Source organism: Chrysochloris asiatica, unplaced genomic scaffold (assembly GCF_000296735.1).
Source record: "Chrysochloris asiatica unplaced genomic scaffold, ChrAsi1.0 scaffold00268, whole genome shotgun sequence".
Lineage (NCBI taxonomy): Eukaryota > Metazoa > Chordata > Mammalia > Afrosoricida > Chrysochloridae > Chrysochloris > Chrysochloris asiatica.
Genome location: NW_006408786.1, coordinates 1,809,709 through 1,864,031, shown reverse-complemented (window position 1 = coordinate 1,864,031; position 54,323 = coordinate 1,809,709). Strand labels below are relative to the sequence as shown.

The 54,323-nt window shown below is 51.3% G+C and overlaps 2 protein-coding genes across 2 annotated transcripts; one reads left to right on the top strand and one right to left on the bottom strand.

The window, feature by feature from the left end:
* The first annotated feature begins 6,892 nt into the window (after positions 1-6,892).
* On the top strand, positions 6,893-35,008 carry RFX1 (regulatory factor X, 1 (influences HLA class II expression)). The gene is made up of 21 exons (XM_006874280.1): positions 6,893-6,926; positions 15,917-16,284; positions 20,723-20,832; positions 21,036-21,119; positions 21,815-21,913; positions 22,831-22,947; positions 23,727-23,822; positions 25,238-25,332; positions 26,877-27,252; positions 28,819-29,000; positions 29,779-29,898; positions 29,985-30,100; positions 31,343-31,461; positions 31,537-31,646; positions 31,983-32,134; positions 32,211-32,308; positions 33,744-33,893; positions 33,981-34,189; positions 34,381-34,534; positions 34,617-34,662; positions 34,769-35,008. The coding sequence occupies exons 2-21, from the start codon at positions 15,963-15,965 to the stop codon at positions 34,936-34,938; spliced, it is 2,925 nt and encodes a 974-aa protein (XP_006874342.1). The 5' UTR covers positions 6,893-6,926; positions 15,917-15,962; the 3' UTR covers positions 34,939-35,008.
* A 1,505-nt stretch (positions 35,009-36,513) lies between these two features.
* DCAF15 (DDB1 and CUL4 associated factor 15) lies at positions 36,514-43,552 on the bottom strand. Its single transcript, XM_006874279.1, has 13 exons — positions 43,406-43,552; positions 41,728-41,825; positions 41,507-41,642; positions 40,708-40,814; positions 40,487-40,626; positions 40,228-40,398; positions 38,022-38,456; positions 37,839-37,930; positions 37,626-37,754; positions 37,449-37,534; positions 37,161-37,265; positions 36,968-37,083; positions 36,514-36,703 (listed from the first exon to the last, which is right to left on the bottom strand). The coding sequence occupies exons 1-13, from the start codon at positions 43,535-43,537 to the stop codon at positions 36,648-36,650; spliced, it is 1,803 nt and encodes a 600-aa protein (XP_006874341.1). The 5' UTR covers positions 43,538-43,552; the 3' UTR covers positions 36,514-36,647.
* Between the last annotated feature and the right edge of the window lie 10,771 nt (positions 43,553-54,323).

Here is a 54,323-nt window from a genome sequence, read left to right as displayed (position 1 = left end):
TGCTGTGTTTCCCTCACTTCTCCTTATCAATGACAAACGCGGTCATCAGAGCATGTATTCCCATTGAGTCTTAGTCTTGGAAGGGGTTTGCTCTGAGGGGACCCGACCACTTGCCTTGATGTCTCCTGGACGAGCAACTTGTTTGTTCTTGTAGTCATCAGTCGGTCTGCCTCTATTGTTTTGTGTTTTTCCTGTCAGTCTTTCTTTCAAGAAGTAGCTTCTGTTCTTCTAGCCGCTCCTGGCCAGTCTGCCCATCCTTTCAAGTGGGAATTTCCCACCTCTGAAGATTCTGGATGTGGTTCAGGATTCCACCTATGATCTTATGTAATACAGAGGCTCCGGAAGCCTCCTTCACCGGGCACATTGTAGCCCCATTTTAGGTATTCCAGTCAGTTATAGGCAGAAAACGGACTTACAAGTTTTCTATGGTGATATTTCTGGCTATTCCTTTCTCTCTCCCTCCAGTGTCTATTTTATAATGGTATGCAAGGGAAACCAAGATTCAAAAGACAGCCAAGCATCTTAACATTATTTCCCCCCTTTTCTCCATTCCAACCATGTCTCAATCCCTGTATCCCAGAGCCCTGTTGTTCCAAGGTTGTGCATACATCATTATTTACCTCTGTCCCACTTAGCCCATGGAAACCTGCCTAATTGTTCTCCCATTTGCTTTGTTCTTCCAGTCCCCTCCTCCTTCTTGTGTATTGCCTGCCTCCCCAGCACCCAAACTATCCTGTGTCTATTCCCTGCCCTGTGCTCCACCTTCCCCCACATCCTAGCAACCAGCAAAGAAACCTCACCCCCCTTTAGTATGGGTTCTTTTCCTTAGTCTTTTATAATAGTGGTCCTATGCAGTATTTCTCCTTTTGTGACTAATTTCACTCAACATAATGCCCTCAAGGTTAATCCTTGTTATGCAGTGGCTTGCAGCTTCCTTGTTATTCTTCAAGGTAGCATAATATTCCATTGTATGTGCCACAGTTTGTTTATCCATTCTTCAGTTGATGGGCACTTAGGCTGTCTCCATCTTTTTGCTATTGTAAATAGTGCTGCTATGTACATTGATGTGCATATATCTATTCGTGTAATGGCTTGATTTCTTGTGGGTAAATACCAATTAGAGGAATTGCTGGATCAAAAATATTTCTATTTCCAACCTTCTGAGGAAGCGCCCTTTTGCTTTCCAGAGATGTTGGACCATTTTACAGTACCACCAGCAATGCAGGAGTGTCCCAGTCTCTCCACATCCCCACCAGCATTTATTACCCTCTACATTTTTCATCTTTGCTGTTATTGCTGGTGTGAGATGATATCTCATTGTTGTTTTGATCTGCATCTCTCTAATGGCTAGTGATCGTGAACATTTCTTCATATGTTTGTTGGCTGCCTGGATCTCCTTCTTGGTGAAGTGTCTGTTCATGTCCTGTGCCCATTTTTTAATTGGGCTCTATGGGTTTTGATCATGGATCCAAGGAAAATGAAATTCTTGACAATTTTAGTAAGTTTTCTCCATTTATCATAATGTTGCTTATTGGTCCAGTTGTGAGGATGTTTGTTTTCCTTACACTGAAGTATAATCCATGAGGAAAGCTTTAATTGTCATCACTAAGGGCTTCACTTTCAGCAAGTTAAGATTGCATCATATACATATTGTGGGTTATTAATGAGTCTTCCTCTAACTCACATGCTGCATTCTTCAAACAAACAAACAAAAAACACAAAAACAGTTGATTCTGACTCAGAGCAACCCCATAGCTTTCAAAGCTGCAAATCTTTACAGAAGCAAGCAGATTGCCACATCTTTCTACCCCCCGCATGCTTCTTAGGGTATGTTAAACCACTTTGTTTCACAGGAACCAAATAAAGTGGCTTAAACAAGATGGAGTGTGGATTTCTTTCTGCTGGCAGATAGTTCAGAGCCAAGGGTTCCTTCTGTTACTACTGACTTCAGCTTTTTCTAAGGCAGAGACTGTGTCCAGGGGATTTTCCCTTCCCCCTGGAGACACTGGCCCATATCTGGAGACAGTTTTGGCTGTCACACTTAGGGAAAGGGTTGCTATTTGCATCTAATGGATAGAGGTCAGACATGAAACTCAATAGCCTACAATGCTCAGACAACAACCCCCCACCCCCACCCCCACAACAAGGAATGACCCAACCTCAAATGCCAATGGTACTGGGGTTGAGGAAATCCTGTCCTAGAATAGCCCCATCCCATTTTTTTCTTTTGTGATTAATTTGTTGAAGAAAGGAGCCCTAGTGGTGTCAATGATTCAGCACTTAGCTATTAACTGAAAGGTCAGTGGTTCAAACCCATGCCACAGTTCTGTGGGAGAAAAGACCAGGCAATCTGCTTTCATATATATAATATATATATGTTGTTCTTGTTGTTGTGATGTGCTGTGGAGTCAGTCCCGACTCATAGCAACCCTGTACAGGGTTTCCGAAGCTGTAAATCTTTAGGGAGCAGAACATCTCATCTTTCTCCCGCGGAACAGCTGCTAGTTTCAAACTGCTCACCTTTACTTTTTTTTTTTTTTAAAGAAGCCATTCATTTCCACTGAGTCAATTTCAACTCATAGCAACCCTCTAGGACAGGGTAGAACTGCCACATGGGGTTTCCAAGGCTGTAATCGTTCTGGAAGCTAACTGCCACATCTTTCTCACTCTAGGAAACCCTATGGCCAGTTCTTCTGTGTCACATGGAACTATGGGTTTGAATCAACTCAGCACCTAATAACAACTTCTTGAAGAGAATGAGACAGTTGTCCTGTCTCACCTTCTGGCTTTGTCTATTGCTTCTGGGTTCTGTCATTTTAACTTGTTCTTTCACGCCTTTCATTTCCTGTATACAGGATACTAGTTCTAGACACTTGGTAAGAGTCAGGTTTAGCATTTGGGGAAGACTGGATCCTAGGGGAAGCTGTGAATTTCCTTTTACATTATATGGGAGGCCCCCCGACACACACACACTTATTCCTCTTCCATGATGCTGAGCTGTATCCCTTAAATGCCTCCATGATGAAGTTACCTACCTAAACCTGGTGAGCCCTCTGGGAGGTCATATTCTGGGTTCCTAACCATCTTCTCCCCTAATGGCTTTATGCACCCATTGACGATCATTGCCAAAACCAATTATTTCGTTGGAGTTGGCAAAACAGTGGTTTTCTAACTCTCATTCCTTCCATGTTTATTAGCTGACATTCTTCTTAAACTAAAGGGGTGATGGTGAAAGACAAGATTCTGCTGGGAAGGCAAGATGATTCCTTATGTTTAATGATTAACAGAGAAAGATGAGGCTTTCTGCTCCCATAAAGATTTACAGCCTTGGAAACCCTGTACAGGGTTGCTACGAATCAGAACTGACTCCACGGTACATAACAACAACAATACTGAGGAAGGAGTTGGTGGCAAGCCATTTCTAACAGCATACGTGTTGTAACTTTTAAATTGAGGCGTCACATATGCAATATGCATAGAGCTTGAGTGAACAGTTCAGTGAATTTGTACCTCCATAGATTCATAAACCACCACCCTTATTAATATGGAAAACAGTCCTCGCCTTCTTCAGCCACTAAGGTTTATAATGAACAGGTATGATTGAAGATATGATCTCCAGGTATTGCTGTGTCCATCTCAGGGTTCAGGGACTTCTGGGAGGTGGGGAAATTGTTGAGGTAGAAATAGGGCTTGTAGGTTTTGTCCCTGACAATGAAAACCCCATTACTAGCACTAGAAGCCCACCTGTCTCACAGATGAGCCGGGACTGATTTGTGGGAGCTGCCTGCCTTGGAGGTTTCTGAGGGGCCGTTTTCATGGGTTGGGGTTCAGCTGGCATTTCCAGGCAGGATGGGGCTGCTGCTGCTTGCTTCCTTTCTCACAGCCAGAGTCATGCCCAGAGGCAGCCAAACACACGGGGAAAGTCCCGGGAAGGGACAAGTTGCCTGCTCTGGTAAGCAGCTATTCCCCAGCTCTGGGCCTCTGTTTGCTCACCTCTCAAATGGGGGGACTGGCCCTCCTTGCTGGGTTGTGGTGAGGACTTTAGTGAAATTATCTGGCTTCCTCTGCCTCTGCCTTCAACATCTGAGGAGCTTCTTGTGGCTCCTTCTGTCCCAGGCCTTTTGTATCTCTTCTCTTTGCAGTCCCCTCTACTTGGGCCTTGAGTGGCCTGTTCATCCCTTGGTCTCAGTTCCTTTAACTCCTCGGATAACAAGTTCTAAAGGATCTCTTTTAATTCTCTCCACACCCTGCTATATTTCCCGTATAGCCCTTATGAAACTTTTATTTATTAACTGCCCAATTTATCGTCTCCCTTTGTAATTAAGGGCCGTGGAGTTGGTTCTGACTCACAGTGACTCTGTATAGGGTTTTCTAGGAGAGGCTAGTGGGTTTGAACCTCCAACTTTGTCATTAGCAGTCCAGTGTTTATCCTACAGCACCACATCAAGACTCCTTGTCTCCCTTTGTTGTTGTTGTTAAATACTGTTGAGTCGGTTCTGACTCATAGCGACCCTGTTTCCGAGGCTGCAAATATTTGTGGTGTGTAGTCCAGTGCTTATCCTACAGTGCCTGACTAGAATGCAAAGTCAAACGACTAGTCTGCTTTCTTTGTGTTTATAGCCATGAGGGCTTGCATGGAGAAAATGCTGTAGGTAAAATTGGGGCACAGGGGCTCTGACAGGTGGCGAGGCTTTCTCAATATTCCAAAGAAAAGTGGGATTAGAGCCTGAGACTCTGGGCAATTCCCTCTACCCAACAAACAGCCATGTAGGATCAGCACTGGACTACTAACCTCAAGGTTGGCAGTTCAAATCCACCAACCACTCCTCGGAAACCCAACACAGGGCCGCTATGAGTCGGAACTGACTCAACGGCACCTAACAACAACAACAAAGAGCTAACAGCAAACAAGTCTGTGCGTTCTTTATCCTCTCTCGTCCATGCTGGTTGGGACGAGGGTTCAAAATGTTGTCCTTAGGTGCCACTGAGTCGGCACCAACTCATAGCAACCCTATGCACAACAGAACGAAACACTGCCTTCTTGCCTGATCCTGGGCCAACCTCACAATTGTTGCCACACTTTGAGCCCACTAATGCTGCCACTTTGCCAATCCATTTCTCTGGGGTCTTCCTCTTCTTCTCTGACCCTCCACCTTACCAAACATGATATCCTTCTCCAGCGACTGGTCCCTCCTGACAATATGTCCAAAGTATGAGAGACGAAGTTTGGTCATCCTGGCCTCCAAGGAGCACTCTGGCTGCACTTCTTCCAACACAGATCTGTTGGTTCTACCGGTAGCCCGTGGCATTTTTAATATTCTCCTACAACACCATAACTCAAAAGCATCAATTCTTTTACGGTCTTCCTTATTCACTGTCCAGCTTTCGCATGGTTCAAAATGTAAGGGACACTAAAAACTGAGCCATCAAAATATCTCACGCAATACTTTTTAAGAAAGCAAAATTAATACAAACAAAAAACCCTCATGATGAACAAAATACCAAACCAATTTAAAAGACAGGATGCTACTCTGTACCTCTGACACTCGCCTCACTCATCTGACCCTAACCTCAGTCCTGGTTAGGATCAGAAAACACCACATTTAATTCAAAATATGACATTTTGTTCATCAGAGGTTTCTTTTAACTTTACAAACTATTACGTATATTGAGGACTGAGTTTTTGCACCCGAAGCTCACCTGAGTCCCGGCCTTGCTTTTGTCTGTTCTCTGGTCCAGCAGTTGCCCGGGGGAAATTGAGGGCAGAGGAGAGGTGAGCGGGTAGCGGAGGCCCAAACCCCTCCGGAGGGGCCCGGCGCTGACCTTTGCTTATCGCTCGCCGTCGCCGCGACTAATTAAATCCCCCGCCCACCTGAGACCTTTCCTAGGCAGCCTGGGCCGCCTGCGGAGCCGAGATAGCCACAGCCACCAGGGCAGCGGTGACCTTTCCTGGTTGGGTGAGGGCGGGTGAGAGACCGCAAGGTGACAGTGCTTTTAGTCCGGGAGTAGGTCAGTTTCCCTGGCTGGGACCTGGGATCGAACCCACGTGAGGTGCCCACATTAGCCAGCAGCCCTCGTGGGGGGGGGGGGGGGGGGGAGAGACACGCACAGATGACGTCATCAAACGAGAACGTCAGTCTCCATCACTGAGGTCATAAAGGAGCCACGCTGCGTCACTACATTCTTCCCGTGACGTGAACTTGAGAGACCAGGCATTGGCCCACGGGGGGAAGGAGACGTCTGAAGGAAGAGACTTCCTTCCTCGAGCTCTCTCTTTATTTTTGGTAAGGGGGTTTAAAGTACGTAAGAACGAACTACAACTCCCAGATGGCCTTGCGTGCTACGCACGCGCACGGACTCTAGCCAGAGCGCGGCAAATCTTTGGGGTAGATTGACGTTCTTTAGTTCAACCAGAAGGTGTTTAATCGCCAGAAACCAATCCCGACCTTTCAGATCCCACCCCTTTATTCTTAGCCTGCTGCTTCCTTGCTGGAGTGACGGGCTTCACTGCCTTTGAGGGTTCAGTTTCCTTTGATAGACATCCATAGTGATGAATCAGAGCGCCGGGAATTCGAGAGGGTGTTGAAAAGCGTGCCTTTGAGCCAATAACTTCGTGGCAGGGCTCGACACTGTCCAATCAACTCTCACAACACTGCCAATCACTTGGGGCCCCTCCCCAATGCGTGACGTAAGTAGGGTGGGTAGCAACAGTTGCCCCGGTGAGGGAAACGGAGGCGCCATAGCCACGGTAGTCGTGGCGACCAAGCAACCCGGCAACGCGAGTCAACAACAACAACCGCCTGGCCGACCCCCACCCCACCCCCCCTGCCAGGTCCGGGGACCCCGGCACGTTCCGTCCCCTTCTCAACATCGCCTCCAACACCTCCGGAAAGCCCTTCTGCGGACAGAAGTGGGGAGAAGCTGAGGTAACCGGGCAGCCCCGGGGTGGCGGGTCGGACTGGGCCATGGAGCCCGGGAGGTGGGTGTTGTTGTAATCACAGCCCAGGGGAAAGGGGCGGGCGGTCAAGATGGCGGCGGCGACTGTCGGGGCCGTGGGGGAGGGGGCCAGGGCCCAGTTGGGACGACACACCCGCCCCCGGACGTTGCGGCCCAGCCCCCGCGAGGGGCGGGTGTTCGCAGGCCCGCCGCAAGTGGAGGTAGTGCGGCTGGGGCTGGGGGCTTTTATGTTACGGGAGGCGCCAAGGGGCGGGTCTGGGAGGCTGGGCCAATGGAAGCGAGGGAGGGGTGAGGCGGGACCAAGGTGGATGGGCGGGGTCAGACTGGAAGGTGTGGGCGGGGTCATTCGGATCCTTGGGGAGTAGGGTGAGGCAGTGCTAGGGAGTCCGCACTTGCGATACCATTAGGATCCTCTAGTTGTCCTCAGGGGAGTCCTAGTTGGCGCTGTAGGAAAAAAGCACTGGACTACTAACCTCAAGGTCGACTGTTCATACCCACCAACCGCTCCTTGGAAACCCTAAATAGGGTCGCTATGAGTCGGAACCGACTCAGTGGCACTTAAGAACAACGAATCGTCCCCAGGACTGGAGCTTAGACAGGTGCCTGCCACATCTGAGGCCTTGGTTTTCCAAACTCGAAAATGTGGCAAATGATTGCCATTCTTTCCACTTTCTGCATTTCAGGCACGCCCAGTCCTCCCAGGACTTAATCTAGAGACCATCTTTTGAAACTTAACCCCATCAATTGTTTCTGGATGTGGTTTGATCGATGGATCTGTTAACTAGTGTTGATTTTGTGTCCTGTCTACTCCCAAATCTTCTCCATTTCTCTGAAGGATCCACGGTTTCTTGGAGAAGCTGTGGACCTGGGACTCAGGTTCTACTTTAGCTTGCAGAGTTTGTTTTGCAGAAGGTGAAGTAGGGAGGGGTGAGTGTGAATGACAGAGTGAGAGGAAAAGAAACTATTTGCTTCTCTGTGGGCAGCTCTCTCAGACCTGCTGTCTTAGGGAGAGGCTTGTTTGAGGAGATTGCTAGCAGTTTTGCCCATCAAGGTCTCCCTTCTGGGGATAGGGGAACAAAAGTGGTCTGAGGACATTTCTTAGATTCCTCAAGCTGCTTCTCTTGGCCAGAGACAATGTTTTCGTGTCAGCCAAGGCAGCGTCATCTACTGGGTCACATGTCACTGAGGAGGTACTAGCTTTCAGGGCCATGTGGGCAGAAGAGGACACCTAGGTCAGGAGGAAGGGGAAATGCTCCACATTGGAATGAGGAGAATCTGATCCACGATTGTGCAGTGTGACAGGATCCGCCAGCTCGGGGAAGATTTTATTTTTAAGTTGCCAGATGGGCCAAGATTCTTTGGCTTTTTCTCTGTCTTGCTTAGGAGCTTAGCAGACTGTCCAAATTACAGCCTTTTTCTTCTAAACTGATCGGAAAACTCCCAACAATGAGGATTCTTCCAGGTTTCTCCAAGGCTCACCCCCAAGAGCTTGAGATTTTCCTTCTACAAGGGGCTCTTCCTAGGCCTTTCTGAGAGGAGAGACGGTCCCTTGATAATTAGGAAAGTGGAAATTTGTTTTCAATACACATCTAGAAATGCCATTGTTGCCAGAAAAGTCACTTGTACCTGTTAGAAAGGCTCACATGTTAATGACACGAACTGCTTTTGATGACTGCCCTCCTCCCAGCTATAGCATTCACGGGTGAAGGGCCTGAGCCCAAAGTGGTCACTTGACCTGAGTAGGGAGCACTGGCGTAGTTGAGGTGTACCTGAAACAATCAGCTGTTTTCTAGCTGTGTGCTCTTGGGCGTGTTTCTTAATGTCTCTGGGCCTCCATTTCCTCCTTCCAGAACTATGGGCAGTAATCACTAACAATCATTGTCATGTTATATTTCTGTTCTGTGGATTACCTCCAATAACACGTGTTGAGCATCAGATACATGTGCTCAGTGAGCCGCTGCTATTATGTGATGGCTGGTCCGTCCTGCTCAGCCCTGGGGATGACACTGTCTGCCCTTGCTTTTATCATGTTGAATCTTGTGACAGCCATTAGCTTTAAAGGTTGACACTTGATGGCGATGTGGACCAATGCCAGGAATCCCAGGAAGCTGGATAAAAATGAGTCTGTTTTTGAATGGGAACTATCACTTTCCTTGCTCCCATGTAGGATTTCTCCAGCTTTAGGAGAGTTGTTGTTGTTAAGTACCGTGGAGTCGATTCCGACTCATAGGAACCCTGCACAGGGTTTCCGAGGCTGTAAATCTTTACAGGAGCAGAATGTCTCATCTTTCTCCAGCGGAGCGGCTGGTAGTTTCGAACTGCTGACCTTAAGGTTCACAGCCCATTTGTAACCACTACGCTACCAGAGCTCCTTTTAGGAGAGTAGGCAGAAAGAAAAATTCTCCCTGAGCCCAGGTCCAGACTCAGCCCCAAGTCTTTCAGGAGACAGCTGGGTGAGCCAGGGGTTATGGGCATCATGGGAAAGGTGAGGACCTGGGAAAAGTGTCTCAGGAGCTGAGGTCCTCATCCTCCCCTCTTGCTACATGCCTGAGCACCTCGTGTCGAGGAGGCATGACCAGGCCGACCCTCCCAGCAAGGACTTTACCTTCCTGGTCGCAGATAAGGGGCTTTTCCACTGTAGGCTCCTGCCTCACCATCTGCCCCTGCAGCTGAAGCCTGCTAGGTCTTCACAAGGCCTCACCAACGGCAGATTCAGCCTGGCTTTTGACAACGCACTGAGCGTCCAGCACTCCCATACCCATTTGGCAACAATAGCTGTGCCTGCCCACTTCCCTGGGTTCTAAGAGCTGGACGTGAAGTGATGGGTCTTGGGGAACTTACTTCTTTACCAGTGGATGGGAGAGTTGCTGTGAGCAGATCGGTACATTCACAGGAAATAGCATGCCAGGTAGTAGAGGAGGCCTGCTGGGAGGAGGAGGAGCAGCCAGGGAAGGTGGGAGAAGAACCTAGTCAAGCAGGAGGCCATAGGACAGACAGAAGCATTCTAGGAATGAGAACCAATGTCACTAGAACATCCCTCTCAGAAAGGGAAGGGCCAGGAGGGGCCAGATCCCTCAAAACCCTGTAGGTCCTGGGGAAGCCTCTGGTGGTTGGTGGTTATGTGCCATGGAGTCAGTTCCGACTCATAGTGACCCTGTATAGGGTTTCCAAGGCTGTAAATCTTTACGGGAGCAGAAAGCCTCATCGTTCTCCCACAGAGCCACTGGTAGTATCGAACTGATGACCTTGAGGTTAGTAGCCCGACTCACAACCATTATGCTAGGAGAGCTCCTGGGGGAAGTCTCTGGTTTTTGATTATTCTCTGTGATGGGCATCCCTGGAGGCTTCTGGCCAGTGGAGCAACAAGATAGAACGGTTGTTTTCAATGGACCCTGAAGACTCTAGGTGCAGGAGCGAAGCCAAGAGCTAGACAGGAGGCGGAGTCCAAGAGAGATGATGGTGGTGGTGAGTAGAATGGCAGCTCTGAGGAGAGAGTGACAGGTCTAATGAAGTATAGTTATTTTTGTTTTTGTTGTTAAGGGCCACTGAGTCAGTTCCGACTCATAGCAGCCATGTATAGGATTTCCAAGGAGTGGCCAGTGAGTTTGAACCGTTGACCTTGCACCAGAACTCTATACTTCACATTCTCTGTGAACTATAGAAAGTGAGGGAAACCCACATCATTTCCTTCCCATTGCCCTGCAAGTTTTTATATAAATGAGGAAAACCATTTTACGGATAAAGGAAGTAAATTTTCTTTTTGTTTTCTTGGGAGGCTCTTGTCGTAGATGTAAACCATTTAGCTATAGAATTAGGCAACCAAACCAAATCTGGCTCACTGGTCTATATTTTTGTATGACCTGTGAACTAAGAATGGTTTCCATATTCTTCTAATGGTTGAAAAAACAAAATCTGAAGAATAGTAATCTGTGGCACAAATAATATTTCATTTGTTATTGTTGTTAAGTGTGATTCCGACCCATAGCCACCCTGTATAGCCTTTCCAAGGAGCAGCTGGTGAGCTTAAAGCTTGCAGTTCAAACAACTTTGCAGTCTGACACATTAGCCCACACCGCCACACCATTAGTTAGATAGGTCTATTTGGGGAACATTAACACTAGGGAGGTATGCATTCCTTAGAATAATTAACCATTTGAGATCAAAAGGGCAACATTTACCTGAGAACAAAGTTCAGAAGGCAAGAAGAGATAGAAGACAGAAATACAAAACACGGGGAGGATGTGGGATGAGGATGTTACATTGTGGGGATTGCAATTAATGACATGAACCAAAATGTGTCTGAATTGTTGAATGCAAAAGTGACTTGCTTTGCAAATCTCCACCTAATTCACAATAAAAAGTTGAAAGAAAAAAAAAAAAAAAAGCCAGAAAGAAAGGAAAAGAAAAGAAAATAATCAGATGTATTAGAGTCTGGGTAAGAAAAAAGAATAACCCATGAAAATTTTATGAAATTAGAATTTCAGTGTCTAAACATAAAGTTTTATTGAAAAACAGCCATACTTATTTGTTTGTATATTGTCTATGGCTGCTCTTTTCTTTTTTTAAATAATGTTTTATTGCATTTTTGGTGAAAACTTACACAGCAGGTTAGTTTCTCATTCAACAGTTTGACCTTAGGTAGTTCAGTGACATTGATTCCATTCTTCACAATGCGTGAACATTCTCATTATTTCTCTTTTGGTTGTTCCATCTCTAATAATCTAGTTGCCCTGCCACCTTACCTTTTCATCTTTGCTTTTAAAGCAGTTATTGTTTGTTTCATGTTGATGATTTTTTTAAGGGAGTGTAGTATTTGGGGGTATTATTCTTTATTTTGTGTGTCAGTCTGTTCTTTACCTAAAAGGTGATCCCAGGGGCTAATATCAGCTCAAGGTTTGAGGAGTATTTCAGGGCAGTAGTTTCAGGGATTTCTCCATTCTCAACCTTCCAGTGAATCTGTTTTTGTTTTTTAAGAATTTAAATTTGGGTTCCTCAGGATTCTCCCATTCTATCAGGATCCATCTATTATGACTCCAGTCGGAATGGTAGTGGTGGTTCTGGTCTCAGGGTTGATGAGGCCATGCTTTGTGTGAACTACTTTCTTCTTGGAGTCTTTGTGTTTTTTTTCTCTTTTGCTCTAGAGGAATAGAAACCAATAGTTGTATCTTAGGTGGCTGCTCATAGACATTACTCACCAAATTAGAATGTAGAACATAAGCTTTATGAACTCTTTATGAACAAGTTGGCCAAGTTGTCCCATAAAACTATGGTCCTAAGCCTTCAAACCCAGAAACCCAATCCCGCAAGGTATTTGGTTATGTCTGAGGGCTCAAGCGTGGCGACAATTGTGAGGTTGGTGCAGGATTGGGCAGTGTTTCATTCTGTTGTGCATAGGGTCACTATGAGTCAGTACCGACTCGATGGCACCTAACAACAACAACAAGGAGTCCTTGTGTAGCACTAGACTACAAAGTCAGTTTGAACCACAAGATTGGTGGTTCAAACTCACCAGCTGCTCCTTGGAAACCCTATACAGAGTGCTATGGGTTGGAACTGACTCAACGGCACTTAACAACAAGAATTGTCTGTAACTATGACCCTGAAGTGCTTTAGTATATATTTTGTCCATGGCTGCTTTTGCACAATAATGATAGAGCTGAGTACTTGCAACAGAGACTGGCTAGGCCACAAAGCCAGAAATATTTACTATCTGATCCTAATTTACAGAAGAAATTTACTGACACCTGATCTAAAGGAATTGACTCAGACATACTCTTATAAAAAAGCTCTCGGCTTTAAAGGTAGGCACAATCACTAGTGCTTTTTGTGACGGGCTGATTGCTAAGAAGAGCAATGAATTCCATGTTTCATGTGCCAGACTCCATAAAGAAAAGGGTCTCATGCACAAATAATACGGGCCACTCTTCATGCTGTGTTGGTAGATGTGATTTATTCCCCTCTAGGGAGCATACCTGCATAGCTTTGCTTAACCCAGTATTCCACAACTGGAAAAAGGGTTCCTTGGGCAAATGATTGTGGGAACTAGGCATTCTGGAGCCACTTTCCTGGAGGGTGACAATGACAGTGCTGAGGAGCCTCTAATAGAGAAGTTGGTTTGGCAGGTTCTCTAACTCCCACTTCCCTTTCTGAGCTCAGCCTTTCTGCCCTCATCACCACTTCCTCCCCACCTTGTGCCCCAGTGAAAAGGATGAAACCTGTAGACTTGTACCACTTGTTTCAACTTATTTCAACTTGTACCACTTGTTGGAGGAGAAATTACCAACTAGTGTGGAGCTTTTTTTTTTTTTTTTAAGTGTGGAGCTTTTAAAGCCCCTTCCTTGGTCCAACAGTTGAAAGCACCAGGGTTCCCTTTAGGTGAGTCTGTCCCCAGACAGATAAACAATGGCAGACTACAGTAATGGGACTCCTAAGCCCCTGGCAGGGCCAGCTCTCCTAGGCTGACAAAGCCTAGGCCAAGATTTCTCAAGTCTCCCAGGGCTATCAGGGCTATCTACCTTTGAATTATCTGAGTTGGTAGCTATGAAAGCAAATTCTGGGAAGATGTGGCAGTGGCACAGAAATCAACATTTTAACTAGCTCCCCAAGTGATGCTAATGAATGCAAAAGTTTGCAGTTGATTCCCTGTGAGTGCCTCCTCCGGAGTCTGAGGAGCATGCCTGGTCCTTTCCCCTCTATCCTCACCTGGTCTCCGTATTGGTGGACTAGATCATGGTAACAGCAGCTTCCACTGTCTGCATTTAGTGGGTGGTGAGTCAGTGGTGATCTCATTGGATCTCCACATCAGCTCTGTGATCCAGGTAGCTCATCATTCCCCAGATGGGGAAACTGAGCCCCCAAGGAAAGGGTAGTCATATCCCAGGTTTGGGTACCAAAAGATGGCACCAGGATTACCTTTGGATAGGTCTGGTCCCAGGCAGATGGGTGCTGAAGGCTCCAGTGATGTGATGCCCAAGCCCTGTAGTAGGGAGGCACTGAGACCAGCTGCCCTTCCACCCTGCTGGGCAGGAAAGCCTGGGCCATGACCCAGCCAGCCTCCTACCTTTGCCTCTCATGCCAACATGGTGATTTCGGCCTGGCCTGTGAGGTGGCCCCAGGGCTCTGCCAGCTCTGCCTGCACCAACCAGTGGAGTCCCTGACTGCCCCAAGCACAGCTGAGCACACTCAAGTGACAGAAAGAGCCTGCTTCCATTTGTTCTCAGCCACTTGGGACTCTGGGCGCCTGGCAGAGAGGCAGGACCAGGTGGCCCAGAGCACTGAGGGGACCCAGAGCCAAAGTCCTGGTGTGGTGCCATGGATAAGCACTGGAATGCAAGTTCATTGGAACTGCAAGGTTGGCAGTTCAAACTCACCAGCTGCTCCTCAGAAACCCTATACAGGGTCTCTATGAGTGCCGATTTGACAGCACCATGCTAGGTGCCCAGGCAGGCACTACCCACACAAGCAGACTGCATTCCTCCTTAAGCCTCACAGCCTGCTGGTCCCCATCTTACAGACAGAGCAGAGGCAGTCCTCATCCACACCCCTGTCCAGGCCTCGTTTCTCTGCTGGCTTGCCCGCTCCCTGACTGGAAGACCTTTTCATTTGGTGTCAAAAGAGCAAAACTAGGGACCCTGGAGAGGCCTGAAGAATGCAGTAGCCACTGCCCCTGCTGGGCCTTCCTCTGGCCAGCTCTTCCCCTCCTCATTTGTCAGATGGGGAGACCTGAGCCTCACCCAGACAGTTACACTACCTGTCATGAGAAAGAAATGAACCAAGATCATGTCTTTTGTATCTGGGAGGCCAGGGGCCTGGTTCAAATGCCACCCTCACCATGTTCTACTATATAAGGGGACAAATGTTGGTGGTCCTGGCAGAAGAGCCCTTAGGCTCAGCTCCCAGTTGGGCCCTGAACACTGATGAAGTTATGCCCAGCTGCAGGCAGGGCTTTCAAACTCAGACCTCTCCAGGGCTCATGAAGGTGCCGGCGCTGGTGCTTCTCCCTACCCACTCCTCCATTTGTTCCATCGTTCCTTACACATGCAGGGGCCCCTACAGACCCCGTCCCCACCCCCCAGGAGACCAGGGCTCAGCAGAAGCAAGGCCAGGCCAGCCTAATGCCCGGCAGAAGGAGGGACCCAGCTCCACTAACAGCCTCAGCTGCTAGCCTGGCTGGCCCCATCGTGAATCAGCAGAGATGGTGACCTGGACTCAGAGGGCCCTCTCCCTTGTGAGCTTTCACCTGGTGTCATGATCCATATACAGCAGCTCAGAGGATCTTTTGGACTCAAATACCTCTTGGGTCAGACTGGGAATGGCCTAGTCCCTCCTAGTCCAAGTGGCATGTGTGTAGGGAGCAGACCTGGGTGTGCAGGATGATCACTTTCCTGTAGTTTGGCCTTCTGGCAGGTACCCAGGGCTCACATCTGGCCTGCTGAGTCTGGCCATGTAGCCGGGGCCAAGCTCCATACCCTCTGTAAATCTCTGTTCCTCACCAGGTAGACCCAGCCCAAACAAGGGTGGGTGTGAGGTTTAAGATCAGAACAAGCGTGTAATGCACTCCGCTTAGTGCCCAGCCAGTAGGAGCTGGCAGGAAACACCAGCTCACTCTCCAGAGAAGTCCTGGACTCAGGGAAGATGGGGAGGGGCAACCCCAAACCGTTTGTCCCCTGGCAGCCCAGGCTCCCTCAGCCCAGCCCAGGGCAGCTTGACCAGAGGCAGAGGTGGATGTCCCTGGGTTCAGAGGAAGTGCAGTGTGGGGGTGCAGCCTCCCTCACAGCCCTTCCCTGCAGCGATGAGCTGTATTCAGCCACCAGCCTTGGATTTAATTAAGTTAGTGATGGACCTAAACCTGTCTCCAGGGAGCTGGGCACCGTCTCTGCTCTCCTCTGCCTGTGGATTAATTCTTGTTTTTCCTTTTTTTTTTTTTTTTTGCTTTTTTCTCTCCCCCCTTCTTCCCAAGGAAGGGAAAAAAAAACCTTATTTATAATCATTTCCCCACTGTTGGCATGGCAACACAGGCATACGTTACTGAGCTACAGGCAGCCCCGCAACCATCCCAGCCATCACAGGCCCCAACACAGGCTCAGCCCCAGCCACCACCACCGCCACCACCATCAGCGCCCCAGCCACCCCAGCCGCCCTCCGCTGCTGCCACCCCTCAGCCCCAATATGTCACTGAGCTCCAGAGCCCCCAGCCCCAGGCGCAGCCACCAGGAAGCCAGAAGCAGTATGTGACGGAGCTCCCAGCCGCCCCAACACCCTCGCAGCCATCTGGGGCACCCACCCCGGCCCCAGCGTCCCAGCAGTACATCGTGGTCACCGTCTCTGGTAAGTAAACCTGTGTTTGGAGTCCAAGGGCTCTTGGAACAACCCTTGTCACTAATATGGCAGCTCTCAAACTTGCCAGTTTCCCCAATGCCTCTACCCCCAAGTAAGATGTAACCTGAAGGGAAGATAGGATAGTGCAAGTGTGCAGAAGTCCATCGGACTAGGAGAGAACAGTGTGAGCACAGCTGCCTCAGTTTCCCCCTCTTGCTGTCAGCCAGACCCAGCCCAGAGTAGGCATTCCAGAAAGATCACTTTGCCTGGAGGAGCTCCCTGTTGTTTCTGGGATTCCAGGGTCTGATCAGGGCTGCCTTCTTGTGAGCCATGCCTGAGGCTCCCTTTTACCTGAAAGCTTGGACCAACGTACCCAGGACTTTGTCTCCTTGTCCTGAAGCATCTTCTTCAGGCCTGGTTCTTTCCAGGGTTGAAACACGCTGAGTGCTGGGGAGCAGGGTTGTGAGGTACTCAGGACCTGGACTACCCATCTTTAGCGTTTATATGCTGGGTGTAAGAGGGGAGCCCCCCCCCTTCCATTGTGGAAAGGGGGCGTGGTGGAAGAGGGTTGTTCAAGATTGGGCGGGGGCACTGGTAGCCAAAAGACTGAGGCAACTGAGGCCCCTGGGAGTGCCCGTATGGAAGCTTGGGGTTTTCAGGAAGGCCCATGATTGAGGGTATAGGACAGTGCCTCTTGACCGACCAGTGTGAGAGCCACACCCAGTGTGCCACCCTATGCATTCAAGGCCCTGCCCCGGATGAGGTCAGGTGGGGACATGATCACAGTCACCAGGGCAGAAACAGCAGTCCACTCCCACATACTCCTAAGTTAGAACCCCTTCCCTCTCGCCCTTGAGAACTCTGTACTCCAGGCCCTGCGCTGGTGAGTTCCGATTGCCCACTTGGACTTCGCAGCAGCCCAGTGTGTTTAAAGTGGAAAGATGTGGTTAAAGAGAAGGTTGTGACAGTCTGCTTCCAGAAGGCACACCAGCCTCGGAAACCTTTGGGGACAATTCTGCTCTGCTCTACAGGGTGGTTGCATATCAACAGTGGATTTGCTCTGGGGTTGTTTTTTTTTATCCCCACCCATCCTTTAGCTCCATCCTCTAACTCCTCCAGGATATTCACCCCCTCACCCACCTTCATGCCCCTGACCCAGCTCTTGCTTACCCCTCAGCCGCCACCCCACCCCCAGCAGTGGGAGAGAGCCTGTTCAAACTAGTAAACTAGTTCAGTCACATCCTAGCTCCACCCACTTTGCCTGCCCCACCCGTCCCTCATTCTGGCCCCCAGGCTGCTCCTGTCCCAAACTTCCTGGTGCCTCCTCCCTTGTGTCCTCAGGTCCTTGAACCCCCACCCCTACGCGCTCATTCTTGGTCTCCTTCTTTGGCTGACCAGCTGAGGGGACGGTGATAAGGACCATGGTTGAGGGTGCCTCACCAGTGGGTACCCCGTACCCGAAGTGATCTATCTGCCCATGAGACTGGCTGAGCATCTCTTCCTGTCCACCTCTGCTCCTCGTGAGAGTGGGATTTCCTGACTTGATCTAAAGTGGGGGATGGCTGTAAGCCCCTGAGAGCCTGAGTCTACCCTCTTCTTCTCCTTGGCTTCCCCAGCCCCTCCTCTCCCACCCCCTGCCCACAGGGAGGTTGTCCTCTAAGGCCACTCAAAGTCTTTGGGTCCCATGGACCCGGCTTGGAAGCCTGCCTCCCCACCTCTGTCTCCTCCTTGGCCAAGTAGAGGGAAGAACCCCCTTAGCAGTAACTGGGGATTCATAGTGAGGAAGCTTAGTAAGTAAGCTTTCAAAGTGATCCTGGGCCACACTTGCTGTCCCAGAGACCCCTCCTCCTCTTCAGCAGGGATTGCTGAGTTTAAGGGTTGCCTGAGGCCATGTGAGCTAGCTTGGGAGCTGGGGGTGGTAACCCACACCAGAGACGGCTTTGCCTGGGGCTTCTTCGGGTCCAGAAGGGAGAGGAGGGAAAGGTGGAGACCGGGCCTGGAGCTGCAGGGCAGGCAGGGCAGGGGAGGCAGGCGGAAGTGTGCCTAGAGCGGCCCCAGAAGGCAGCTCTTCCAGGCCTGGCAGCCACCCTCTTCCCAAAGGTGACTTTGGCGGTGATGTGAAGGAAGCTCAAATTACCCATCAGGAGGAAGACTAGATTTATAAGCCCTGTCCTTAGAGGCTGCCAGGCTGTGGTGTGGGGCCCAGGCAGGCAGCCCACAGGAGGATGAAGCCCCCACAAGGGACTTGGAGTGGCCCCTTCTCTGCTTCCTGTTCACTTGGGGTTCTTGAGAATCCTGTGTCTAGGAGAGGGAGACAAGGGTGTTTAGTCAGCATACCCAAGGACATATGTGGGGACCAGCTGGGGCAGAGAAGGCCAGAGACCCCTTTGAGAGCCCATGCTCCCTGGGAGCAAAGGCACAGGAGAGGGGTACGGTCACCCTGCCTCTCTGCCTGCTGAGCCTTCTCCCCTCCCTCTGAGCAGCCCAAGGCATTTAGGATATGAGTGGATGGGCGGGGGGAGAGGCAGGGTGGAAGGGGCAGCCCCCTCCATTGTCAGATCAGATTCAGGGACAGGAAACCAGCTGCCTCTTCCTGACTCGAGACTTAAGACAGTGGGGCCCTCCCTTGCCTCGTGCAGGCCCGAGTGCAGATCCTCAGACTGATAGCCACAGCAGTCCGCAGACTCCAACACCCCAGCCCACATGCAGCCGTACACGCGCAGGAAATGCCGCGTGCAGAGGGTGGGCCAAGTCTAACCAGCTCCCTGTCCTCGTGCTAGCCCTCCTGGCCTTCCCCACGGCCTCCAGTGTCTCAGGCAGACACTTGATGGCAGCAGGTTCCTGGGCCTCCCTCCACCTGCTGAGGGTCCCACTCTAGGACCAGCCTCAACCTTTTCAGCAGAGCCCCCTCAGCCCAAGAGTTGGCAGGATCTAGCCACCTTGTTGCCCTCCCAGAACCATGCGAAACCCTTTCCAGGGCCTCTACTTGAGCACCACCCTCTGGGTTGGGTCTGGCTCCCTGTGCCCAACGGATACCCAGGGGAATGGCCCCTCACGTGACACAAGCTTTCTTGGGTTTATCCTGGAGAGACAATCTCCCTCATGGCCCAGGGAAGCCTAAAGGGGATTTGAGGGAAGATTCCAGCAAGGTAGAAGCTGCTCAAATGACGGTCACATCTGTTCCTCTGCCCCCACCACTGCCACCATGTGCTCTGCCCTGGGCTTGGCCCTTGGGGTTCTTACAGCCTTTAGGCATGTCCCCTGCTTTCACGGAGTCTCACTTCCCCCAGACAATGCCTTGGATCTGACAATGCGTCCACAGCGCCACCCCCCCCACTCACTGTTCTTCTTGTACACCTGCATCTACACATTCATACTATTGCCCTTGGGGACCTCAGCTCAGATGTGACCAGTGACTCTAAGTGCCACCTGGGCCTATCATCATCCAGCTGGGTGACCATGGGCCAGTCACTTCCTGTCCCCGGGATCCCATATTTGAAATCAGGGAATGAAAGTTCTCACCCAGAAAGGCCCCAGTGCAGTGCCTGATGTGATGCAAACAGTGTAGGGACAGCTCCGGTGACTCCAGGACTCTAGCTATCCACTCTGGCCTGTGATGTTGCCGGGGAGCAGAGCAAGCCACATGGGGTGGGAAGCTGGGTGGTGTCCCAGCTGCCTCTTGGGGACACCCGCCCCGCCCCCAGTAATCACTCAGAGCGATATGCATGAAACTTGACCTGTACCCGTCGATAGCATCGGGGACCCAGGCTCGCACTGCAGAGTTAAGCCCGTGAAGACTCTGCTTGGCTGTGCCGCCAGGAGTCAGGGGGGAGCTCTGGAGCTACTGGGGGATTAGCAACCCAAGGTTGTGGGTATAAAGCCACCCACGCATCCTGCTGTTCCTTCAGTGGTGGGCAGGGAGTGCTGGGCTGGCTCCCCTGGGCAGGCTGGCGGACAGACGGACAGGCAGACAGGGACAGGCGGGTGGGCACCATGTTCTATGACTGCCTCTTCTCGGCAGCCTGTCAGCGTGAGTACCCATCTCCCCAGTGATAAGCCCCATGAGGACAGAGAGCCTGACTGAGAACTGGGTGATGGCAGGACACTAAGTGGGGGATGTGAGGTCATCTGTGAGACTCCTCCTCTAACCAGGGGTCCTCCCAGGGAAGGTGGCCACAGGCCTTGGTCCTCTGCACTGCCTGGACCCTGGGTTGGTGTGGGGAGGTCAGATCCCTGCCTGTACCTCAGTCCTATCTTGGTAAAAAGGGTTCACCCCTGGGGCCTCCCCTACATCTGGCTCCCACCCACCCTGCCATGTGACACCTAATGGGCTGGCCAAGAGGCAGGGGGAGCTCTTGGGGAGTCCCCTTCACATGAGCTCAGGTTGGATGGAGGTTGGGCAAGTTGGGGCAGCGTGCCCAGCATGAGGATCAACCCCTCCCTACAGAAGGCGCCATGCGGGCCAGTGAAAGTGTGTCCGAGGCCAGCCCAGGCTCCACGGCCAGCCAGACCGGAGTCCCAACGCAGGTGGTTCAGCAGGTGCAGGGCACCCAGCAGGTAGGCCATGCTCTGTCCCCTAGAGTGGGTGGGTGGGAAGGCATGTGAGGAGGGGCTAGGGTGAGGGTGCCCCCTCCCCTCCTCCTTCCTGCCAGAGCCATCTGCTCACCTGTTCTTATCAAGATGGTTGGTGCAGCTGCCCTCCCACTGGCAGGGCTGGGCCTGACGCCACCTGGCCTGCTCCTTATGCCTTGTCCCTGCAGCGACTGCTAGTCCAGACAAGTGTGCAGGCCAAGCCGGGCCACGTGTCACCCCTCCAGCTCACCAACATCCAGGTACCCCAGCAGGTAAGGCCACCTCACTTGCCCCTACCATCACATCCTCCCAGGTCTGTCCTCTCTAACCTCAAGGACTCAGGACCCATTCTGAGGCCATCTCCCCAGTGTAGGTGGCCACCTCTCCAGTGAAAGTCAGGGCCAGTAGGGAGAAGAGGAACCACATGAGTTATTTCAACAGAAAGAATGGCGGCACTAGACTGCTAACTTTAAGGTTAGCAGTTGAAACCCACCAGCTTTCTGCTCTCGTAAAGACTGACAGCTGTGGGAATCATACACTAAGTCTCTATGAGGTCAAATCAACTTGATAGCACTGGGTGGGTTTTACGAACTGGTAGTAAGGAAGGTGGTTTGCTTGCACTTCTCTCCCAGCTCTTCAAAGCAGAGAGTTGAAGGAGGATTTGGAGCCCAGAACCCCTAGCTAGCTTGGGGGCCTGCAGGGGACAGGGGCCTGTCCTCCAGAGCACGAAGGCCGGGTGCCAAGGTCATGCCTGCATCCCAAACTGTGAGCACAGAACTGACCTCAGTTCTGTTGGGTGTGAAGGCTGAGAACACATTCTGGTGACCTCGGAGCCCAGTTCCCTGGATGCAGGCCCAGTTTAGTCACATACCTGCACCAGGACCCCTCCCCGCACCGCGGGGTCACCTCTGTCGTATGTAGCCACTATCGGTGTCCATCAGCGAACTGTCCATTTCCTTGGATCCAGGCCCTCCCCACACAACGTCTGGTAGTCCAGAGCCCAGCCCAGGGCAGCAAGGGCGGCCAGGTGTCCCTGACAGTTCAGCAGGTGAACTCACCCCCTGAGGTAAGTCGAAGTCCCAGGGCCACCTCCTCCCTCCCCTCTCCCTAGTTGGCCATGTGTGCCCATAGTGTCGTTGGGGATCCCTGCCCCCGAGCCCAGTAGCTCTACAGAGTCCTCCTGCTCCCCAAACCTGGCACTCCCGACAGCCATTTTCATTTCTCCCAGGCCAGGTGCCCACCCTGATTCAGAGTCAAACAGCCCCCACCACTGGGTGCAGGTGGGCCTTGTAGCTCCAGTGGCTTCATTGGGAGCAAAATGGGAGAGGGGGGAGCCAGAGCTCAAGGTTGGATCCCTGCTCATCTGGTTCCCCCTGTGGAACTCAGGCAGGTCCTGTGACCCTTCTGAGCCCAGAGTTTGCTATCAGATGCTGGTACCACCCTGCCAGGGCACTATGGGATTACAGACTGGGCACTGCAGCACCCAGTCGCCCTGCTGCACTCTTCCCCCTGCACCTCACTCCTCATCTGGGAAGGGGGCTGTTATGAGAGTCCTCAGAACAGCCCTGGTAGGAACCAGCACCCTGCCACATCTGATGCTACTCTGGTTAGTGCTGCAGCCTTGGGAGGGCCTCTGAGGGGCTGGGTCTGTACCTCCTACCATTCAGAATTGCCCTCAGGGCCACCCGGGCTTCCCTGTCTTGCTCACTTTCTCGGCCTCATCTCAGGACAGCAGGCCCTTGGCCTTGAGCACCAGCTCCTGAGACCATGGAGGTAGCAGGTGGCCCCTGAGCTGAGGCTGACTAGAGTGACCAGGATTGAGGCAGGCAATGCATATGGGTGCATGCCCATTCCCAGCCCTAGGGCTGGAACATGCTCCTCCCACTGGCTGCTGGCCTCCCCAAATAGCTCTTGGAGACCGGATCGGGTGCCCTGAGTGGTCCTGAGCCGGCCCAGACCAAGCTGTGTCTCCTTCTCTTCCAGCGATCGCCAGGGCAGGCCAACAGTTCCTCCAGCAAGACAGCCGGTGCCCCTGCGGGCACAGTGCCACAGCAGCTGCAGGTCCACAGTGTCCAGCCGAGTGTCCCCACCACCCAAGAGGTACCAGGCCAAGCAGATAGGGATGGGGCAAGGGGTCCCCCTGGGTCATAAGAGCTGAGACCTGGGGCCCAGTTACCCCAGCCTTTACTAGCACCTCCCCATCTCCAGCCTGCTGGGGCCACATGAGGATGAAATACAGTTCTTGTACTGGGCACTGGGAGCAGCTGCTGGAAACCACCCAGGCCTCTTTGAGCCCTCATTCGCCTCCAAGTCAAGCCCTGGCTCACCCCTAAGGTGCTCAGAGCAGGACTCCGTCCTCCAATTTCACCCCAGCCCACACAGAGCAACCTCTGAAGAACCCCTGCTCTGAGAGTAAAAGGCCAGTAAAACTGCCACCTGGCTGATCTTTCTTGCTCAAGGTTTAGGGTTCTCAAGCCCCTAAAAAAAAGTAAGGTTGTAGGCCCCATTCTCGAGAGGAAAGCAGAAACGCCCCCCACCCTAGAAGGACTCACAGGTTAGGCAGTCTCCTGCCCTGCCACAAAGCCCCTCCATTGAGTTCCTGCCACCACACCACTAGGTGTTCTTCCCCTCCTCCTCCAGTCTCTGCCCCTCACTGTGAGGACAGATGACACCCTGTAGGTGGGCAGGTGTAAGCCGGGCTTGTACCCTAGCGCTGCTATTTTCAGTCACCCTCTCGTTTCCAAACCCCTCCCTGCATCGAAGGCTGGGTGTCCAAGGGTGCCGCTGGGCTGAGCCTACAGCGCTGCTGTCAGGGTGGTGGAAGCTGAGTATGCAGGGGGCACTGCCATATCCTTAGTGGGCCTTGCCTCCCTTCCCAGAGGTCCGTGGTCCAGGCTACGCCACAAACACCCAAAGCAGGGCCCGTACAGCAGCTGACAGTGCAGGGCCTTCAACCCGTCCACGTGACTCAAGAGGTGGGTGTCTTCCTGTCTACCAAGAGGGCAAACTGGGGCTGGGGAAGAGTGCAGTTCTGAGGGGGCCACAGGGAGGGGATGGAGCCCACCTTGGCTGGTCCCTTCCCCAGCCCTGACCCCTGCAGTTCGGGGCAGGGTTTTGCTCTTAGACCTGGATTCTAGCCCCACCTCTTTCTTGCGCGGCCAGCCTGGGACAGTTTCTTCCAGTCTCTGAAGCCGGGTGGGAATCTTCGTCGGGCAGCAGCCTGGTGGGCGGCGAGGCCTGGGCCCCGCCCGCCGCATCCCGGTGACCCCCGAGTGTCTCTGTTTGTCCTCCAGAGCTCAGGCAGTCAGTTTCCCGCTAGGAAGGCAGAGCAGCAGGAGGCCCGGCCCACGCCGCCGCCGGAGCCGCCGCCGCTTCTGCTCGAGGGCAGCGGCGAGGTCCCGCAGCTAGGCAGCCCCGAGCCGCCGCGGCTCCATTACCTGCCGGCAGCTGCGGCGCCCGCTGCCGAGCCCGGCGCGGAGCAGTGGGTGGAGCTGGTACGCGTGCTGCCCCCGCACCTGCTCCTGCCGCAGCAGAAAGTGGTCATCGAGCCACTGCCCGGGCTCCCGACCCGAGCCAGCCCCGACCAGAGGGTCAGGATCCAGAGAGTCCCCCAAGTGCTAGTGTTCAGCACGGCCGCCACGGCCCTCAAAGTAGGTGGGGACAGACGGGCGGGCGGGGGCGGGATCTGCGGCTCCGGCCCGCGCCCGGCCCGGGCTGCCCCCCAGGCCTCCTCCCCCCATCCGTAGGGTACACCCTACCATCATCTAGCCTGTCTCTTAACCACAAAGCCCAGCCCAGGGTCCAGGCTCAGCCCCTACAGCCTGGGTGGGGGGTGGGGTGGGGTACTCAGGCCCCGCCCCTAAAACCCAGTCAGTAGTTCAGTTCTGCCCCACAAATTGGGGCCCCAGGTCTGGTCTCAGGTTCGTACCCTAGTATGTATAATGTCCTTGGTCTCCGGCCCAGACCCTAAAGAAGACCTCCTGGATAAAGGATAGTCCACTTCCAGCCCCACCCTCAGGCTCTGTCCATGGTCCCAGAGTTCTGCTTTAGCAATGGGCCTGGGCTCAGGGCTTGGCACTGCCCCTGGGTCCAGCCTTCATGCCACATAGGCTGCTGCCTGGCCCCTCTGGCTGCCTCATCTCAGCCCTGTGTGGTTCCTGCCCTCAGCCTGAGCAGGAGAATCCAATCCTCTCTCCTAACATGACTCCTCGCTCTCAGCCTTCTTTGGGCTGAGTCCCCATCCTAGCCAAGGCCTCAGGCCTGGACCTCTAACCCTGATCTTGTCCAGGGTGTCTCCCTGTCTAGGGTGTGTCGAGAAAGCTGAAGTGTGCCCTTCTAGTTGGGGTGTGCATGTCCACCCCTGAGCCTCTGCGCCCTTCCTCCCGGCTAGGTGCAACAGCTGCAGCAGGTGCCTGTCCCACACGTGTACTCCAGCCAGGTGCAGTATGTGGAGGGTGGTGACGCCAGCTACACAGCCAGTGCCATGTGAGTGTTGTTGCCCAGGATCAGCAGGGTGGGTGCTCTCCCTAGGAGGCCAATGGGCCCTGGTGGTCAGCCTGACTATTACCTAAAATCTGCATTTATTTGTTGTAAATATTGGCAAAGTGGACTATTTCCAAGCGATAGGGAATTTTAGGATCTTCTTCACTCTGGACTCCACCTCCTCTCAAGGTGATACTGTGCCCAGTTTCTCTGTGTTCCCCCCCCCCCAACCCCTCCAACCCCCAGGGATAGCCACAGGATAGAAAAGCATTCCTTTCTTATGCTAAAGTAGAAACAGGCTGTGTCCCACTTCTTCCCCAGATGTGCACACACCTGGCAGCTATCTCCCTTATCCACGTGGATAGGGTTGTCCTTTAGACCCACTGCGTGATAGTCACACCCCCACACATACACCCCAGTTCAGATGTTTAGGGAGCCAACTGGCCAGTCCCTGTTGTGATCACTGTCGGCGGCATGATGTGGGATTTGACATGGTCTCAAGTCCATGCACTGCACGAGGACAGACAGTGGGATTCCTAAGGCCTCCTCCCCTCGTCACCTGCGAAGCAATAACTGTAGGACTGTAGTGATTGCTGCTGTCATTTGAGCTTCTAGAAGTTTAATTTGACTTCCTTTGCACTTGTCTGCCTACCCTAGGATGGCACTGGGAGTTAGCTTACAGTCACAGCTCCTTGGGCATGAAGCTCTGGCTAGACCCGAGGGTGACCAATGCTTCACAGTTCTGTTGTGGGTTCTGGTGTTAGCACCCTCATGCCAGAGAAGTGGCAGAACAGCACAGTCCCTAACACGCGCGAGCTGCAAGGGCTGTAGGGCCATTCCAGACATCCAGTAAAACCCTGAGGGTGCTGTCTCTGCGTGTCCCCACTCCAGGGTGCCCTCCACCCACAGAGGACAGACTCCAGCCGCTGTTCCCTCCCCCGACTCACCATCCAGTCCATCCTCTACCCTTCTTTTCTTTTCATGTAACAGCGTGTTCTGGAGTAGGACAGGGCAGCCTTCCTCAATTTCTGTGCAGGCTCTACCATCTTATCTAGAGAGGAGCAGGGAGGGTGTAGGGTCAGCCCCCAGGGACAGGATAGGAGCCTGTCCCAAGGAACTGACATCTGCACACTTACAGTTAGCAAATGGCCCCTCAGCGTGACTGTTGTGTTTAAAGTCAATCCCCCTTCTTCTCGGTCCGCCTTTCCTGCCTCCTTTGCGTCTTCAGCACACAACCCCTTCTGTTACCCTGACGATTCCTGTGTTCCTTGGTGTCTGCTCTTTTGTCCGTGGTTGTCTGCAGTATCTAGAACAGGGCCCGACACGCAGAAAATGCTCCATAACCGGTATTGGGACAGAGCTTCCCGCTGTACTCAGCTTTCTTGTGTCTGTATGAGCAGAGTGACACGGTTGGTGCCTGATCCACTGCGGGGAATTGTTGGCTCTCTCATTTGGAGCCTGCTGCTGTCCTGAACCTGTGGCTGGGTAGAAGCCTCTCCCCCTCCAGGAGCCAGGCCCCCTGACTTGCTCCCTCTGCTTTCCCCCAGCCGCTCCAGCACCTACCCCTACCCAGAGACGCCACTATACACCCAGACGGCTGGCACCAGCTACTACGAGGCCACAGGCACGGCTGCCCAGGTCAGCACTCCTGCCGCTTCCCAGGCAGTGCCCAGCAGTGGTTCCGTGCCCATGTATGTGTCCGGCAGCCAGGTTGTGGCCAGCTCTACCAGCAGCGGCGGCAGCAGCAGCAACAGCAGTGGCACAGGCGCAGGTGGCGCGGGAGGTGGTGGTGGCGGCGGCGGCGGCGGTGGCAGTGGTGGCGGCAACAGCAGCGGAGCAGGCACCTATGTGATCCAAGGCGGGTACATGCTGGGCAGTGCCAGCCAGTCCTACTCTCACACCACCCGTGCCTCGCCAGCCACTGTAAGTATGCAGCCTGGGCCCCAGATAACGTGGGATAGGGGGAACCAACCCTGGGTGATAGAGGTGGGCTGCAGGCACAAGAGTCTGTGGTCACCGGCACCAGCAGCCCGAGGCTTGTCACAGGTGCTGATGGTCTGAGGTCAGATCCACACTGTGTGACCTGGGACAAGTTACTCAGCCTCCCTGGACCTGAAGCTCTTAGAGGAGTGCCACAGAAGTGGATTCTAACTAATGATGAAGGCTACATAGTGAGGGGAGGGCAAAGCAGACAGAACAGCCCTGAGGGAGACTCTGTGTCTATCTGTATGGCGGGTTCCACAGCCTCCCTCTCTCAGAGGTGGTTACCCCCAACAAGCGGGAGCAGTGGATTCCCACGTTTGTAACTCTTGTATCTCAACCCAAGCGCACCCACTGTGGAGTGTGTGAGGTTAACTGAGTTCAGAAGACAGGACCTCCCTTACACTCAACATCCTGCCTTCTTCTATTGTGTTCTCTTATCTTTGCCTGCTGGTCCATGAGCCACCAAAGTGAGCTCCTGAGCTTCTGGTCAAGCTGCACCTGCTGCCCACTGTGGTAGCCACTGGCCACATGTGGTTGTTGGATGCTGGAAATGTGGCTAGTGCGACTGAGCAACTCAGTTTATTTTCAACTATTTATTTTGAAATAAGTATACCATGCGAAAGCCATTGCCATTGGGCCAATGCCTACTTGTAGAGTCACGGGAAGCTGCACTGATAAGACAGAGAAGGCCCAGTGTACTCTTCACCCGGCTTCCCCTAGTGGTTACATCCTACATGGAAATCAGAAGACTCCCATTAGTATAATGTGTGTGTGGTTCCTGGTCATTTTAGTATCTGTGTGGAGTTTGGAAACCACCATCACCACCAACAGGAGACAGAACATTCCTTTACCCCAAAAATCTGCATCTATGTCTTTTTTAGTTATGATTTTGGGGAAAGTCTATTTACCAAACTGGTTGTCCAATCAACAGTTGACATACATTTTGATTCATGATGTAGATTTGGGCCTCACCACGTAACTGCCCTCCTCCCACTTCTTCCCTGTGTTTCTTGTTTCTATCCTTCCGTTCCTATCCTTTCATCCTGAGCATTATCCCAGGGTAAATGCTCCAGTGGTTCGTAGACATGTACACCTCCAGGGGCTCTTGTTCACCTTATAGGCTCGTTGGGCTGAAAGTTGAGCCGTGGCATGCGTCTCTGCTACTCGCTCATGGTTCTGCCCACCTGCCTCCCTCTTGGCATCCTGACCCCTGGTATCTACTGCTCTGTTTTCTATCTCTCTGATGTTGCCTTTTCAAGAATGCCATGTCCATGGAATCATATGTACAGCATGTGGCCTTTGGAGAGTGGCTTTCTTTATTAAGTAGAAATGAAATGGACGTCTCAGTAGCTGCATGTGGCTAGTGGTGACTGTATCAGATAGTGCGGTTCTAGAGAGTTCCTTGAGATTCGGGTGCTAGGGCTGATGAGGCGGTGATGTGCCTTGTCAGGATGTGAGGGTCACAGCTGGGCACTCAGTGCTGTCCTGGTCCCACTCCCACCCCAGGTCCAGTGGCTTTTGGACAACTATGAGACGGCGGAGGGCGTCAGCCTACCCCGGAGTACCCTCTACTGCCACTACCTGCTGCACTGCCAGGAACAGAAGTTGGAGCCTGTCAACGCTGCATCGTTCGGCAAGCTCATCCGCTCTGTCTTCATGGGCCTGCGCACCCGCCGCCTCGGCACCAGGTGGGCCCGCAAGACCACCCCACCACATGCCAGTGGCCCCTCGTGGGCCCTCCTCAGGGCCTTTGCACAGCTGCCTTTTGCCTGGTCCCCGATCCCTCTCCTTCCCTGATGCTCTGTCCTTGCTTTTGCTCTCTCCTTAGCACCATCCAGCACCTTGTTTCTTCTCCTGACTGCCTTTGGTTATGGTCTGTCTTCCTACATGGAAGTGAACCCTCGAAGGGGTGGGGTAGGGAAGGCTGCACACATTTGGTGCTTAAGCAGGACCTTTGAGTCACTGAGTTCACGTAGGAAACAATGAGGCACCACTGGAAACCTGGCTTCTTTGTCTATCCCACCAATCCCTGTTGACCTCTCAACTCCAGGTCCTAGTTTCAGAGCAAGCTCATCTGTGCCTTCATTCGCTGACTCTGAGCCACAGTTTCCTCATGTGTCATCAGGGATGAGGCTCAAGTGGGTCATAGAGGCAGGCGGGTTAGCAGCACTGGCATTGCTTAGCCTGTATAAGAAGGCCCAGTTAGTAATATGACTAGCTATCGTGAAGTCTTTGCTGAGTGCCTGCCCTGTGCTGCATCAGGGTTGAGGTGTGAGCAGAGTCATTGCAGGGGCAGGAGGGACCACCAACCTCCTCCTCAGTTCCCACCACCACCACCATTTGAGCAGCTCTGGCTTCCCCAGGGTAGGGCCCAAGGCCACCACCCAGCTCCTAAGCAGAGGGGAGGCAGAGGTGGAGTGGGGCTCCTACCCCAGCCCCACCTAGCCCTTACCCTGTACCTCCCAGAGGCAACTCCAAGTACCATTACTACGGCCTGCGCATCAAGGCCAACTCGCCCCTGCTGCGCCTGATGGAGGATCAGCAGCACATGGCCATGCGAGGCCAACCCTTCTCGCAGAAGCAGAGGTAGGAGGGGGCCTAGGCACCCAGGATGGGTGGGAAAGGGTGACCACCAGCCGTCACCCACCCAGCCACCCACCCTTCTCCCCCAGGCTCAAGCCCATCCAGAAGATGGAGGGCATGACCAACGGTGTGGCCGTGGGGCAGCAGCAGGCCGCTGGGCTGTCGGACATCAGTGCCCAGGTTCAGCAGTACCAGCAGTTCCTGGGTGAGGGGCTCCCTGGTCAGGGCGGGCCCAGTGAGGGGTCTCACCTGGGAGAGGCAGATGTCCAGCAATCGCCTCACACATCTTCCTAAAACATAACCGGGGTCAGTCCCTCGGGTGGGTGGGGACTGGGCTGGAGCTAAAGGAAGGACCCACGCCAGTCTGACCTGACCGTCATCTCCACCTGTTAACATGACTCCATCCCCAAACCTCTTTTCAAGGTGAATTCTCACTAGTTCCAATGGGGATCATTTGTCTGTTACTAAGCCCCCGCGGAGCTCTGATGGTATAGTGATTAAAGCACTTGGCTGTGAATTAAAAGGTCAGCAGTTCAAATCTACCATCTGCTCTGCTTCCATAAAGCTTTCTATCCCAGGAGACGACGCTATGGGGCAGTTCTACTCTGTCCTGTGGTTGGAACCACTGTGAGTTGGAATGGACTCGACGGCAGTGGCTTTGGTTTTGACCTGAGCCCCCAATCAGCTTCCCTCATGCTAAAACACTCTAAATCCCATATAAACGGACACATTCGCTGGGCTGCTCATGAGGGCAACTCCCCTTCTTTCCCTCATGATGCTCATTCCCTCACCAACCAGGCCCCTGGCAGCAGAGACCACCCTAGGTCTGACACTGCTCACAACAGTGTGCTGCACGTGAGAGCTGGCAGTTCTTAAGAAAGACAAAGCAAAATGCAGTCGTGAAGCGAGCAGATCCCAAGAATCCAGCATATGCCCATGGCATGGCTGCGATGTCAGAGGTTCATCATGAACCTGGGTGTGTGTGAGACCACACTCCTTGACAAGTTGAGTGGTGTCTCAGGGGTGACTGTCCTTGGTTATTCCCCACCTTGGGCCCTCAGGCGTTAGAGCAGCTTCCTGGTGCTCCTGATTGGAGCCTGGGTTTGCTTTCTGGCAGCTGGGATGGAGTCCCAGGTCCTAGGTGCTGATGCATTGCTGCCTGCCACTTAGCAGCCAAGCTGTGCTTGGAATGAGCCACTCATAGTCTCTGGGTGGGAAGCACACAGGGTCTGGAATCTTCCCCATTTTGGACCCCCTACTTGGAGTTTTCTGGGGGGAACTCTGGATCAGGTGCATGCCCTCACTGAGCCTCTGTGTCCTCCATTGCACGTGGGGACCACCTATGAGGTAGGAGAGTGGTGACAATGTAATAGGGTCTTGGGGAAACTTGAGGGGGCAACAGGCAAGGGCTGAGGGTCTCATGGTGTCCGGCTCTCCCCACCCCCAGATGCCTCCCGGAGCCTCCCTGAATTCACAGAGCTGGATCTCCAGGGCAAAGTGTTACCGGAGGGCGTCGGGCCTGGGGACATCAAGGCTTTCCAGCTCCTATACCGGGAACACTGTGAGGTAGGGCTGCAGCCACAGGCTGGGAGGACCACGCTGCTCCCCAGGCCCCTCTCAGTAGTCCTGTCTCCCCAATAGGCCATCGTCGACGTCATGGTGAACCTACAGTTCACCCTGGTGGAGACTCTCTGGAAAACGTTTTGGAGGTACAATCTCAGCCAGTCCAGCGAGGCGCCAACACTAGCCGTGTAAGTCCCATGCAAGCAGACAAGCCGGGGGGGTGGGGGTGGGGGTGGGTGTCGGCGCTTGTCTAACCCTGCAATATGTGGGTTACATGTATACATATGAACCCCCAAGTGCACGTGTGTCCATCCGACACTCAGTGCGTGAGTGACCAGACCTGGGGGAGGGGCACACCTGGTCTTTGGAGTGGAGGGACGTCCGTGTGCAGAGTGTAAGATCCTCATCTGACCCTTGGGACATTGGGCATGTTCCATTCAGACCTGGGGAGGGATAAAGTGCCCACCTGACCCCAGGTGGGGGCACCCATGCCTGCCTGACCCCAGGGTGGGTGGTGCCCACAGGCACGATGAGGCCGAGAAGCGGCTGCCCAAGGCCAGCTTGGTACTCCTCTCCAAGTTCGAGCCTGTGCTGCAGTGGACCAAGCACTGTGACAACTTGCTGTACCAGGGCCTGGTGGAGATTCTCATCCCTGACGTGCTGCGGCCCATCCCCAGTGAGTATGCACCTCCGGCCCTCCCATGTGCCACCCCTCAATCCCTAGCCTGACCAGCCCCCACTACCCCCCACAGGTGCCTTGACCCAAGCGATCCGGAACTTTGCCAAGAGCCTGGAGAGCTGGCTCACCCATGCCATGGTGAACATCCCTGAGGAGATGTTGCGGGTGAAGGTGAGGGGGTGCCTGAGGAGTCGGCTGGTGGCTTCAGGGCATGGGACCCCAGGCCTCAGTCTTCTCTGCCTACTCCATTTAGACCTGTGCCAAGAGTGCGTTCCAGGTGTGTGCGCCTCAGTACAACAACCAGAGCAGCTCGGGGCATGGTCTTTATAAACCCACTTCTTCAGATGCCTGTTCTAACCCATTTGTAGCTCTGTGCTTCACACAGCATTTTTGAAAAAGACAAAAACCAAGTGCAAATTGAGAAATAGTTCTCTTGAGGCCCCTTCATGGAAAGTGCTTTTGGGATTCAGAAATACATAATTTTTTTTTTTTTTTTTTAAAGACATCTGTAAGGAAACGGAACAGCCCAGTGCCACACAACAATAGGATTCCTGGTGTAGCAATGTAGGATAAGCACTGCACTGCTAACCCCAAAATCAATGGTTTAAATCTACCAGCCGCTCTTGGAGAACCTACACAGACAGTAGCTATGAATAGGAATTGACTGGAGAGCACTTCACCACCACAACAAAGGCTCAAACATAACAATTGTGAGAATGGTGCAGGAATAGGCTGCATTTCATTCTGTTGGGCACACAGTCGCTGAGTCAGAACCCACTCGATGGCACCTAACAACACATTTGGTAACTACCGAGATAGGAGGGTTATATATCTAATTTATTTAAAGAAAAGGTCAGAAGGAAAGTCTGAAGGATTCCCCTGGTGGGGTGTAGGTACCTCACACAGGTAAGGACTGGAGAGAGTAGATGCTGGATACATAGGAGACCCTTAGAAAGAGCACCTAGTCATTCCCTTCTGCATTTATTGAGCTGCTAAGGAGCTCTGGTAGCGTAGTGGTTACGAATCGGGCTGCAAACCTTAAGGTTAGTGGTTCGAAACTACCAGCGGTTCCGCGGGAGAAAGATGAGGCTTTCTACTCCCATAAAGATTTACACCCTTGGAAACCCTGTACAGGGTCGCTATGGGTCGGAACCGACTCAATGGCACTTAACAACAACAACTGGGTGCCCGGCGTAGCTTTCAGTGCTGGGAGAACTGCAGTATACCTGGGGCAAAATGTCTGACTAAAGCTGACACCAGGGAAACAAACTGAAACAAAACAAGGCCTGCTTTTTCCAGGCAGTACCTGCCAGTCTTTTCTATTGTGTTCTGCCATTAACAAGGACTGTGGGTCAGAACACAGGAAAAGGATGGGTGAGCGTCCAACGTGTGAAAAGCACCCTAAGAGCGTTTCACAGTGATCATCCCTTTTTAAGAAACAAAGAAACTAAGGCCCAAAGAGTTAGCAGAGGTCACACGCCCAGAAAAGTGGGCTCTAACTCATCTGTGCTCCCCATGTGAGTCTAGGCGTGTTGTGAGCCCTAAGAGCTGCAGCGGGGTGGGATGGGGTACGGTCCTGTAGAAACCACAAGCCTGGGTCCCCCAGGTTGCGGCGGCCGGTGCCTTTGCACAGACGCTGCGGCGCTACACGTCGCTCAACCACCTGGCTCAAGCGGCCCGTGCAGTCTTGCAGAACACAGCACAGATCAACCAGATGCTGAGCGACCTTAACCGCGTTGACTTCGCCAACGTGCAGGTGAGCGCGGGCAGGGAGGTTGGGCTAGAGGGCCGCAGGTGAACCCCGGGCAGGGACTGAGCCCTGGTTCTGTCCTCTGTGCTTTAGGAGCAGGCCTCGTGGGTGTGTCGCTGCGAAGACCGCGTGGTGCAGCGGCTAGAGCAGGATTTCAAGGTGACGCTGCAACAGCAGAACTCACTGGAACAATGGGCTGCCTGGCTGGATGGTGTCGTGAGCCAGGTGCTCAAGCCCTACCAGGGCAGTGCTGGCTTCCCCAAGGCTGCCAAACTCTTTCTTCTCAAGTGGTCTTTCTACAGGTGCGCACACCAGCAGGGGTTTGCTAGGGTTGGAGACCGGGAAGACACAACCTCTTGGGAGGGCGGGGCTGCAGTAGTCTCCTCCCAACGTGGGAGGGACCCAGTAGGGTTCCTTCCCCTTGGGTCGTGGCCTGAGGGGATTGGGGGTCAAGGGGCGGGTCTGAATGGCCTCCCCTCTGTTGCGTGGACAGCTCCATGGTGATCCGGGACCTGACCCTGCGCAGCGCTGCCAGCTTCGGCTCCTTCCACCTCATCCGGCTGCTCTACGATGAGTACATGTACTACCTGATTGAGCACCGTGTGGCCCAGGCCAAGGGCGAGACCCCTATCGCAGTCATGGGCGAGGTGGGCACATACGGGGCATAGGGTGCAAGGTGGGGGGCACCTGCAATCGGGTCCTCACCATTCCCTACCTTCTCTCCTCTAGTTCGCCAACCTGGCCACCTCGCTGAACCCCCTGGACCCCGACAAAGGTAGGCTGGAAGCGTCCCCACACGGGCCTGGGAGGCGGCGGGCAGTGGTTCACCTCACCCACCGGCTCTTGCCGCTCTCTGAGCCGAGCCTGGTCCATGTGCCCAGATGAGGAGGAGGAAGAAGAGGAGGAGAGCGAGGATGAGCTGCCGCAGGACATCTCTTTAGCAGATGGAGGCGAGTCGCCTGCATTGGGTCCCGAGGCCCTGGAGCCGCCCGCCAAGTTGGCACGGCCAGATGCGCGAGGCCTCTTCGTGCAAGCGCTGCCCTCCAGCTAAGTCCCGTGACCCGTGGCCGCTGGCCCGGGTCCCCACCCGCCCAACCCCACCACCCCCCACGCCAGGGTCCCTGACTGCTTCTGTGGCTTCACTGTCACCGCGCCAGCCTCGGCCAGGGCAGAGAGGAGCCTTGGAAGGCAGGGCCCTCGCCCACTCAATGGGGCTGGTGTAATCACAGGCCCGGCGGAGCCGCACCTGCAAACTCTTGACACAAAAGATGTGCCTTAAGGAACCTGCCGCCGTGCCCAGGTGCCCCTTGGGGCAGCCAGCTGGGTCCCTTGGCCTTGAAGGCCGCAGCATCTCCCTTCCCCCACAGGCCCTCTCACCACCCAAGGGGGCAGGCAGGCAGGCCCCCTCCCCTGCAGAACTGTTAACTTATTCAGCTCGCTGGCTTTGCACAGCCTATCCTGAGTCCAGCCTGAGCCCCAGGCGGGCACAGGTGGGTATCACCTGGGGTCCCCCACTGTTGGCAGCAGCCTGGAAGCCCTCCGCTAGCAACCCCACTGCTCCCCCCTCTTGGTATAAGTGCAATTAAAGCCGTGGGTGTGGCATCTTATCCAGAGCTAGGTTTTCCCTTGTCCCTTAGCCCGAGGGTGGCACTCCCCAGCCTGGCTAAGGGGGGTGGGGGAGACCTGGCCTCCAGCTTCCAAAGAGCATCGGGCAGCCCAGCCCGGCCCCGGGGGGACCTGCTGCAGGCAGTGGGGCCAGCCGTGCCCGATGCCCCCTTCCCCACGCTGGTTTGTAATGGAACCTTCTCCGTGCTCCTACTCTTCCCGTCCTCTGTGACGTGTGACCCCCATCCTCTGAACCACATGACTATTGTGCGATTTGTGAGCGCCAAGCGGAGTCGGTAACTTGTTGGGTTTGTTTCCAACTATCATGGCCTTATCTGTTCTAGTTTTCTCAGTGTCTTCAACCTGTGCTGCGATCGATGTTTAATGGTAAAACAGAAAAGAAAAAAAAACAAAAAACAACAAACTGACCTATTGTACAAAAATCACTATTTTGTGTGCTCCGCGTGCTACAGCTTTGGAGGCCTCCCCCTCCCGGCAGTGACAGTGTCCACACGTGTGGTAGTCTAGTGTGCCGAGCTGTTTTCTACCTTTTTGTAGTCTTTCTTAAAACACAATAAATTCCACTGTGGTATTTGGCTACTGCTGATTTGCTGGGATGCGGGGATGGAGGTGGGGGTAGGGAGGCTCCTGGGGCCTGAGCAGCAATGAGGGAACCTCGGCAAGGTTCAGAAATAAAACATTTATTACATGAAGAGGAATCAAAGGGGGGGGTGAATGGCCACAAGGTTTCTCACCACCAAGTGGAGGAGGCTGGGGTGGGTAGGCAATGGGGTTCTTCAGCCTCCCAGAGGGAATGTCCACACCTCCCGAGGCAAGGAAAGGGGCAAATGCACAAGGAACCAGCTGTGCCCAACTAGGGTAGAAATGGGGCACCCGTGGCTAGTGGGGCAGGGGGCTCCCTCTCTCTGCCCCTTCCCAACTTAAATAGGCATAAATAAGAAGCATCCAGACTCTCAGGCCTCGGGCTGCCCCCACCCAGCCACCCCCCTCCCCTACCACCCCCATCCCCCGCAGCCTAACACTAGTGCTGGTCTTCAGTTGGCTGGCCCGAGGCCGGGAAGAGGCCAGCCCAGGCAGCAGACAGCTCCCAGACCGCGGAGGTAGTTGGAGTCAGTGTCCTGGGCAGCAGGGCCCTCACAGCACGATCCATGTGTATCGCTCACTGTCCGCCAGGACCTTCAATGAGCACCCTGTAGGGAGGAGGGAGCAGAGTCATGAGGATTCCAAATGCCTCCCACCCCATGGGCTGAGACCAGAGAGCTGAATATACCTGAGTCCCACTAGGTCCCACCCACCAAGGCCTTTGATTAGTCCTCAGCCAGGATTCCCTGTCCCCAACCTCCAGCCAGCACTCAGAACCTCGACCTGCCCCAATCCAACCTGGTTCTGGGAAAAGTGCATGTCCCATGCCAGCTAGGACCTTGGTCCCAACTGTCCTGGGCCCCCAGCCCCACCTTTGTGCAGTGCCTCATTGGTCATCCTGTTGACGTATCGGCCACTGCTCTCAGGTACCAACCACTTCATCACCATGTCTACGCAGCTCTTGCGGTATGAGCTCCAAACGCTGCCACTGAGAGATGAGGGGGTGAGCAGCTCTCCCCTCTCCCGACCCTGCTGTCCCCCACTTACCACCCCATCCTGCCTCACCTGGTCTGCCCTTTGACTTCAGTGAGGTCACCCACGCTAACTGTCACGAAGATGCCTGTGTTGAGGTCCCATGCCACCTTGAGGCTGGTATGATAGGTCTTTGGTCTGCAATGGGTACAAAGGAAGAGGGTGAGTTCACCTCGTCTCAAGGGAAAGCAAGTTGCCCTGAGATGATCAAGTCTTAAGACAAACGGCAGATGCATGATTTGGAGGTGGGGGCTGGGGACGAGGGTCTTCTTTCTGGCAATGATGTGGCTCTCTCTAAGACAGGGGTCCTTGACTACTCACCGAAGCTGGCCCTCTTCGGTGGGGGATGGGAAGGCCAGCAGCAGCAGGCCAATGTTGATGAGGACCTGGTTAGTTTCTGGGCACACCTGGAACAAAGAGTAGATGGTGACAACCACTGAGGGTGACACCCCAGAGAATGGAGGTCCTGGGCCCGCTCTGTCCCATTCCTGAATCTACCTCCAGGATGACGATATCATAGTCACTAAAGGAGCAAAACTGGTGGCCCCAAGTGGCGTCATGGCGGATGACCTCATTGATGACATACTCGAAGTCCAGCGTGAGCTGCTCCACTGTCAGGTACTGACCCTGTGGACAGGTGAGCAGGAAACAAGTGAAAGCCGTACCACTCCCACTCTTACCAGCAGGCTCCCCAGGGGCCCCAGCACCAACCTGGACAGCTGTCCGCTCTCGCATGGGCCGAAGGTTGCGGCCCCGGAGATCAGTCACCACGAAAGGCAGGGAGATCTTATCATCCTCAAACTCTAGGGAGTCAGGAGGCAGGAAACAGGAATAGTGGAGGCAGTAGGACAGGAAATCCATGCTGACCCCTTGCCCGGGACCCCACTTGCTCACCATCCTCTGGCTCAGTCCCCTCTGCTGACTCAAGCACGTAATGCAGCTTGGTGTAGTTGACATAGCCAGGCTCCGGGGCAGGTGCCTCTTCAGCAGGGGGGCTATCCCGGGGCACTGCCTCCCCACCAGGGGATAGGGCTTCGGCAGGCGGGCAGCAACGGCTGCCTGAGGTTCCTGGGCAAAGGGGTGGCCGGGCTTCCTCAGAGGTCCCACCCTTGGCCTCTTTGGCCCTACGGAAGATGTCAGCCACAAACTCCTTGGCTTTGGCGATGGCAGGCGAGGGCTCAGGGGTCCCAGAGGGCAGGGCTGGGGCAGCCTCAGGGGAGAAGCTGAGGAGGGCTGGGGGCACCTCTGGGCTCTGAGGCCCAGAAAGACTGGGTGGGGCCAGGGGTGAGGCTGTGTGGTCATACAGGATTTGGCAGAAGCCACCATCGCCTGAAACAAAACAAGTAATACAAAAGATCAGGAATCAAGTTTCTAGTCCAAGATGCTCTCAGACCTACCTCTACCCTGAGGGTTCCCTAGAAATGCACCTGGAGGAGACCCTTCTAGAAGACTCACCTTGAATGAGAGATCAGAGTGAAACACCTACTTACTACTCAGCACACGTGTCATGCGCACACTCATTTACATTGATTCAAATCTGATATCAAGCACCTATGGTGAGCCAGGCACTGCAAACATAGCAGTGAACAAGACAAGACCCAGCCCTAAAGAGCTGCCAGGCTACAGCAGACAAGTGAGAGCCATGTGACTACTAACCGTCCATCCACACATAGCCCTCTGTCCTTCCCAACCAGTCACATCTGAACCAGCACAGGGTGTCAACAGTCAGCTTCCCTGCGAAGTGTGGGGTTGGCACAGAGGACCCAGTCCACCCCTATTCCCTGAGCAGCACGTTCTCTTAGGTCAGAGAAACAGGGACAGAGGCCCGGACATGCTTGTCCAAGGTAACTGGGGTGCAGGCTCCCATCCCCCAAGAGGTAGCACTCTGGGGGAGAGGTTAAAAATGGAAGAGTCAGAAGTAATGTCTCCTGTGGTGACAGCACACAAACAGCATAGTAGGGTCCTCTCCCAGGACCGGGGACCCGTAGTGGCAGCCCATTGGATATGATCCTGGTGCTGTGAGGACTGGCACCCTGGGGTGGCCTGGCTCCAGAGGTGCTGCCGCACCTTACCCACAGAGGCACAGCCTGCCAGGAGCTAGGACAGCCTCTGATGTGTCTGGGGATAAAGGCCCCTAGGTGCTTGCGTGTGAGCTGATTTATATGTATCTCATCTTCTTTTTGCTCTCTTCTCTCACCCATGAGCAGTCATTTTAATAACGCTGTTACCTGCCACTGAGTTGGTTCAACTCATAGCGACCCCATACAGTGTTTGTAAGGAGCGGCTGGTGAGCTTGAACCGCTGACCTTTTGGTTTAAACCAACATTGCAGTCCAACCCATTAACCCACAAACGCTACACCAGAACTCCTTAAAGACATTAGTGGCTATCTTTTTATCTGCCTGGTTCTTGCATGCTCATGTATAAGTAAGTGGAATCAGTTACAGATTTTATGGTTCTTTCCACATGTGTGCTATACCTTGAGGTCCCTCCCAAGACGCTCTGGGGACATGGACTCTGGCTCTCCCTCTCTCTGCTCCTGTCAGAGTGCATGCCTGTCTTACCTCCCTGCCGTTGGGATGGACAGTGGGTTCCAGCTCCCCACCACAGCCTTGGACACGCCCCTGAAGACCTGATGGGAATCCCCGAAGGGACAGGCCTGGGCATGGAGCTGCAGGACCACAAGTCACACTCCAGTCATGCAGACCCCAAGGGCACGGGCCGTCCTTCTCCCTCCACCCACCCCCCGTCAGACATGGCTTCACTCAGCTTTCCAATGCCTGTCATTCTGTCAAGTAATCATTCCTGTTCTTGTCCTTTGCTTTTTTTTTTTTTTTAATAAGCAATGATGTAAAATGTTGGATATCCACAAATCAAATGTGGCTATTTACACTCAAAGCAAATGCAATGTAATGAATGGAAAACTCAGGTTCTCTAATGCACAAGCCACATTTCACATGCCAAGCAGTCACAAGTGACTAAAGTCCTCCCTACAGTGCAGTTCTACTGGACAATGCTGTGGCCCTCTCTCCACTGTGTGACCTTGGATGAGTGGCATCACTGCTTTGTGTCTTGGACTCCCCATCTGTGACAGGACCTACCTGCCGAGTGGACAGAGACGGCGCAGGCCACCAGGGAGTAGCTGGTGTTGAGCAACACCACCTGGTCCTTCTTGAGCTGGAAGGCGGGCTGGAAGGTGGGGAAGGGGTAAACCACCTGGTACTTGGTGTGCAGCATGAAGCCGTGCCGCAGACACTGGGCACTTGGGTCGCCTGCAGCAACACACACACCACACCAGTCTCACCAGAGGCCCCGATGGAGAAACCAGGCGGCCCATGTCCCGGGAGGCCCAGTCCTCACCTGGATGGGCCCGGCTAGCATCTCGGCAGGCGGCACAGCGGCCTGGGGGTGGTACAGCCACGGTGCTGATGTAGATGTCGCGGTGGTTCTCATCACTCATCATCATCATATTCATGAGCATCCCATTGGCTGAGCGAGTGCTAGGGGTGACACATTCTCAGCCTCCTGGTCCCTTCTTCAAGGCCCAGCCTCTGCCCAGCCTCCCCAGCCCTGCCACTCACTTGAAGCCAAAGACGATGACCTTGGAGGCATCACTGGGCCACTCGCACACGGTCAGGTACAGGTCGCTGTAAATCTCCTCATCCTGGAATAGCCGCACCTGCCGCACCTGAGGGGCAGTTCCAGGGTCAGTATGGGCTACAACGCAGGGGCTGAGGAGGAGGAGGCCAAGGCTGCTCAATGCTATGCTGGAGTAAGGCAAAGCTAGAACTGGCATCTCAGATTAGGGAGCCCCAAGCAGCCTCTAGTCTCATCTCTAATAAGGCCTCAGGCAGCCTCATGAGAGGGCAGGGGCAGGGGAGGCATGATTTCTAAGTGGGGGCAGGAACTAGGTTGTGCCCCTCCTGCACAGTGGAGGAACTCAGTCAGTCACACTGGTCCCAAACCTGACTCAGCCCTCCTGGGTTGAGGCCTCAGCAAACCCCTTTACCTTTTTGAGCTCATCTGTAAAATGGGATAACAGTTCTCCAAGGGGTCAAGGTCAGGGCTGAAAGTCAATGAAGCCACCAGTGTGTTACCAGCAGCTGTGTCCCACAGGACCTGGGCCAATGCTGGCTCACAGACTGCACACTGCGATACACCACGCGGAACTGCCGCCAGAATCCACAGTACGAACGGCAATTTCCTACCATTTGACCTAATACAGAGTCTTTTCAACAACCCTGTGAGAAGTTGATCACCATTTTACAGACAAGTTATCTAGGGTTCAGAGGCAGGTCACACTCTTTGTGGAGTCCTCAAGCCCCTGGGAGGTGCATGCCAACCTGCAGTGGAGTCCGGCCCAGCCCAGCCTGGCCCTACCAGCTTGAGCTTGCTGTGGACGTTGAATTCCCACCAGTACAGGTGGTAGATGTAGAAGGAGAAGTCATCATCCCCGCTGCTGCTGGTGTAGGAAAGGACGTAGCGGCCACATTTGGAAAAACCCAGGAAGATATGTCTGTAGGGGAGGGGTAAAAGTGTCCAGTTCAAGGGGAGCCCTGTGCCCCAGCCAGCCGCCCACCCCAGCCCAGCTCCTGCCTCACCCTGCATAGAGGAAGTCCTCATCCACAATGTTCTTTAGGGAGACGCAGACCCTGGGCGGCAACTTCCGGAAGAGACGTGGGGACAGCTGCCCACTGATCTGGGAACAGGGCAAAGTCCTTCTGATACCACCAGCTACCTGCAGCCCTCCAGCTACCAGACTCCTTACCCAAAGCAGAGCTGCCCTCACAGAAGCCAGTCAGTCCCAGCCACCCTGACCCCCCTCCCTGTCAGCCACACTGTCAATGGTGGTCCAAGTTCTAGTAAGTGGGAAGGGCTGGGACCTGAGGTTGGGACCCACCCTGTCCTCCCAACTCCACACCTCTTAAGCCTCTGACCCTTCTTGTCCGAGCCTCTGGCCTCTGAGGTCCAGCAAGGATACAGTGTATGTCCTGAGCCATCAAAGAGGTTGGGATGGGGGCGTAACTAGCACTCAGCTGTCCCAGCCACTAGCCTACAGCCAGAGTCAGGTTCTCAGGGCAGCCTGGCCCCATGTGGGGATGGTGGAGGTAGATAGAAGGATGGGTCCAAATCCTATCCCATCATCTCAATTAGCTGAAGCTTTCCAATCCACTCCTTCATCCCAAAAATGCTACCAAGAAAGAATCTTTGGGAGCAGGCTGGCACACCCACCCTCAGACCTGCCAGCCCATCTGATAGAGGAGACATGGTCCTGCCTTCAAAAGACTCCAGTCTGATGGAAAACAAAGAGCCTTGTCTACAGAGCGCCCCGAATGATGGGAGAGACAGGCTTCTCCTCAAAGAGGTCTGATGCTCAGGGCACAGCCTCAGCCTGAGAAGAGAAAACGGCCTGTCAGGGAGGCCTTGACTGATGGGGGAGACACAGGCCTGCCCAAGGAGCTTCCAAGCGAAGGGTGGAGCCACAGCCCTACCCGGGGAGCTCCCAGGCTGAGGGCGGAGGCAGCCTCAGTCCTGAGAGCTCCCAGTCAAAAAGGGGAGGCACAGCCCTACCCTCGCAGAGGTCCCAGCCTAAAGAAGGCTCAGGCCCTGTCCAAACACACAGCTCTCTCAGGTTGCTCCTGGGCTGAAGGGAGAGTCATCTCTGCCCTCACAGAGCTCCCTAACTGGCCAGGATGATGTCCTATGGAGGGGAGATTGCTGGGCTCAGATAGCTCTCAGTCTTGGGAGAAAAGATCTGGCCCTATGCTGGGAGCACCCTCCCAATCAGTGGAGGAGGCAGCTCCAAGTTTAGGCGCTGCCAGCTCCCGTGTGGGCAGAGCTGGGGCTGAAGAAGCCCAAAGCGGGTCATAGAGGTTCTGCTCCGTACAGGGGGCGGGAAGGCTCCATAACGGAAGGACCATGAGAGCCAGGTCTGAAAAATGAGTCTCACCCTGGACAACCCCATTCTTCCTTATTCCTCCAGCAGTCTCTAGGGTCACCTCGCTCCAAACCCTCTACCCCGTACCCCGGGCTGTGCATCCAAGCCCCCTCCCTGACACCCCATCCCATCTCCCATCACTTAAACCCCCTCCCCTGGACCCTGTCACAAGCCTCTCCATCCAAACCCCCGTCCCCGATGCCCCGCCCCAGTCTCCTCCATCTAAGCCCCCTCCCCCAGAGCCCCGCCCCCAACCCCTCACCCCGCGAACGCCCTTCCTCCGCCTCCCTCGTCCCAGCTCCCCACCCGCCGGCGCTCTCCTCCAAGGCTTCAGGTCTCACCTTGACCCGCTCCAGCTGCTTGAGGACGTGCTCACGCCGTCGACCCGCTGCCCGTTTTCCCCCGGCACCCCCGGGGCCGCCGCCGCCGCTCCCGGCCCCGCTGTTCCGCTCCGATTTCGAGCTGGGCGCCATTTTCACCCCCTCCCTCCACTTCCGGAGCAACCGGCCTCTTCGCCCCACCCCCGCCGCCTTCTCATTGGTTCCTCCTCAGGATATCGGGACGCCGGTTGGGTAAAAGCCCGCTCTCGGGGCCTCTTCCCGCTGCGTTTGTCTATCAAAGCCTTCGCAGCTCTTGATTGGAAAAGGCGGTACAGCGTCGCCGTGTTCCTGCCTTTCTGAAAGGACGCACCAGTCAGAGGTTGTGTTTGTTGTCCTCGCCCAGATAACATTGATCCAATAGGCGGAGACCCCGTCCATCTCGATGGCGTCACGCCCTCCTGTGGCTGGTGGGTTTCCATGGAGACCCCAGGCGGTCCAGGCCAGTGGGCGGGGCAATGGAAATCTGTGGTCCAGAAGGACCAGAATACTAGTCCATGGCTATCTGGGCATGAGCAGCGTGGACCAGAGATTTGGCGAGCATCCTTGGGCCTCCAGTCCTGGCCGAGAAAATGGATTGGCTAAGGATGAGATTCGATGAAAGCATCTTTCAGATAGGCTGTGGGAGCAGCCTCATCAGTCGGTGATGTTGATGATGATGACAATGATAATAGCATCACGTTCTTACATGCAGTTACATACATATTCTGGGCAGGATTCTCAATGTACAGTCCACATATACTGTAATAACTTGTTTTAATCCTTATAACAATTTTGGGTCAGATGGAGGTAATAAACAGAAGAAACAGATACTAATTGTTTAATGCCTACTGTGTGTATCATCTTATGTGCATTAACTCATTTGATCTTTGCAATAGTCTTAGAGACATAGCCTTTTATTATCTTCATGTTGTTGTTGTTAAGTTCCATCGAGTCGGTTTCAAATCATAGTGACCCTGTATGGGGTTTTCGAAGAGCAGCTGGTGGGTTTGAAATACCGACCTTGTGGTTAGCAGTAAGGTGCTTATTCTACAGCACTAAACCAGAGCTCAGTTTATTGCTACTGCCCACAAGTTGGTCCCAACACATGGTTATCCCAGACACAACTGAACAGCCCTGTGCCACCCCATAATTCGCTGCAGATGGGATAATTGTGATCCATAAGGTTTAATTGATTTTCAGAAGCTGATCACCAGGCCTTTCCTCCTAGTCCCATCTTAGTCTAGAAGATCTCCCAAAACCTGTTGAACATCATAGTAACATAAAAGCCTCCACAGACAGTCAGGTGATGACTGCACAGGAGAGTAATCGGCAAGAAATCTTCATTTTACACATGATGAGGCTGAGACCGAAAGCACAGTTCCCCTGTTGTGGTTGTTGTTGAGTGCCATCGAGTCAGTTCTGACTCACAGTGACCCTGTATAGGGTTTCCAAAGAGCAGCTCGTGGATTTGAACCACTGATCTTGCAGTTCAAACTGACTTTGCAGCCCAGTGCTTCTCCTACAGTGTCATATACACATATATAAACACTGTCATCAAGTCATGTTGTTGTCAAGTGCCATCGAGTCAGTTCTGACTCCTAGCAACCCTGTATAGGCTTTTCAAGGAGTGGCTGCTGGGTTTGAACCAGCCAACCTTGAAGTTAGCTATCCAATGCTTATCCTACAGAACCATGTCAGGATTTCCCATTGAGTCGTAGCAACCTTACATAGGGTTTCTGAAACAGTAAATCTTTATGGAAGCAAATAGCCTCATCTTTCTCTCAAGGAGTGGCTAGTGGTTTTGAACCACCAACTTTTTGGCTAGCAACCCAATGCCTAAGTCACAGAGCCACTAGGGCACCTTGGTACACATATATAAACACTGTAGAAATTAGTTGTTGTGACAGAATCAGAGGAAGTGAATGGATTGTTTTCCATGTTCTTCTAGGCTCATGAATTCATTTGGTCAACAAACATTTGTTGAGTACCTACTATGTTCTATGAATAACGTTTCATTCATAGAGTCACTATAAGTCGGAGCTGACTCAACAGCAACTAGCAACAAAATCTATGTTCCAGGCAATGGAGCTATAGCAATGAATAAAACAGACAGTAAAGAAAAAAAATGAGTCAGCATCAACTAGCAGCAGTTGGTTTGGTTAGTTGTTTTTATCTCATTCCAGGTAAGACTAGAAAGGGAAGGGAAGGAAGAGGTTGTTTAGACAGAACACCATGAAAAAGAGAAGAGTAGGAATATTCCAGGCAAAGGTGTGGAGGAAGGGAGAAATGAGGATAACATGTTTGGGAGACCACAAAAAGGAAAGTTAGGTCACTGCAGGAATGAACAGGGGAAAAAAGTGAGGAAAAGCCTGGTAAATAAGGCAGTTGGATTTTATTCTCTTCTTTCATTTTTAAAAACTTTTAATTGAGAATTGAGTGAAGGTTTACAAAGCAGATCATCAGTTTTACATTCAGTATGTCGTATACTTTGCTTCATTAGAATGATTGCAAATATGTACATGTACCAACAGTTAACATTATTTACCTCTATTCAATTTTTTTTTAAGTTTTTATTGTGAATTGAGTGAACGTTTACAGGGCAGATCATCAGTTTTACATTCAGCAAACCATATACATTGTTTCATTACAATGATCATAATCTCCTCCATGTACCATCAGTTAACAGTATTTCTCCCTATTCATTTTAGCTTTTTTTTTTTTTAATAACAGTCTGGCATATATAATAATTTAAACCACCAAGGAACACATTCTGCAAGCCTGCCTCCCAGTCGCAGCTCTCATCAGTCCCTCTCTTCCCATGATTATAGAGTCCTCAGCTGCTCTCTCTCTCCACATCCCCATCTCTGTCTCCATCCCCTGTGTTGCTGCTTCTCTGGATAGGATCCCACATTCCACCTGTGCTCTTCTCCCTTGATAGTCCTAGGGTCCTCTGTTTCTGGACTGTAAGATTAACTACTCCCCTATTTCTGTTACAAAACCTCTACCATTACAATTGTGATAGTCTCAATTAGTCATGATAACAATTACTCACTATTGAATCATAATAACCTTATCCCCATCTATTTTCACCAGACCCATCTAGACAAGATGAAAAGTATTCAGTGGGGACACTATCTTCCCTTGCACACTCTTAAACTATACTCCCTCTTGAAAACTTGTAAGCCAGCCACTTCACACCTTTATTGCCCACTCATTTTAGGTTGTTGTTGTAGTTAGGTGCCATTCAGTTGGTACCAACTTATAGCAACCCTATGCACAACAGAACGAAACACTGTCTGATCATGGGCCAACCTCACTGTTGTTGCCATGCTTGAGCCCATTGATGCTGCCAGTTTGCTAATCCATCTTGCTGGTGGTCTTCCTCTTTTTCTCCTACCCTCCACCCTACCAAACATCATATACTTCTCCAACTACCCTGTATACAGAGGGGATAACACAGATACTTGATGTGAAGACTCCTTCTCTCTCAGTTGGTATTTTTAGCTACTACATCCATGAGTGCAGGTCAAGTCATCAAACTGTAGCAATTTACCCTCGTTTCCTTTATCCTCCCCCCCGCCCAATTTTTTTTTTCATCTTCCTCTAGCTGAGTTCTGATCATCAAGCCATTGAGGCTAGGTCAAATGGATACTATCTTCAAGTTTGGGTGTTCTTGTGCATCTCCCCTAGCTTCATATCAGCTGGATGCTTCACTCTCAGCTCTAGCCCTCTGTGGCTATGTCCTTGTCCATGGGCTCAAGTATCCCCGGGTCTCACCACACTTTGGACCAACCAGCCCTTCCTCTTCTCTCTCTCATCTCCAGGCCAACAGGAGTCAATGGACCATGGTTGAACTCAGTCCATTTCTTCATTGCTGCCTTTCCCCCTCTTCCACTCACCAGTAGACCAATGTGGCTGCCAGCAAGCTTATATGCCTGCTTGTGTGTTCCCTTTGAGAGGAGCTTGACCTGAAAGGACTTAATTGCTTGCCTTGATGGCTTCTTGGCAAACAACTTACTTGTTTTTGTCATAGCCAATTATATTGTCATTTTTGTTTTGGGTTTTTCCTGCTGATCTTTCTTTGAAGATGTGTGTTCTGTCACTCCAGCTATTCCATGCTGGTCTGTTTGTCCTTTCTAGTGGGAATGGCCCACCTCAGAAGGTTCTGGTTGGGGCTCAGGATTCCATCTAAGGTCCTATACACTACAAAGGCTCTGCAAGAGGCCTATTTCACTGGGCAAGTTCTAGAACCCCTTTTAGGTATTCAGATCAGTTAGTTATAGGCTGAAGACAGGCTTACAAACTTTCTGTAATCATGTTTCCTATATTCCTTTCTATCCCATTCAAGTGTCTATTTTACAATAATAGGCAAAGGAAACCAGTATTCATTCAGTCAAGCATATTAACATTATTTCCCCTCTTTTACTCATTCAGACTATGCCTCAATCCCTGTATTACAGAGTCCTTTTTGTTCCATGATTGAGCATACATCACTATTTACCTCTGTCCCTGCTCTGTACATTTTGACTGGTGCATTTGATCTATTTACATTTAGTGTGATTACTGATAGATATGAACTATCAATGGATCAATGTCTCCTTAAAGTAAGGAGAAACAACTGTTATCATCCATTAATAAGTATAGCATTGAATGCATGAAGAATAAATCTAGGAAAATTGGAAGTTGTCCAAAATGAAATGAAGCACATAAATGTAGACATCTTAGGCATTAGTGAGCTGAAATGGACAGGTATTGGTCATTTTGAACCTGACAATCACATTGTTTACTATGCCAAAAATTAAAAATTGAAGAGGAATGACCTCTCATTCATCATAAAAAGAACATTTCAAGGTCTGCCTTGAAGTACAATGCCGTGTGTGATAGGATAATATTCATATGCCTACATGGAGGACCACTATTACCACTATTGCTCAAGTTTATGCACCAATCACTAAAGCCAGTGAGGATGAAATTGAAAAATTCTACCAAGTTCTTCAGTCTGAAATCAAACAAACATGGAATCAAAATGTTTGATAATTACTGGTGACTGAAATACAAAGTTTGGAAACAAAGAGGGAGGATCACTAGTTGGAAAATATGGCCTTGTTGATAGAAATGATGCTGGATATCGCACGACAGAATTTTGAAAGACCAATGATTTGTTAATTGCAAGCACCTTTTTTTATACAGCATAAAAGACAATTATACACATAGACTTCACCAGATACAATACACAGAAATCTGTGGAAAGGGATGGAAGAAAAGCTCCATATCATCAGCCAAAACAAGGCCAGGAGCAGACTGTGGAACAGACCATCAATTATTCATATACAAGTCCAAACTGAAGCTGAAGAAAATTAAAACAAGTCCACAAGAGCCAAAATAGACCTTGAAACCTATCCCACCTGAATTTAGAGATTATCCGAAGAACAGTTTTAATGCATTAGACTCTAATCACCAAAAAACAGAAGAGTAGTGGGATGTCATCAAGAATATCATACAGGAAGAAGATAAAAGGTCATTAAGAAGGTAAGAAAGATAGAAAAGACCAAAATGGATGTCAGAAGAGACTCTGAAACTTACTGTCCGACATGGAGATGCTAAAGCAAATGGAAGAAATGAACAGAAAATTTCAAATGGCAGCTCAAGAAGACAAAGTCATTAAAATGAAATATGAAAAGATCTGGAATTAGAAAACCAAAAGGGCAAAACGCACTCAGCATTTCTCAAGCTGAAAAAACTGGGGGAAAAAATTCAAGCCTCAACTTGAAATACTGTAGGTTTCTTTGGGCAAAATATTGATTGATGCAGAAAACATCAACAGCAGATGGACAGAATACAGAGCCAAAGGTTCTAAGGAAGAAGTCCAAGTTGTACTGAAGGTATTGGCAAAGATCAAAACTCCAGGAATTCATGAACACAAACTGAAATCTCTCAACAAACTAACGAAGCACCGGAGACACTCACTTATCTCTGCCGAGAAATTTGGTGGACAGCTACCTGGCAAGCTGATTGGAAGAAATCCATATTTGTGCCCATTCCAAAGAGAGGTGATCCAGTGGAATGTGGAAATCCTAAGACAATATCATTAATATCACATGCAAGTAAAATTTTGCTAAAGATAATTTAAAAATAGTTGCAACAGTACATTGCCAGGGAACTGCAAGAGGTTCAAGCTGAATTCAGACCAGGACATGGAATGACAGCTATCATTGCTGACATCAGATGGATCCTGACTGAAAGCAGAGAATATCATAAAAGTGTTTATCTGTGCTTTATTGAGTATTCAAAAGCTTTCTACTATATGGATCATGACAACCTATGGACCACGTTGCAGAGAATGAGCATTCTGGAACATTTAATTGTGCTGATGAGGAACCTATATATAGACCAAGAGGCAGTGATTCAAACAGAACAAGGGGACAATGAATGGTTTAAAATTAGCAATGATTGTGAGGTTGGCCCAGGACCAGGTGTGTTTTGTTCTGTTGTGCATAGGGTCACTATGAGTTGATACCGACTCGATGGCACCTAACAATAACAACAACAACAAAGCTCTCTGACTGGCAGGAATCCCCCCACAGTTTTCTCCTCTCTGGGTCCAGTCCCTGCCCTAGTTTTTTCCTTTTGTTTTTGTTTTTTTCCTTCTTCTTTTTCTCTTATTCTCTTTTACTTGTTTTTTTTTTTATCCTTTTTTCCCTCTACTTACCTTTTTTCTATCTTGTTTCCCCTTTTTCCTCTCCTCTTCTTTTTTAATTTTGCTCTTGATTTCTTTGCAAAGTATCTCTCACAAAATATATACTAATTATTGTAGGTTTATTTTACATATACCCATGCATTTTTTTTTTCCACTTCAACAATTATTTATGGAGAACCTACTCTGGAAGACATTGTTATAGATTCAGAAAATGAGAGCACACTCTTGCCATCAAGAAGCATATAATTTTTTTTATGTCAAGCACTATAAGAGAAATATACTGTTAGTTTTTGTTTGTTTGTTTTTTACTCAACCTCCCACACATTTTTTGACACTCCTCCCAGCTTAATTTCTCTCCTTGAATGTGGGCTGGACTTAGTGACTCATTTCTATGTAACAGAATATGGAAAGAGAAAAATAGTAATTTGACAGTAGAGAAAACTAGTATGGTGCAAGAAATTATTTAATACATCTGTTCTAGTCATATTCTTTGTTTGTTGTTGTTGTTGTTGTCAGGTGCCATCGAGTCGGAACCGACTCATAGCGACCCCATGCACAGCAGAACGAAACAATGTCCGATCCTGGGCCAACCTCACTACCGCTGCCACCCTTGAGTCCATCAATGATCTTTGTAACTCCCACCAAATGATTGAGCGTTGTTGTTAGTACCATTGAGTTGGTACCGACTCATGGCGACCCTATGCACAACAGAGTGAAACACTGCCTGGTCCTGGGCCAGCCTCACAATCATTGCTACATTTGTGCCCATCACTGCTGCCACTGTGCCAATCCATCTCTTTGGGGCTCTCCCTGTTTTTCTTCAACTCTGTATTTCACCAAACAATATGTCCAAACTAGGAGAGACAAAGTCTGTCCATCCTGGCTTCCAGGGAGCATTCTGGATGTACTTCCTCCAACACAGATCTATTTGTTCTTTTGGCAGTCCATGGTACTTTTAATATTCTCCTTCAACATTATAACTCAAAGGCATCAATTCTTCTACAGTCTTCCTTATTCACTGTCCAACTTTCACACGCGTATGAGGTGATTGAAAACACCATGGCTTGGGTCAGGCGCATCTTAGTCCTCAAACTGACATCTTTGCTCTTCAATACTTTAAAAAGGTTGTGTGCAGCTGATTTTCCTAATACAATACATTGTTTGATTGTTTAACTTCTGCTTCCATGAGTGTTGATGGTTTATCCAAGCAAAATGAAGTCTTTGATAACTTCCATCTTTTCTCCATTGTTCTGGATGTTGTTTATTGGTCTACTTGTGAGGAATTTTGTTTTCTTTTCACTGAAGTGCAACTCATACCAGAGGCTGTGGTCTTTGATCTTCATCAGTAAGTATTTTAAGTCCTCTTCGCTTTCAGCAAGCAAGGTTGTATCATCTGCATGTCCCAGGTTGTTAATGAGTCTTCCTCCAATCTTGATGCCAAGTTTTTCTTCATATAATCCATGCAATCATTTTCAATGATTGAGTTGTTGTTGTTGGTAAGTGCTGTTGAGTCGATTCCGACCCATAGCGACCCTGTATAGGGTTTCCAAAGAGTAGCTGGTAAGCTTGAACCACTGGCCTTGCAGTTCAAATGACTTTGCAGTCTTACGCATTAGCCCGCAGCGCCACACCAAGACGCCCAATGATTGAGTGGGAGCATGCAAATTGAGTATATGAAACTAACATGGGGATTGGTTAGTTTTGCCATGCCACTGGGTTTTTAATGAGCCATCCCAGAAGCAGGGAAGGGAATCTCATGACCATCAAGAAAGAACAGCCATGAATGGAGTGTGTCCTTTGGACCTCAAGGCCCCTATGCAGAGAAGCAGCAGTGGTGACATGAAGAGAATGAGACTCAGTAGGGAGCTTGCTAGCTCATAGAAGGAGTAGAACTGAGTGCCTTTGGGCAGGAGGCTGGCTTGCAGAATGAGGTGCCCTTTGGAAATTTATCAACAGTGTTAAAGGAGCTTTGTAACACTTGCCCCAACAGGACAGGGGCCAAGAGACCATGTGTCTGAGAGGCTGAGGCCAAGAGAGAGGCATGTCTGTGGTACAGCTGAGAAGAGGTTCTCTGGATCAAAGAACCGCTTTATCTTGTTTCTGATCCTGAATTATACCCTGTTAACTTCCCTAATGGAGCCCCGGTGTGGCACTGTGGGATAAAGCACTGGCTCACCAGGTCAGTTTGAACCACAAGGTCAGCAGTTCAAACTCACCATCCGCTCACTCTGAGTTGAAACCAACTCGATGGCATTTGAGTTAACTTCCCTAATAAAGCCCATAATCACTGAGCAGTATCTGTGTGTTCTGTGTGACCATTGCAACAACTTATCAAACCCAACTGAGAAGTATAAGAGAGTATCATGGGAGAGATGGTTGGTTACAGAATTGTAAAGGAAGGTAGGAGGCCACAGGCATGTCTAGCTGACCTTAGTTTGATGCTGACAGTGATTCTCCTCTGCCACCTTTGTGAAGTCAGAGGAGGTCAGACACAGACTCCATATCATTTCTTGTACTAGCAAAAACCACCTTAACCAAGTGGTTAAGGTCAGCATCACCAGAGATTAGTCCTGTTGATATCATAACCCCAGATGTGATGCAATGAAGAAGGCATTTCACCTTTGTGACTGATTGAAAGAGATCGTTGAATTGACTAGGACTCATGGCGACCCACTTACAATAAAGTTACCCTTTATCCTCCTCATGATCACTGGCATGTTCCAATCCATCACCGAAGGTTTTGTGTCAGTCTCACCCATGGTCTCCCTTGCCCTTGCTGGCCCACAGCTTCATCAAACCTGATGTCCTCTTTGATGGACTGATCCTTCCATATGTGAAGAGTAAGCAACTCAGACAATATTCTGTTATGAGTCATAAGGTTTTCATCATCTAATTTTCAGAAATAGATTTTCAGTCTGGAAGTGCCATTGAAACCTGTCCACCATGTATGACCTTGCTGGTAAGTGAAATACCAGTGGGATCACTTCAAGTATCATAGCAATAGGAAAGTCACCACAGAATGACAACGTACGCTTTTGTGATATCTTCCCCCAAACCCATAACCTCAATTCAATCAAGAGAAAACATCAGAAGTCTGTCCTAAATTGAGAGATAATCTCCAAAATACCTGACTAGATTCCTCAGAAGTGTCAAGGTCACAAGAAGCAATGAAAGACCAAGAAACCATCATAGATCAGAGGATACTAAGGAGACATGGAATGTCCTGGATGCGATCCTGGACCAGAAAAAGACATTAGTGGGAAAATCGCAGTATGTAGTTTAGGGACTAGTATTACATTGATTTCCATTGGTTTCTTAGTTTTGACCAAAGTATTGTAGTCATTCACAAAGTTTTAATGAGCAGTGAAAATGAGACGAAACAGTTGCATACATCCACTAATAATTAGAACATGGAATGTATGAAATATGAATCTAGGAAAATTGAAAGTCATCAAAAATGAAATGGAACACAAAAAGATCAATATCCTAGGCATTTAGAAATGGACTATATCCATTACGATCTACTATACTGGGAATATGAAGTCCTGGCATGGCACTGTAGGACAGGACTGCTAACCACAGGGCTGGTGGTTCAAACCCACTAGTCGATGCTTGGAAATCCTATACAAGGTCGCTATGAATCAGAACTGACTTGATGCCACTTAACAACAACAATACTGGAACTGGAAAATTGAGGAGGAATTAAATTGCATTCATTACCAAAACAAACATTTTAAGATTTATCCTAAAGTACAACACTGTCAGTGATAAGATTATATCCATAAGCCTACAAGGAAGTCTACTAATATGACTAGTATTCAAATTTATAAACCAGAAACTAATGCCAAAGATGAAGAAATTATAAAGATTTTTATAAACTTCTGCAGAAATTGATCAAGCCTGTAATCATGATGTACTGATAATTACTGGTGATTGGAATGCAAAAGTTGAAAATAGAATGAGTGGTAGTTGGAAAATATGGCCTTGATGATAGAAATGATGCCAGAGATTGCACCACAGAATTTTGTAAGACCAATTAGTTATTCATTGTCAATACTTCTTTTCAAGAACATAAATGGTGACAATACGTGTGAACTTCACTGGCTAGAATACACAGAAATCAAATCGACTATCTCTATGGAAGAATGCAGAAATCATCGGACAATCTCTTTGATATCTCAAGCGAGTCAAGTTTTGCTAAAG

Coding starts and splice junctions, on each gene's coding strand:
- RFX1 (XM_006874280.1), top strand. CDS start 15,963: ATGGCAACACAGGCATACGTTACTGAGCTACAGGCAGCCCCGCAACCA. Junction 29,001..29,778: donor ACCCGCCGCCTCGGCACCAG/GTGGGCCCGCAA, acceptor TGTACCTCCCAG/AGGCAACTCCAAGTACCATT. Junction 34,663..34,768: donor CCCCCTGGACCCCGACAAAG/GTAGGCTGGAAG, acceptor CCATGTGCCCAG/ATGAGGAGGAGGAAGAAGAG.
- DCAF15 (XM_006874279.1), bottom strand. CDS start 43,537: ATGGCGCCCAGCTCGAAATCGGAGCGGAACAGCGGGGCCGGGAGCGGC. Junction 41,826..43,405: donor AGCAGCTGGAGCGGGTCAAG/GTGAGACCTGAA, acceptor CCCTGTTCCCAG/ATCAGTGGGCAGCTGTCCCC. Junction 37,931..38,021: donor GGGGACTGAGCCAGAGGATG/GTGAGCAAGTGG, acceptor CTGACTCCCTAG/AGTTTGAGGATGATAAGATC.